Source organism: Anomaloglossus baeobatrachus, chromosome 3 (genome assembly GCF_048569485.1).
Source record: "Anomaloglossus baeobatrachus isolate aAnoBae1 chromosome 3, aAnoBae1.hap1, whole genome shotgun sequence".
Lineage (NCBI taxonomy): Eukaryota > Metazoa > Chordata > Amphibia > Anura > Aromobatidae > Anomaloglossus > Anomaloglossus baeobatrachus.
In genome coordinates, this window is record NC_134355.1 from 16,573,228 (window position 1) to 16,635,333 (window position 62,106).

The following is a 62,106-nucleotide window of genomic DNA, read 5'->3' on the forward strand; positions in this document are numbered from 1 at the left end:
TATAGCTACTGCCTCCGGAGGCCACACAAAGCATTACACTAAAAAGTGTAAGGCCCCTCCCCTTCTGGCTATACACCCCCCGTGGGATCACGGCTGCTCAGTTTTAGTGCTAAAGCAAGAAGGAGGAAAGCCGATAACTGGTTTAAACAAATTCACTCCGAAGTAACATCGGAGAACTGAAACCGTTCAACATGAACAACATGTGTACCCGAAAAACAACCAAAAATCCCGAAGGAAACAGGGCGGGTGCTGGGTCTCCCAATTGGAGCTAGAAGAAGAAGGGAATTTTGTTACTTACCGTAAATTCCTTTTCTTCTAGCTCTTATTGGGAGACCCAGACGATTGGGGTATAGCTACTGCCCTCCGGAGGCCACACAAAGCACTACACTAAAAAGTGCAAGGCCCCTCCCCTTCTGGCTATACCCCCCCGTGGTATCACGGGTTCTCCAGTTTTAGTGCCAAAGCAAGAAGGAGGAAGCCAATAACTGGTTTAAACAAATTAACTCCGAATAACGTCGGAGAACTGAAAAACCGTTCAACATGAACAACATGTGTACCCGCAAACAACCAAGAAATCCCGAAGGACAACAGGGCGGGTGCTGGGTCTCCCAATAAGAGCTAGAAGAAAAGGAATTTACGGTAAGTAACAAAATTCCCTTCTTCTTCAGCGCTCTATTGGGAGACCCAGACGATTGGGACGTCCAAAAGCTGTCCCTGGGTGGGTAAAGAGATACCTCATGTTAGAGCTGCAAAACAGCCCTCCCCTACGGGGATGTCACTGCCGCCTGCAGGACTCTTCTACCTAAGCTGGCATCCGCCGAAGCATAGGTATGCACCTGATAATGTTTGGTGAAAGTGTGCAGACTCGACCAGGTAGCTGCCTGGCACACCTGTTGAGCCGAAGCCTGGTGTCGTAGCGCCCAGGACGCACCCACGGCTCTGGTTGAATGGGCTTTCAGCCCTGAAAGAACCGGAAGCCCTGCAGAACGGTAGGCTTCAAGAATTGGTTCTTTGATCCATCGAGCCAGGGTGGCTTTAGAAGCCTGCAACCTCTTGCGCGTACCAGCGACAAGGGCATCGGAACGGCGTATGGGCGCCGTGCGGGAAATGTAGATACTGAGTGCTCTCACCAGATCTAGTAAACGTAAATCATTCTCATACCGGTGAACCGGATGAGTGCAAAAGGACGGTAAGGAGATATCCTGATTAAGATGAAACGAGGATACGAACTTAGGGAGAAACTCCGGAATGAGGCGCAGCACTACCTTGTCCTGGTGAAACACCAGGAAGGGAGCCTTGGATGACAGAGCTGCCAGCTCAGACACTCGCCGAAGCGATGTGATCGCAACGAGAAACGCCACCTTCTGTGACAGGCGAGAAAAGGAAACTTCCTTCAGAGGCTCGAAAGGCGGCTTCTGGAGAGCAACTAGAACCCTGTTCAGATCCCATGGATCTAACGGCCGCTTGTACGGGGGTACGAAATGACAAACCCCCTGCGGGAACGTGCGCACCTTAGAAAGACGTGCTAGACGCTTCTGAAAAAACACGGATAGTGCTGAGACTTGCCCTTTGAGGGAGTCTAGCGACAAGCCCTTTTCTAACTCCTATTGTAGGAAGGAAAGAAAAGTAGGCAATGCAAATGGCCAGGGAGACACTCCCTGAGTAGAGCACCAGATTAAGAAAATCTTCCACGTTCTGTGGTAGATCTTAGCAGACGTGGGCTTCCTAGCCTGTCTCATGGTGGCAACGACCCCTTGGGATAATCCTGAAGACGCTAGGATCCAGGACACAAAGGCCACACAGTCAGGTTCAGGGCCGCAGAATTCCGATGGAGAAAACGGCCCTTGGGACAGTAAGTCTGGTCGGTCTGGTAGTGACCCCGGTCGGCCGACCGTGAGATGCCACAGATCCGGGTACCACGATCTCCTCGGCCAGTCTGGTGCGACGAGTATGACGCGGCTGCAATCGGATCTGATTTTTGCGCAGTACTCTGGGCAAGAGTGCCAGAGGTGGAAACACATATGTGAGCCGGAACTGCGACCAATCTTGCACTAAGGCGTCTGCCGCCAGAGCTCTGTGATCGCGCGATCGTGCCATAAATGCCGGGACCTTGTTGGTGTGCCGAGACGCCATTAGGTCGACGTCCGGCACCCTCCAGCGGCAACAGATTTCCTGAAACACGTCCGGGTGAAGGGACCATTCCCCCGCGTCCATGCCCTGGCGACTGAGGAAGTCTGCTTCCCAGTTTTCTACGCCCGGGATGTGAACTGCGGATATGGTGGATGCTGTGTCCTCCACCCACATGAGGATTCGCCGGACTTCCTGGAAGGCTTGCCGACTGCGTGTCCCTCCTTGGTGGTTGATGTATGCCACCGCTGTGGAGTTGTCCGACTGGATTCGGATCTGCTCTCTTTCTAGCCACTTCTGGAAAGCTAATAGGGTAAGATACCCTGCCCCGATTTCCAGAACATCGATCTGAAGGGTGGACTCCTGCTGAGTCCACGTCCCCTGAGCCATGTGGCGGAGACAAGCTGCTCCCCACCCTGACAGACTCGTATCTGTCGTGACCACTGCCCAGGATGGGGGCTATGACAATGAGGTGGGAATAAGCCACTATTGCAGAGAGTCCTCGGCCGTCAGGGAAAGGGAGACTTCCCTGTCCAGGGAGGTTGACTGCCCGTCCCTTTGGCGGAGAATGTCCCATTGCCGTTGGCGCAGATGAAACTGCGCAAAGAGAACTGCCTCGATGGCTGCCACCATCTTCCTTAGGAAGTGCATGAGGCGCCTTAAGGGGTGCGACTGGCCTTGACGGAGAGACTGCACCTCTGTCTGCAGTGAACGCTGCTGGTTCAGCGGAAGCTTCACTATTGCTGATAGAGTATGAAACTCCATGCCGAGATACGTTAGTGATTGAGTCGGAGACAGATTTGACCTTGCCAAATTGATGATCCACCCGAAAGTCTGGAGAGTCTCCAGCGTAACATTCAGGCTGCGTTGGCATGCCTCGAGGGAGGGTGCTTTGACGAGTAGATCGTCCAAGTACGGGATCACCGGGTGTCCCTGAGAGTGCAAGACTGCTACCACTGCTGCCATGACCTTGGTGAACACCCGTGGGGCTGTCGCCAGACTGAATGGCAGAGCTACGAACTGAAGATGTTCGTCTCCTATCACAAAACGTAGACAACGTTGGTGCTCCGTAGCAATTGGCACGTGGAGATAGGCATCTTTGATGTCTGTTGAGGCAAGGAAGTCTCCTCGAGACATTGAGGCAATGACGGATCGGAGGGATCCCATCCGGAACCGCCTGGCGTTCGCATGCTCGTTGAGCAGTTTCAGGACTAGAACAGGACGGAAGGAACCGTCCATTTTTGGAGCCACAAAGAGATTGGAGTACAAACCCTCGCCCTCGTTCCTGAGGGGGGACAGGGATCACCACTCCTTCTGCTCTTAGAGCGTCCACCGCCTGCAGCAGGGCATCTGCTCGGTGGAGAGGTGGGGCCGTTCTGAAGAATGGAGTCGGAGGACGAGAACAGAACACTGTCCTGTGCACGTGAGCACAATGTCCGTCACCCACCGGTCTGTGACCTGTGGCAGCTAAATGTCGCCAAAGGCGGGGGAGTCTGCCATCAACCGCGGATGCGGAGAGAGAGAGAGAGAGCTGAGAGTCCTGAGGAGACCGCCTTGGTAGCGGTTCCTCCGACTGCCTTCCTTGGGCGAGATTGAGCCCGGCCGGAATCTGAGCCCGTCTGAGGTTTTGTAGCCCTTTTGCACGAGGACAATTGGGACCTGCCGGAGCTTGGGAAGGACCGAAACCTCGACTGTACTTTTAGGACAGTATTAACAGGGTAAGTCGCAGTGCAGACATTGCGGGGTTACGGACGCCTCTGCGGTACAGATGTCCCTGCTCAGGGTCAGCTGCGCAAGAACAGCTGAAAAGGTTAGGTTGCCAATACGGCTGTGGATGCCGGAGCAACCGACACGCCGATAGCCTCCTAGACAGATTTCAACCAGAGTCCATCTGTCTGTGAATGGCATCTTTAAGTGAAGCCCCATCTCCAGTGCAACTATGGCTCTAGATGCAAGCCTGGAGATTGGAGAATCCACCTTTGGACCCTGGGTCCAGCGCTGACCACGTCAGGGGAAAAGGGATAACGTGTATCCTAAAAACGTTTGGAGAAGACGCTTATCTGGTAAGCGTGGTGTTCCTGGACTGCTTCTCTGAAGTCAGCGTGGCCAGAAAAAAAAAAACTCAATATCTGCGTGAGATACTGAAAAGGAACTTCTCCTGTTCGTCTCCTATCTCCACTGGGGGAGCTGAGGGAGAAAGATCCAACCTTCCATTGATGGACGGTATAGGATCATTCCGTATGGCGTTACCACCCGGTGTATCCGGATTGAGAGCGATGTCAGTATCAAAGCCCTGAAGAGCTGCGTTTTGGTCAAGTAGATTGCCCATGGGTGCAAGTCTCTATATTATGACTACTCCGTCCCTGTCCATGGACAGGGTTGACAGGAGGTTTCTTTGGCCACAACTAGTAGAGCCCCGGCAGACGAAGTGCTAGAGACCCCGGCAGACGACGTGCTACAGGGGAGCATGCACACAATGGGACGGTGTCATGAACAGCATCCCATGTAGTAAAAACAGCACTGAAATCTGTGTTGCTTTTTTGCCGCTGCCGACTAGCTATCTAGAAGTATATAGCCAAGATTGGTGACCGTACAGTGCAATGTATAGCATACAGGCATAAAGTACAAATGACCACTGCAGCACAAGCAATACAAGCAGCATAGAAGCCTGTGCCCTGGCACCCCTGCTCTTCTGCTGCTGTATACTAGTCATCTAGGGGAATATAGCCCAGAAGAGTGACCCTACAGTGCAATGTATAGCATACAAGCACAAGTACAAATGAACACTGCCGCACATGCAATACAAGCAGCATAGAAGCCTGTGCCCTGGCACCCCAGCTCTTCTGCTGCTGTATACTAGTCATCTAGGGGAATATAGCCCAGAAGAGTGACCCTACAGTGCAATGTATAGCATACAAGCACAAGTACAAATGCACACTGCAGCCCATGCAATACAAGCAGCATAGAAAGCCTGTGCCCTGGCACCCCTGCTCTTCTGCTGCTGTAGACTAGTCATCTCGGGGAATATAGCCCAGAAGAGTGACCATACAGTGCAATGTATAGCATACAAGCACAAGTACAAATGCACACTGCAGCCCATGCAATACAAGCAGCATAGAAAAAAAAACCTGTGCCCCAGCACCCTTGGTTTTCTGCTGCTGTAGTCTAGCCATTTCATGAGAATATAGCTAAGACTAGCGACTGTACAGTGCAATGTATAGCATATAAGCATAAACACAAATGAACACCTCAGTCGTGCAATACAAGCAGCCTAGAAAGCCTGTGCCTTAGCACACCTGCTTTCCTGCTGCTGATGTGTCGCTCCCCCAGCGGGCATATAGCGACCTATGCAGTTAAAAACAACACATGTACACACTGCAGTTATATCGTGGTCAGCACTATGTGTGCCGCTTACCGCCCGCCTATAAGCGGGTGTATGATCGCCACCGTCCTGCCTTGGTGCCGAAAGTCCGAGCTCGGACTGCAGTAATGGCTGCCGGCTTCTTCCCCAGCTCATGTGAGGAGGGGCGGGCCGTGGGCGTGCCCCCAAGGCAGAGCGGGAATCCGGCGTCCGACAGTGTGCAGTGAGAGGGCTGGAGCATGTAAAAAGGCTCCAGCCCTCGGCGCTGCTGATTGCTCAGCGCCTGTCCCCTTCCCTGAGTGACAGGGAGGGGGCGGGAACGAAGCGGCACTAGGCCGCAGAAGCCGGGGACTGGATTTATAAGCGCCGCCGCCGTAAAAGCGCGGTCGGCGCCCAGTCCCCGGCGAACTACAAGTCCCAGCCGCGCCGCCGCTCCCGGAGCGTCCGGCGCGGTAGTTCCCAAAACACAAAGTCACTCAGCAAAGCTGCAGTGACTGTAACCCATTACTGTCCCCGGCGCACTAGCACACCCAGCAAGTCTGGAGTGTGCTGTGCCTGTGTGTACGGGGACACAGAGTACCTGTAATGGTGCAGGGCCATGTCCCTGAACGGTACTCCAGCTCCGTATCCAGCAGGTTCAAATGGGTCTGTGGATGGAGCCCGGCGTCAGAGCTTTGAGGCCGGCAGGATCCCACTTCCACAGAGCCCCTCAGGGGGATGTGGAAGGAAAGCAGCATGTGGGCTCCAGCCTCCGTACCAGCAATAGGTACCTCAACCTTACAACACCATCAATGGGTGAGAAGGGAGCATGCTGGGGGCCCTATATGGGCCCTCTTTTCTTCCATCCGAAATAGTCAGCAGCTACTGCTGACTAAAATCTGTGGAGCTATGCGTGGATGTCTGACCTCCTTCGCACAAAGCTTGAAAACTGGAGAACCCGTGATACCACGGGGGGGTATAGCCAGAAGGGGAGGGGCCTTGCACTTTTTAGTGTAGTGCTTTGTGTGGCCTCCGGAGGGCAGTAGCTATACCCAATCGTCTGGGTCTCCCAATAGAGCGCTGAAGAAAAGGAATTTACGGTAAGTAACAAAATTCCCTTCTTCTTCGGCGCTCCATTGGGAGACCCAGACAATTGGGACGTCCAAAAGCAGTCCCTGGGTGGGTAAATTAATACCTCAAGTTAGAGCTGCAAAACAGCCCTCCCCTACGGGGAGGCAACTGCCGCCTGCAGGACTCTTCTACCTAGGCTGGCGTCCGCCGAAGCGTAGGTATGCACCTGATAATGTTTGGTGAAAGTGTGCAGACTCGACCAGGTAGCTGCCTGGCACACCTGTTGAGCCGTAGCCTGGTGTCGTAATGCCCAGGACGCACCCACGGCTCTGGTAGAATGGGCCTTCAGCCCTGATGGAACCGGCAGCCCAGCAGAACGGTAGGCTTCAAGAATTGGTTCCTTGATCCATCGAGCCAGGGTGGATTTGGAAGCCTGCGATCCTTTGCGCTTACCAGCGACAAGGACAAAGAGTGCATCCGAGCGGCGCAGGGGCGCCGTGCGGGAAATGTAGATTCTGAGTGCTCTCACGAGATGCTGCAGACAAAGAGCGGGAAACTGGCGTCCCACTGTGCCCAGTGAGAGGGCTGGAGTATGTAAATAAGACTCCAGCCCTCGGCGCTGACTATTGTACAGCGTCTCTCCCCTTCCCTGACTGACAGGGCTGGGGGCGGGAACGAAACGTAACTAGGCCGCAGAAGCCGGGGACTAGATTTATAAGCGCTGCCGTCGTAAAAGCACGGTCGGCGCGAAGTCCCCGGCGCACCACAAGTCTCAGCCGCGCCGCAGTCTCCATGGCGGCCGGCGCGGTAGTTCCCCACACATAAACTCACTCAGCAAAGCTGCAGTGAGTATAACCCAAGCGCGCAGCGCTACTGTCCCCGGCGCACTAGAACACCCAGCAACGCTGGAGTGTGTCTGTGCCTGTCTGTACGGGGACACAGAGTACCTGAATGTTGCAGGGCCTTGTCCCTGACGGTACCCAGCTCCGTATCCAGCAGGATCTCCGGGTCTGTGGATGGAGCCCGGCCTCAGAGTCTGGAGGCCGGTAAGATCCCACTTCACCAGAGCCCTTCAGGGGGATGGGGAAGGAAAACAGCATGTGGGCTCCAGCCTCCGTACTCGCAATGGGTACCTCAACCTTAACAAACACCGCCAACAAGAGTGGGGTGAGAAGGGAGCATGCTGGGGGCCCTTTTTTAGCATGGGCCCTCTTTTCTTCCATCCGATATAGTCAGCAGCTACTGCTGACTAAACAGTGGAGCTATGCGTGGATGTCTGACCTCCTTCGCACAAAGCTTGAAAACTGAGCAGCCGTGATCCCACGGGGGGTGTATAGCCAGAAGGGGAGGGGCCTTACACTTTTTAGTGTAATGCTTTGTGTGGCCTCCGGAGGCAGTAGCTATACACCCAATCGTCTGGGTCTCCCAATGGAGCGCCGAAGAAAAAGAGCCTGCAGGCGGCAATTACTCCGGGAGGAGAAAGACCCCGCAGGCGGCAATTACTCCGGGAGGAGAAAGACCCCGCAGGCGGCAACTTCTCCGGGAGGAGGAAGACCCCGCAGGCGGCAACTACTCCGGGAGGAGGAAGACCCCGCAGGCGGCAACTTCTCCGGGAGGAGGAAGACCCCCGCAGGCGGCAACTTCTCCGGGAGGAGGAAGACCCCCGCAGGCGGCAACTACTCCGGGAGGAGGAAGACCCCCGCAGGCGGCAACTACTCCGGGAGGAGGAAGACCCCGCAGGCGGCAACTACTCCGGGAGGAGGAAGACCCCCGCAGGCGGCAACTACTCCGGGAGGAGAAAGACCCCGCAGGCGGCAACTACTCCGGGAGGAGGAAGACCCCGCAGGCGGCAACTACTCCGGGAGGAGGAAGACCCCCGCAGGCGGCAACTACTCCGGGAGGAGGAAGACCCCGCAGGCGGCAACTACTCCGGGAGGAGGAAGACCCCGCAGGCGGCATGTTCTCCGGAGGAGGAAGACCCCGCAGGCGGCAACTACTCCAGGAGGAGGAAGACCCCGCAGGCGGCAACTTCTCCGGGAGGAAGAAGACCCCCGCAGGCGGCAACTACTCCAGGAGGAGGAAGACCCCCGCAGGCGGCAACTACTCCAGGAGGAGGAAGACCCCGCAGGCGGCAACTACTCCGGGAGGAGGAAGACCCCGCAGGCGGCAACTACTCCGGGAGGAGGAAGACCCCCGCAGGCGGCAACTACTCCGGGAGGAGGAAGAGACCAAGTCATCAACTGCACCTGGAGGAAACAGAGCCCACAGGCGGCAACAGTTCAGGGAGGAGGACGAGCCTGCAGCAGCGATAGCACCGCAGGAAGGAAGACCCCGCAGAAGGCAACTGCATTTTTCTATTTTCATAACAAAAGTCTGTTATTTATTAATCCCCTAAAATCCCCCCCCCTCTATTGTCAGACTTTATTATGTCCCGGACACTTCCCCACAGTCAGAGCATTAGCATTGTGGGTGTGTGGCTTTCTCCTCGTCGGGGCAGGACACGCGGTCGGTTGTTCTTGTTCAGACTACATTTTCCTCATCTTTTTCTTCGGCCGCTGGTTGAACACCGGAGAGGACCCCATGAGACTGTCCGGAGATTGGGACCCGTAGCTGCCCTCAGATCCGTTCGGGCTACCGGGGATGGCGGAGTCACTCATACCCGACATGGGCTCCTCAAATACATCGTTTCCCAGAACGCTGTGCCCGTGTACGGTCCCTTCATCATTGTCCTGAGGCTCCATTTTCACCTGGGTCAGGCTCCATAACGGGGAGGTGTTAACGTCCGACCCTGCAAAACACAACAAATGAGCCCATTATACAACAGTGCCGCGAGAATAACATTATTACTACAGCGGCATTTATTCCACGGCACTTCACATGTCAAAAGGAATATATATAACAAGTACAATAATCATTAACAATTCAAGGCACAGAGAAGTACCGGGCGAGAGAGAACAGTGCCCACGAGGGCTCAGGGTACAGAGAATGGATTTATGAACAGAAAGCACTTAAAGGGTTACTCCAACATCAATGACTGACGCATGCATGGCTGATAGTACCCTCATCCTGACAGACGTCTGTCTACTTAATGTAACAGTAGTGATGAGCGGGCACTACCATGCTCAGGTGCTCAGTACTGGTAACTAGTGATGAGCGGGCACTACCATGCTCGGGTGCTCAGTACTGGTAACTAGTGATGAGCGGGCACTACCATGCTCGGGTGGTCAGTACTGGTAACTAGTGATGAGCGGGCACTACCATGCTCGGGTGCTCAGTACTGGTAACTAGTGATGAGCGGGCACTACCATGCTCGGGTGCTCAGTACTGGTAACTAGTGATGAGCGGGCACTACCATGCTCGGGTGCTCAGTACTGGTAACTAGTGATGAGCGGGCACTACCATGCTCGGGTGCTCTGTACTGGTAACTAGTGATGAGCGGGCACTACCATGCTCGGGTGCTCTGTACTGGTAACTAGTGAGGAGCGGGCACTACCATGCTCAGGTGCTCAGTACTGGTAACTAGTGATGAGCGGGCACTACCATGCTCGGGTGCTCAGTACTGGTAACTAGTGATGAGCGGGCACTACCATGCTCGGGTGCTCTGTACTGGTAACTAGTGATGAGCGGGCACTACCATGCTCCGGTGCTCTGTACTGGTAACTAGTGATGAGCGGGCACTACCATGCTCGGGTGCTCAGTACTGGTAACTAGTGATGAGCGGGCACTACCAGAAGATAAAAATACCAAAGAATTTGTGATTGCAATCATTTTCAAGAAGAAACTGAGTATTCTCTGACAGAAGTGCAGGGGTGCCAATACTTTTGGCCAGCACTGTATACAGTCATATGAAAAAGTTTGGGCACCCCTATTAATGTTAACCTTTTTTCTTTATAACATTTGGGTTTTTGCTATTTCAGTGTCATATATCTAATAACTGATGGACTGAGGAATATTTCTGGATTGAAATGAGGTTTATTCTACTAACAGAAAATGTGCAATCCGCATTTAAACAAAATTTGATAGGTGCATAAGTATGGGCACCTCAACATAAAAGTGACATTAATATTTTGTAGATCCTCCTTTTGCAGAAATCTCAGCCTCTAGTCGCTTCCTGTAGCTTTTAATGAGTTCCTGGATCCTGGATGAAGGTAGATTTGACCATTCCTGTTTACAAAACAATTCCAGTTCAGGTAAGTTTGATGGTCGCCGAGCATGGACAGCCGCTTCACATCATCCCACAGATGTTCAATGATATTCAGGTCTGGGGACTGGGATGGCCATTCCAGAACATTGTAATTGTTCCTCTGCATGAATGCCTGAGTAGATTTGGAGCGGTGTTTTGGATCATTGTCTTGCTGAAATATCCATCCCCTGCGCAACTTCAACTTCGTCACTGATTCTTGCCCATTATTGTCAAGAATCTGCTGATACTGAGTTGAATCCATGCGACCCTCAACTTTAACAAGATTCCCGGTGCTGGCATTGGCCACACAGCCCCAAAGCATGATGGAACCTCCACCAAATTTTACTGTGGGTAGCAAGTGCTTTTCTTGGAATGCCGTGTTTTTTGCCTCCATGCATAACGCCTTTTTGTATGACCAAACAACTCAATCTTTGTTTGATCAGTCCACAGGACCTTCTTCCAAAATGTAACTGGCTTGTCCAAATGTGCTTTTGCATACCTCAGGCGACTCTGTTTGTGGCGTGCTTGCAGAAACGGCTTCTTTCGCATCACTCTGCCATACAGCTTCTCCTTGTGCAACGTGCGCTGTATTGTTGACCGATGCACAGTGACACCATCTGCAGCAAGATGATGCTGCAGGTCTTTGGAGGTGGTCTGTGGATTGTCCTTGACTGTTCTCACCATTCGTCTTCTCTGCCTTTCTGATATTTTTCTTGGCCTGCCACTTCTGGGCTTAACAAGAACTTTACCTGTGTTCTTCCATTTCCTTACTATGTTCCTCACAGTGGAAACTGACAGTTTAAATCTCTGAGACAACTTTTTGTTTCCTTCCCCTGAACAACTATGTTGAATAATCTTTGTTTTCAGATCATTTGAGAGTTGTTTTGAGGAGCCCATGATGCCACTCTTCATAGGAGCTTCAAATAGGAGAACAACTTGCAAGTGGCCACCTTAAACACCTTTTCTCATGATTGGATACACCTGCCTATGAAGTTCAAAGCTCAATGAGGTTACAAAACCAATTTAGTGCTTTAGTAAGTCAGTAAAAAGTAGTTAGGAGTGTTCAAATCAAGAAATTGATAAGGGTGCCCATACTTTTGCACCGGTCAAATTTTGTTTAAATGCGGATTGCACATTTTCTGTTAGTACAATAAACCTCATTTCAATCCAGAAATATTCCTCAGTCCATCAGTAATTAGATATATGACACTGAAATAGCAAAAACCCAAATTGTTATAAAGAAAAAAACATTAATAGGGGCGCCTAAACTTTTTCACATATATATATATATATATAATATAAAAAACACAATCAGAAAACACAATCGAGACCTTCGCCGGTTACCCGCTCTTGTTCATTAGCCGATTGCAAAATATTTCAGAAAACCAAGCAAAAGAAATAAATAAAAAATATTCTGTAAGCTGATTGAAAAGCAAATTGATTTCAACTACAATCCACTTTAGCGGGAAAATGAGAGGGTTTGCATAGTAATCTTGCCGAAGCATCATTTCAGCTTAATAACATGCGTTGCGCTGATGGGGCTCGTACAGACGATCCACTTCACATGTAATAATGCCGAGCGTCGCGGAGAGGAGAGCGAAAACAAAAAACAACAAGGGTCTCTGCAGAATCATTAAAAAAAACAGTTATATCACAAAACAGAAAAAAAAATAAATAAATAAAAAAAAAAACACCTTCTTGTCGGATCTCTCAGGTACATACCCGGCAACAGTCAAATCCCCCAATATTTATTCTTAAACCAAAGAATTTATCGTTCTTTAAAGTTTATTTTTGTTTTTTTTTTATTGGCGGGATTACTTTTACTTTATAATTGAATTGTGTATTGGTGGGATATGGGGGGAGGCGATTCTTGCTGTACAGATTCCTATTTTAGCCTGGTAGACTGTCCATTATTTGTACTGCTTCTGTGTACATTGTATTGTTTGTAAGTAATCACCCCCTATAGTGCAAGGTTATAGCCTCTTGAGGCGCTTCTGTCCCTGGGTGTGGGGGGAGCTGGGCCTAGAGACCTTTTTGCTTGCCTGGGGCAGTAAGTTTGTTTGAGAACTTCAGGAGAGAAGGATTGATCCTCTGGGAGAAGCTGGGACTTCTCAGAGAGACGGGGACATTTATGCCACTACTGGACAATTTTACCCTCTGTTTTGTGGATTATGTTATGGACCATTTGATTTGCTTGGAATAAATGCTCTTTGGATTGTACCGCCATCTCTCGCTCTGTTGATGGTGTGATATGGGAGAAGGACCCCGTGACAAATTGTTTCATTGTTTTTTTGTTATCTAAAAACCCCACATCTAAGCGGAATGATGCACATATAAATCCCTGGCTGAATTTGGGCCAAGAGATGTGACATTGTGGAGCTTTGACCTGAGCCGCACCAAACCCGCAACCATATAATAATGATCCACCGCTGGAGAGAAGCCTCCCCCGGCTCAGCGGGAGAAACTGGCGGGGAGGCGGCTTTTATCTTATATTTTTAGCCTGATTTATCTTTTCTTTTTATGCTATATTTAACAAAATATAAAAAGTGAAAAATCACAGGTTTCCGATTATGGAATAACTGACGTGTCAAAAAAAAAAAAAAAGAAAAAATTAGAAGAATAAAAAAAAAACGTTTTAGAAGCAGAAAGTTGTGACATTTGCTCTCCATTTATTCTGGAAAATGACTGAAAACCTATGAAACAGAAAATAAGACCGGGACGATCGACACAAGACTCTGTTCACACGAGACTCCAGCGCAGATTCCAGCGTATTTGAAGGAAAAATATTATGAGGTCAACCTGGAAAAGAAGCTTCACGTCAACAGTCGTTCAGTGGACATTGTCCACACTGTCCAAAACTGAACCAACCCGCAGACAGCGTTAGTAGTTATATTCATGAGTACTCAGGGCAGTATTATAGCAGTTATATTCTTGTACATAGGAGCAGTATTATAGTAGTTATATTCATGAGTATTCAGGGCAGTATTATAGCAGTTATATTCTTGTACATAGGGGCAGTATTATAGTAGTTATATTCTTGTACATAGGAGCAGTATTATAGTAGATATATTCTTGTACATAGGAGCAGTATTATAGTAGGTATATTCTTGTACATAGGGGACAATATTATAGTAGTTATATTCTTGTACATAGGGGGCAGTATTATAGTAGTTATATTCTTGTACATAGGAGCAGTATTATAGTAGATATATTCTTGTACATAGGGGGCAGTATTATAGTAGATATATTCTTGTACATAGGAGCAGTATTATAGTAGATATATTCTTGTACATAGGGGGCAGTATTATAGTAGTTATATTCTTGTACATAGGGGCAGTATTATAGTAGTTATATTCTTGTACATAGGGGGCAGTATTATAGTAGATATATTCTTGTACATAGGAGCAGTATTATAGTAGATATATTCTTGTACATAGGAGCAGTATTATAGTAGATATATTCTTGTACATAGGAGCAGTATTATAGTAGTTATATTCTTGTACATAGGGGCAGTATTATAGTAGTTATATTCTTGTATATAGGGACAGTATTATAGTAGTTATATTCTTGTACATAGGGGGCAGTATTATAGTAGTTATATTCTTGTATATAGGGGACAGTATTATAGTAGTTATATTCTTGTACATAGGGGGCAGTATTATAGTAGTTATATTCTTGTACATAGGGGGCAGTATTATAGTAGTTATATTCTTGTACATAGGGGGCAGTATTATAGTAGTTATATTCTTGTACATAGGGGACAGTATTATAGTAGTTATATTCTTGTACATAGGGGGCAGTATTATAGTAGTTATATTCTTGTACATAGGGGGCAGTATTATAGTAGTTATATTCTTGTACATAGGGGGCAGTATTATAGTAATTATATTCTTGTACATAGGGGGCAGTATTATAGTAGTTATATTCTTGTACATAGGGGGCAGTATTATAGTAGTTATATTCTTGTACATAGGGGGCAGTATTATAGTAGTTATATTCTTGTACATAGGGGACAGTATTATAGTAGTTATATTCTTGTACATAGGGGACAGTATTATAGTAGTTATATTCTTGTACATAGGGGGCAGTATTATAGTAGTTATATAGCACATTTAGGGCAGTATTGGACTGACAGTATCCGCTGTACATCGGTCGTCTTCTTACCTGATGGTTGGGGTGAAGAATCTACTTCCATGTTAGAAGAAAACCTCTCGCTTTGGGCTCCTAATACCCCGACTGGCAGCGATTGGTCCCCAGGAGCCAGGTCTCCTTCTAACTCCTCATTGATGGGAAACGTTATATCTGCGACCGGCTCCTCCTTGATCTTCACCGGCTTTGCGTCTTCAGACACTCGCTCGGGGTGCACAATCTTCTCGTACTCCTCCGACAGTTGTTTACTGACCTGTGAACAGACAGAGGATTAACCCTGGAGTCAATCAGTGCAGAGCGGAGCGGCCCAATCTCTGCCGCCACCATTACGGGAGAGCAGATAATCCCCCATATAATCCCGGGAGCACAGGCTGCAGCACAGACACTGGACAGATGGGCGCATAGCTATATGTGCACAAGCCTTACAATTACACAGCAATTCTGCAAGGTAGGGGCGATGTGTAGGAAGAAGGGGAAGCTGATCAAAAAAAGGATCCTCCAGTGATCAACTGGGATCTGTAGGAAACCATACACTAAATGTTAAATTTACTTACAGCGCCAACACAACATTGTACGGAGGAGATGACAGGAGCGGGTGACAACAAGAGGAAAAGCTCCTGCGTCCCATACTGGGATCACTGGAGGCTGTGGAGGACGAGGAACGAGGAACAGGCTCTGATTGGATAAAACGTTTATAACATGAAATTCTCTTAATTTACCCCTGAGATCACAGAAAACTGTGCAGGTGACCGCAATAAGCTCAGATTGTAAAGAGAGGTGATAACATGAAGAAAGGTTCCTGTAAGAGTTACAGGCTCTGATTGGAAATGTAATATATAAAGCTGAGTGTGTATATATATATATATATATATATATATATATATATATATATATATATATATATATATATATAGTCCGCTAAAGGAATCCGCACCGCCGCATTTACAATGACGAACTTTTGCACAGACACTCCATGTGACTCAGGGAACGTCATAGACTATGTTTTGACGAGAACATTTAACCCCGTGCTTTACAGTTACTCTCCAAAATCGTGCCTCTATTAAACTGAATGGAGGTGAAAGCTACAGGCAATTAATAGCAACTGTCAGTGGTTGCTATAGGAACAAAATAAACTGTTAGTATAAGAAGCTTATGTGTGAGGTAATAAGATGTCGGTGGGGAGACGGATAGAGACAGACAGAAAAAGACAGACAGAGACAGCCCGGGCAAAGAGACAGTCAGACAGACACACACAGAGACAGACACAGAGGTAGAAAGAGACAGACAGAAGCAGAGATGAAGACAGATAGACACAGACAAGGAAAGAGACAGAGAGAGACAGACAGCGACACACAGAAAGACTGGGAGAAAGACAGAGAGACAGTTACTATCCCGGGCAACGCCGTGTACTACAGCTAGTAAGGGTTATAAAATTAAGTTTTCATATCTTCCACATGTGGCCAATGAAGACTGTAGAGATAGAGTAACAATAATGGGCTCAGATTGGTAAGTGTCACGGGTGACAGACAGTCCTGTGGTGTCCGGCTGTAGAAGGTCGCAGTGTTTGGCTGCACAAGCTGCTCTCTGACTTATCCCTTTCTCTTTAGGACCCTGCGGGTTTCCTCACCTTTCAGCTGTTAATCATCAGCACTTCCCTTGTTTCTTTATTCCCTTTGCTGGTGATAGAGTTTAGAAACCTATTTCACTGGCTTAGATGGACAAAAATATTCAAATAAAAGATGACATTTAAAAAAAAAAAAAATTACACATCTACCAAAATTATTAGGACGCCTATCTAAGTTAATATATCACTTGTATACTCATATAGGGATAAATCTTTTTAGATATTTATAGGACTGTGTTATGATCTGGTAACCGTGGACAATCACAAAAATCCCATCTGCAGAAAAACACTAAAAAATATACAAGGGTAGTTGCAACCTGAGCTGACCGCAATACCCCATCTGTCAGTCCACACTAGAAGTAGCAGTGGAGCGTTCCTAAAACACACCAAGATGCCTCGTCACAGCCGGAGAAACTTACTACACCTCACAGGTATAAATGAGGAAACCTATCTTGCCTCAGCAGTCCCCAAAAGGAATAGCAAGCCCCTGCCATATAAAGTCAACGGTGATGTAAGGAAACACAATACACAGATAGGAAATATAGATTAGCAACGGCGAGGCCCTACTTACTAGATACAACAGGAAAGGAAAGAGAACTGATTGCGGTCAGTGTAAAACCCTGCAGAAAAATACCAATCTCCTGATATACATAAACCCTGAGACCACACGGTCTCTCCCCCACTATATCAGGTACTCTTGTAAATAAATGGTAGACACAAAATACCAATAAAAAAAAAAAGTGCAAATAATCACATAGAACAGGGAGAATCTCCCTTTCCTTGCAGTGGGGCCTGTAGAGGGGGAACCCCCATGCTCATCAAAGCAGAAGGACAATGAGACTGCGCAGCTTGCGGTTGTGCTGGATCAGCTGGATGGTGTGTATGGTGAGGCTGCACGGCTCGGAGGGGATGTCCAGCATGGTGGTCGCCCTGGACCTATTAGCAGACGGCTAACTCTCACCTTTAGTGCTGACCACCAGAGGAGCTCCAAACCATCACCCCCTCGGATGACATTCGCAACAAGACTGGGTATCACGACCTCCTCAATTACCCCCTTCACAAAATTGTATATTACAAAAAGGGGATCTCAGACTTTATGAAAATCCCCACAGAAGCAATTTTTGATTTTTATATATTTGGTGGACCTTACACGATGAACTCCACTATGTCCCCGTATCAAATTTTGTGAGGATGATAATTTGTCTATAATCTTAATAATCTAGAAGTGCAATAATTAATATGATTAATCCTATATATTGCACAATATCCGGAAGAGATAAATTATATATTAATTCACTATAAGCACAATGCTTGATATAAGAGTAATACATGCAATATACAGGATTAATCATAGTAAAAGGGAACCTGTCACCAGATTTGGTGAATATAAGCTGCGGCCACCACCACTACAAGGCTGTACAGGTAAAACGTGACAGTGATGGGCTCGGATAGTTGAGGGGTGTTCTCATGTTATTAAATTGCTTTAGTCAAAGAACATGAAAGCAAGTTTGCAATCGACTTGCTTTTTCTATCTGCTATCATTCTCTTGCTTTGGAGAACTTTTATCTTACATAGTGTACAACTTGATGTTTCCAAAGAGACAGGCCACCAGAGCCTGGCCGAGTGTGCACAGTAGTTATATTCCAAGCTGAGGAGTTAACTCCTGAGATACCAACCACCTCTCTCCAGCCTATTTCTATGCACCTTTGTCCCAGTTCCGCTCAGCTCCTGACCGGTTGGTTAGCAGTCTTGCAAAAATCACAATTATCCCTGGCCACCACCATTGGCAGTTTACAAAGCAGTTCTCCTAATCACTGCTCTCACTTTCCGTAGCTATTTGCTTTTTAACTTTTATTTGTAAATATAGCGATAACAGACTTGACAAGCAATAACAGGCCATTAATGTGTCATAGAAGCAAGCAGAAACTCAGCAGTAGGACGAAGCTACCGAACTAAAAAAAAAAAACAAAACGGTCAAGTGCCCTCCCAACCCCCACCCCCACCCCGACCCCCCACGGTGCAGGTGAGAATAACCCCTTAAGAGCGGTGATAACATACAGAAAAATTCCTAAAACTTACAGGTGCTGGCTCAGATTAGAAAAAAAAGTTTATAAATATGAAGTTCTTGTATCCCGGGGAATCAACTCAAAGCTGCACAGGTAGAGGGTGTCCGAAACGGGCTCCGACTGTCAAGAGGTGCGAGAACACGGGCGGTACAAAGGGGTTATAACTGTTTTCAATTGGATTAGGTCTTGTTGCTTCTCTTTTTATGTACAATAGTTATTTTTTATTTGAATTATGTCCTATTACTTATGGATGTGCGGCCCATATTATTTGTTCCTCACATGCAGACTCAGTTTTGAGGGGTGATAACATGAAGAAAGGTTCTTCCATCCCACCCTCATAGGTAATCATCACAGGAAGCCGTACAGTGGTCATTGCAGGTTGTGATTGGTAAGAGATGATAACATGAAGAAAAGCTCCTGGATCCCAGCCCCAATGGTAGGGATTACTGGACACTGCACAGGCAATAGTGACAGCAACAATGAAAAGAAAAGCTCATGTAATCCACCCCCATAGCCAGAAATTACTGGACACTGTACAGATAATAGTGACAGCAACAATGTGTGATTATTAAGAAAGTGATAAGAATAGCTCCTGTGCACCCCCCCATAACAAAGGATTACTGGACACTTCAGACAATAGTGGCAGCAACAATGATACAAAGAAAGCTAATGTAATCCACCCCCATAGCCAGAGATTACTGGACACTGTACAAGCAAGCGTGGTAGCAACATTGTGTGATTATGAAGAGGATGATAACAAGAAGAAAAGCTCCTGTGTCCGTATCCCACCCCCCTACATGACCATCACTGGAGGCTGTACAGGCCAAAGTGGCCATTACAGATTGTGACTGGCAAGAGATGATAACATGAAGAAAAGCTCCTGGATCCCAGCCCCATATCGAGAGATTACTGGACACTGCACAGGCAATAGTGACCACAATAATGTGTGATTATTAAGAGGATGATAACAAGAAGAAAAGTATGCCCCCCCCCCCCATAACAAGAGATTACTGTACAGGCAATAGTGGCAGCAACAATGATACAAAGAAAAGCTAATGTAATCCTCCCCCATAGCCAGAAATTACTGGACACTGCACAGGCAATAATGTGTGATTATTAAGAGGATGATAACGGGGGCGTGTCCTGGACATGGTGGCGTGAGGAAACTTACCTCCAGAGCTCCCGCGCCCATGGCTTTAGATAACGGTTTTCCGCGGACCCTTCACACCTAGGATGTCTCCAAAGAAAAGACCGGGCGGTGCTCCCGCTCCCCCCACGACCGGAGGTGGTGAACCCAGGTACAGGGTCATGGAGGAGGCGGGGGGGGGGGGGGGGGTTGGGACTAGACTACAAGCCCGGCCTCACAGCATGTTACTGGGGAGGCAGAGGAGGCCTCAGCATCCAGGGGATTGCCTGAACTGGGAGTCCCCGCGATTCTCTGCACACCGGGGACCCCTCCTCCTCTAGGGCACGCAGAATCTCCCTTGATGGCAGGCACCCGGCACCCCGGCCCCCCTCAAGAGGACCTACATGCTCAGAGAGCTTATCCTGGCCCTCCCCAGCAAAAAAGATTTGGAGGATGTGGTGGCCAGAATAGAATCCTCCCAGCAGATGGCGCTGGCTACCCTGAGAGAGGAAATGGTAGTGCTAGAAGATAGAATTGAGGCTACAGAACATGCACAGGAGTCCCTGGAGAGTAGAATGGAGAGGATTGAACGAGACTGTGAGACCTCTAATGTCCGCATCAGGGAGCTTGCCTTGCTATTGGATGATCAAGAGAACAGGGGCAGGAGAAATAACATCAGGCTGAAGGGTATACCGGAGGAATGGCCCCAGGATCTCCTGCGCACTAAAGTCTTATCCATATTCAATCAAGTCACTGATCGCCCCCCTGAGGCCACATATCTCTTTGACAGAATTCATAGGGTCGCAAGGCCTGGCCCCAGATCTGCTTCCTTCCCCAGAGATGTATTATGTCGCTTGCATTACTATGGGGACAGAGAGAGGATCCTCCAGGGAGCCTGGTCACATGGCTCTGTGGAAGTGGATGGGGCTGTGGTGAAGTTATTCCCGGATGTCTCCAGCCGCACACTATACATGAGACGGCTGCTTCACCCTCTCCTGCTCAAAATCAAAGAGGCGAGTGCCTCGTACAGATGGGGCCACCCCTTTCACTTGATAGTCCGCAAGGGAGACTCCGTGTTCCCATTGAGGAGGCACTCGGAGCTTTCGAATCTTTACGCTTTTCTGGGAATACCAGACTGCTCAATCCCGGACTGGATGGAGTGGGAACCGCAGACCCCAACGGGGCAACAAAGGAGGAAGGAGGGCATCCATTCTTCCCAAAGTGGTGAACTTTGAGGGGCATGGCATCTATCGGGTGCTGATAGGACGGAGGTGCGACCAAAGAGGAGGCTAGGCGGTCGGGAGAGGAGTTTAGATGAGGGTTGCCTGGAGGTGCTCTCAAGCCTCCTCATCCCTGTGGCAAGAGTCCTGGCCGTAAGGCTAGCCCAATTGGACACAGCGTACTGACTTAAGTTCATGAAAACTTTATTCATTCGGCGTTGGGTCGTTTGGGGCTTATATGTCCGTCTTGGGTGGGGGGGGGTTCGCGGGCGGTTAATTGACAGACCCTTCCCGGTTGTTTGGGGTCCGGGTCATTTAGTACGAATAAGTGGGGCGCGGGTTAGCGCTCTGGCCGCGTGTCAGTTCTTGTCCCTATCTATCCCAAAGCAGTTTCTGGGCTGGTCCCTGGTACTGCGAGCGGCAGAACAGCTGCTTTTCCACTTTTCTGCTCTCTCTTCTACACCTCTTTCTCTCTTCCCCCCCCCGCTAAAGGATCGTTGCTCCACTCCATCAATACTCTCTCCACCTTCCCCTTCCACTCACCCGCACACCCCCCCCCCCTTTTTTTTTTTTTCTCTTTCTCTTGTTGTTCGTCCCTTCAGGGTTCTATGACAGAGTATGACGAAGCAGAGACAGGCCGAGCTACGGGTGGGCTCACTGAATGTTAAGGGACTGCACAGCCCGGAGAAATGGTCTATTCTTCTGAACCTACTATGGAAAAACCAAATCCAGGTCGCCTTCCTCCAAGAAACACACTACTGTGAAGCAAAACCATACAGACTGGCCGACAGAAGGTACCCTGTAGTGCATCACTCACCCTCCCCTGACTCTAGATCTAGGGGCACGAGTATCCTAGTGTCCAGCACGCTCCCATGGGTATTGTTGGACTCTCGGTCGGATGACCAGGGAAGGCTTCTGATGCTCAAGGGACGCATTGCTACTCAGACTTTCACTTTCGTGGCGGTCTACTTGCCAAACTCGGGTCAATGCCCCACATTGTTGCGTTACCTTGAGCAGATAGAAGAATTCTCTGAGGGCACTCTGGTTCTCGGGGGTGACTTTAATGTTGTGTTGGAGCCGCCGAGGGATAGCTCTAAAGGGGTGTCCAGTTTGCAAAATATGGCACTGCGTCGCTTGAGACGGGGATTACACGACCATCAACTGATAGACACTTGGCGATTGATGCACCCATCAGACAAAGACTTCTCATTTTACTCTGCAGTGCATGACTGCTACTCCAGGTTGGACCTCTTTATCCTTAAACATGGGGATCTACATTCTCTGGTGGCTTCTTCAATCGAGTGCATATCTTTCTCTTATCACGCCCTGATCACAATAACTCTATCCCTCGGCTGCCCCATCGGGAGACAGAGTCAGTGGATCCTGAACAATTCGCTACTCAACGAACCGGTGACAATGCAGGAAATAAGTGAGGCCTTGAAGGAATATTTCAACTGTAGCGGGGGGGGGGTGTCCCTCAACATTGTCTGGGAGGCGCACAAATGTGTTGTGAGGGGATTGTTCACCAAACACGGGGCTCGTCTGAAGAGGGAAAGGGAAGCTATGGTCACATCTCTTCTGGCGGATATAAGAGAGCTGGAGGCAATACACAAGGGGTCCTTGGGAGGGGACGTGGGGGCCAACTTGGTCAGGAATAGGGAGGACCTTCGGTCCCGGTTATATCATAAAGCTAAGGGAGCGCTGGCTAAGTGTAGACGGCACTTCTACGAATTTGGCAACAAGAGTGGCAGGGCCCTGGCTAGAGCCCTGAGGACTCAGAGAGCGAGAGGCTACGTCTCTAAAGTACACATTTCGGGAGACAGGTGGGCTACACTGCCGAAAGACATTGCCTCCACTTTTAAAGATTTCTATTCCACTCTCTATTCAATAGATGAGGGGCGGTCTGAGAGGGCCAGGACGGAACTGCGTAACCGTATCCAGAAGTACATCTTGGACTCCGGCTTGAGACACCTCAAACCTGAGGCTGCGGCCGATCTTGAAAGGCCCATCTCGGAGGAGGTGTACCGGGCCGCAATTAAAAAATCTCCCACTGGTAAGGCCCCTGGCCCGGATGGTTTCCCTCTGCTCTATTACAAAAAGCTGGGATCCATTCTGTCCTCCCCATTTCTCTCAGCATTTAACCACATCCCACATTCCGAAACAGCCCCCTTGCCGAGGGACGCCCTAGCCGCTAATATAGTAGTCACCCCTAAAGAGGGCAAAGACCCCACTTCTTGTTCTAGTTACCGACCCATTTCCCTCCTCAACACAGACTTGAAGCTCTTCACTAGGATATTATCGGATAGACTCTCTCCACTGCTGGGGGGGGGGGGGGGGAATCGTTCACCCGGACCGGGCTGGGTTTATGACGGGTAGGGAAGCAAGGGACAACACGACTAAGGCTCTGAACTTAATCCATAAGGCAAAATCTGAAGGGCTGCCCTTGATGCTTCTGTCGACCGACGCAGAAAAAGCGTTCGACAGAGTTAACTGGATATTCATGGAGGAGGTCCTGCGGGCAGTGGGGTTGGGGAGAATGATGCTTGGTTGGATTTGCTCCTTGTACAGCAGCCCTTCGGCAGCAGTCAGGGTGAACGGTCTCCTCTCAGAGAGATTCCCCATTTGCAATGGAACAAGACAGGGCTGCCCTCTCTCGCCCCTGATTTTCATTTTGACTCTGGAACCTCTGCTCAGTCGAATTAGAGGCAACATTAACATATCGGGCCCTAAAGTCTCAGGCTCCACTTATAAAATTGCGGAATATGCGGACGACTTACTTTTTTTTTTTATTACCAACCCTCGGGTTTCCCTCCCTAATCTACTGAGAGAGTTGGAAACATACTCCTCTCTATCTAACTTTAGAATTAACATGTCAAAATCGGAGGCCCTAAATGCATCTCTCCCCCCGGATCAAGTAACATCGCTACAGTCAGCGTTCGAGTTTAGGTGGGCTAGTCAGTCTTTGAAGTATTTGGGCGTTCAGTTGGCTGCGGACACCAGCCAAATATACAAGCTGAATTATCTCCCTCTCCTGCAATCCATTAGAAAAGATTGCGCTAACTGGGGGAAGGGCTTCTTCACCTGCTTTGGGAGATGTGCAATATTGAAGATGAATATCTTACCACGACTCTTATATCTCTTTCAGTCCCTGCCGATTAGGATCCCTAGCTCTTTCTTCAAGGAATTGGCCTCACTACATACCAAATTTATCTGGGCTAACAAACCTGCGAGACTTTCCCATTCTCTCTTGTGCAGACCTAAGAGCAGGGGAGGCCTGGGTATTCCAGACCTTAAAAAATACTATTTGGCCACACATATGGTTAGGGTATTGGACTGGTGCCGCCATTCTAGAACAAAGCCGTGGGTGGCCCTAGAACAGAGCTTTTCGGAGATACATCTCCCGGCCACCCCCTGGCTTTTGAACCTTTCCTCGTCTACATTGAGATCTCATCCCACTATTGGCGCCACTCTGGAATGCTGTTCGAGAGGCGAGGTCAGATGTCTCCTCTTGCCAGTGCCTTCCCCCATGTCACCCATACTAGGTCATCCGGATTTCTGTCCTGGTCTCTCGGACCCTGTCTTTAGGGACTGGGTTCAGGGGGGCAGATTCAGAGCTTGCCATCTGGGTAGAGAGGGGAACTGGCCATCTCTAGCGGATATGCGGGGCCTCTTGCCTCCGAGTCCCTTGGAGGGATGGAGGGCTATGCAGTTAAGGCACTTCATGTACTCCCTACCTCGCTTCACTCAGTATGCCGGACCTCCTACGGGATTCGAAAAGTTGTGCCTGGGAGAGGGTGTCCTATGACATTCACTCTCCCTGACATACAATATGCTATCAGATCCGGGAGAGATTTGTCCCCCCCCCCCCCTCCGGCCTACCTACTGCAGTGGAAGAGGGACCTGGGGATTGTTTTATCTGGCTCACAAAGAAACAACATTCTTCTGCTGGCACATAAAACCTCGATCAGCTCCAGACTGTTGGAAGCTAATTACAAACTGCTGGCTAGGTGGTACAGGGTCCCGACCAGACTCCATAGAATGTTTCCCTCAGTTGACCCTGCCTGCTGGAGATGCGGTTTGGGGGAGGGTGATTTTGTGCACATTTTCTGGTCCTGTCCTTCTCTGCAGCGGTTTTGGTCGGAGGTGGGGGAGGTAATCAGATGGGTGACCGGCACAACTGAGACACTGGGTCCGGAGCTGCTTATTTTACAGTTATCCGAACTCCCGGTCTCTAAATACAGGCGATCATTGCTAAGATTTTTGGTCATGGCCGCCAGGTCTTGCATCCCGCTTGGCTGGAAGTCTACTACCCCCCCACGCTGGCACAGTGGGTATCAAGGATTAACGACCTGATGCATATGGAGGACCTGACGTCCTCTCTTAATGATCGTCAGGAAGACTTTTATAGGACATGGTTTCCATGGTTGGAGTTCACCTATTCGGTGGAGTACGCTGGCCTGTTCTCTGTTCCACAGGAGTCATAACCCTCTAGGAAAAACCTACACCCCCCCTTTTTTTTTCTCTTCTTCCCCCCTTCCTCCTCTCCTACACCACTCCCCTGCCCCCCCTCCTACTTTCTCCCCCCACTACTTCCTTTCTATTTCTCTCTTTCTACCTGCTTTAAATCTTCTTTATGCTTTGCTCTTTCTTTCTCTGCTCTTCTCCCTACCCTCATTAAGTTGGGTCGGCTTATAAAAGGTGTAAAATGGGCCAGACTCGAGCAGTAGTGGGGATGGGATCTGTTCATGTGGGCTGACTGTTTGAACACATATTATTGTCATATCTGTAATAATATCTGCTGCTCCGTGTGAAGCAGGGGATGCTTTGTCTTGTTACGAGTTTGGCTTCAAAATAAAGAATTCAAAAAAAAAAAAAAAAAAAAGAGGATGATAACAAGAGGAAAAGCTCCTGTATCCGTATCCCACCCCCTACATGACCATCACAGGAAGCTGTACAGACAAAAGTGATCATTACAGATTGTGATTGGTAAGAGATGATAACATGAAGAAAAGCTCCTGGATCCTAACACAATAACCAGGGATCACTGGACACTGCACAGGCAATAGGGGCAGCAACAATGTGTGATTATTAAGAGGGATAATAACAAGAAGAAAAGCTCCTGTACCCCAACCTCCATAACCAGGGATTACTGGACACTGCACAGATAGTAGTGGTAGCAACAATGCAGGATTATTAGGAGCTTTTCTTCTTATCCTCTTGTGTCCGTATCCCACCCCCCTACATGACCATCACCTGAAGCTATACAGGCAAAAGTGGTCATTACAATTTGTGATTGATAAGCGATGATACCACAAAGAAAAGCTCCTGGATCCCAGCCCCATAACCAAGGATTACTGGACACTTGTACAGGCAATAGTGGCAGCAACAATGCAGGATTATTAAGAGGGATGATAACCAGAAGAAAAGCTCCTGTGTCCCACCCCCATGGAAGGACAAAAAAAAAAAACAAAAAAAAACAGTTCACCAGACCGTAGATAGCAGTGCCCGGAAATCGTGGACCAGAAACTGGCTGCACAAATGGGAATAGAAAAAACAAACAAAAAAACAAATATGGAAGTTCCAGCACTGCTCAAAAATTTAAAACATTATTTTATTAGGAATTAAAATAAAAAGCCATGGAAAAAATAATCCATTTAGATACATAAGTAAAGCAGATAAGTGTACCTGAAACGTGTAGTTGCAGACAACATGCCTTTAATCATGACCAAAGACCAAAGTCATGATTAAAAGCATGTTGTGCCTGAAACGCGTAGACGCAGACACTTATCTGCTCTACGTCTGTAGCTAAATGGATTTTTTTTCCATGGCTTTGTATTTTAATCCCACTCCCACACGTAACCATCACAGGAAGCCGTACAGGCAAAAGTGGTCACTACAGATTGTGACTGGTAAGAGATGATACCAAGAAGAAAAGCTCCTGAATCCCCCCCCCCCATAACCAGGGATTACTGGACACTGCACAGGCAATAGTGGCAGCAACAATGATACAAAGAAAAGCTCATGTAATCCAGTTCCATAGCCAGAGATTACTGGACACTGTACAGGCAATAATGTGTGATTATGAAGAGGATGATAACAAGAAGAAAAGCACCTGTATCCCCCCCCCCCATAACCAGAGATTAATGGACACTGCACAGGGAACAGTGATATCATCCTTTTCATAATCACACATGGTCTATTAATCCCTGGTTATGGGAGTGGGACACAGGAGCTTTCTTCTTGTTATCATCCTTTTCATAATCACACATTGATGCTAACAAAAAGAAAAGCTCCTGTATCCCCCCCCCCATAGCCAGGGAATTACTAGACACTGTACAGGCAACAGTGGCAGCAGCATTGTGTGATTATAAAGAGGGATGACAACAAGAAGAAAAGCTCCTGTATCCCACCCTCATAACAAGACATTACTGGACACTGCACAGGTAACAGTGATATCATCCTTTTCATAATCACACATTGATGCTAACAAGAAGAAAAGCTCCTGAATCCCAACCCCTATAGCCAGGGACTACTGGACACTGTACAGATAATAGTGGTAGCAGCAATGCGTGATTATTAAGAGGATGATAACAAGAGCAAAAGCTCCTGTGTGTTCCCCCCCTACAACCAGGCATTACTAGACCCTGTATGAGCAATAGTGGTATGTGTGATTATTAAGAGGGATGATAACAAGAAGAAAAGTTCATGTATCCCACCCCCCATAACCAGAGATTACTGGACACTGCACAGAGAACAGTGATATCATCCTTTTCATAATCACACATTGTCTATTAATCCCTGGTTATGGGAGTGGGAAACAGGAGCTTTTCTTCTTGTTACAGTCATATGAAAAAGTTTGGGCACCCCTATTAATGTAACCTTTTTTCTTTATAACAATTTGGGTTTTTGCTATTTCAGTCTCATATATCTAATAACTGATGGACTGAGTAATTTTTCTGGATTGAAATGAGGTTTATTGTACTAACAGAAAATGTGCAATCCGCATTTAAACTAAATTTGACCGGTGCAAAAGTATGGGCACCCTTATCAATTTCTTGATTTGAACACTCCTAACTACTTTTTACTGACTTACTAAAGCACTAAATTGGCTTTGTAACCTCATTGAGCTTTGAACTTCATAGGCAGGTGCATCCAATCATGAGAAAAGGTATTTAACCCCATAGCGACGGCCTAACGTCTCAAGACGTCGGAAAAACAGGGTACTTATTCTGTTCCGACGTCTTGAGACGTCAGGCCGGAAAAACCCTGTAGCGCCCCCCAGTGACGAAAAATCTCGGGGGTTTCAGCTACCGGGGGTAGCTGAGACCCCCCAGATTATGAATCGGGGTGTTTTTTATGCACCCCGTTAATGCGATCGCCGGTATACACCGTATACCGGCGACAACATAAAAAAAAAAAAAAATGGCTGGTAAAATCTATTTATTTCTCATCTGACGTGATCAAACATGTCAGATGAGAAATAAATGTGAGCCCTTAGTGCCCCCAAAGCCCCCGGTACCGGAGAAATCCATCAAACCCCCCCCCCCCCCCCGGAAAATCCAAGATGGCGCCGACGCGCGCTGAAAACTCCCGCCGCCGCCGCCTCTGCATTCATTTCCCTCCGATCTGAAATGATCAAACATTTCAGATCGGAGGGAAATGTCCCCCTCCTGACCTCTCCTCCGGTACACCGGAGCTCTTTGGTCCCTGGAGCCCCCTCCAGTTCTTCAGAGCCCCCCTCCGGAGCGTGCAAGATGGCGCCGACGCGCGCTGAAAACTGCTGCCGCCGGCTCTGCATTCATTTCCCTCCGATCTGAAATGATCAAACATTTCAGATCGGAGGGAAATGTCCTCCCCCTGACCCCTCCTCCGGTCCACCGGAGCCTTCTGGTCACCGGAGCCCCCTCCGGGTCTCCAGAGCCACCCCCCCTCCCCCGCATTCATTCTGCTCTTTCTGCCGCATGTGAAACGTCACATGCGGCAGAAAGGTGTCCCCAGGTCCCCCCAGGTCCCACTAGGTCACCCCCCATCACCCCCCCCCAGCCCCCGGTCATACGTTACCTGTCTGGTGATCCGTCCCGCGATCACGCCGCCTCCTTCTTGAATGCTGACGGCGCATGCGCAGACAGCGGCTGTCAGCTGGATTCCTCCCCCGGTCCACAGTGGAGCAGCCTGTGCATCAGCGACGTCAGTCTTGCAGGGACGCTGACGTCGCTGATGCACAGGCTGCTCCACTGTGGACCGGGGGAGAGTGAGTGCAGTAATCAGCAGTCTCTCCATGTGAGGAGTGTGGTCCTCACATGGAGAGACTGCTGTTCCAGAAAATGGGGGGTACGTTCTGTGAGCGTGCCCCTCATATTCTGGAATGAGGTTACTGCAGGTCACTCTGCCCTAAGTTGGACCGGGGCAGTGTGAGTGCAGTATTCTCAGATTACTGCACCCACACTGCTCATGGAGAGCTTGCTCTTCCAGAAAATGGGGGATACGTTCCCTGAACGTGCCCCCCATATTCTAGAAGATCCAGAGTCGGCGTGGGACCTCACGGATTACAGCGGATTACAGCGACCGTAATTTCTTTATTTTCAATAAATTGGGGAAAGAGGAATGTTTCGGGGAGTTTTTTTTTCAAATAAATTTTTTTTTTGTCTTTTTTTTTTGTCTATTACTTGACTGGGTTAGTGATGTCGGGTATCTGTTTAGATGCCGTGACATCACTAACCCCAGGGCTTGATGCCAGGTGACATTACAGCTGGTATCAACCCCATATATTACCCCGTCTGCCACCGCACCAGGGCGCGGGATGAGCTGGGGCGAAGCGCCAGGATTGGCGCATCTAATGGATGCGCCACTTCTGGGGCGGCTGCGGCCTGCTATTTTTAGGCTGGGAAGAGTCCAATAACCATGGCTCTTCCCACCCTGAGAATACCAGACCCCAGCTGTCCGCTTCACCTTGGCTGGTGATCTAATTTGGGGGGGACCCCACGTTTTTTTTTTTTTTAAAAAAACGCCTGGGGAGCCCTCCAAATTGATCACCAGCCAAGGTGAAGCTGTCAGCTGTGGTTTGCAGGCTACAGCTGTCTGCTTTACCCTAGCTGGCTATCAAAAATGGGGGGGACCCCACGTCGTTTATTTTAATTATTATTTTTTTGGGGGGCTAAATACAAGGCAAGGCACCCTTTAGTGCCACATGAAAGGCACTAAAGGGCGCCAGCTTAAAATATGCAGGGGGTGGGACGTTATATATGTTTGACATGTATCCATTCATCCATTGTAGCATTTTAGGCTGTGCGCCCACAATCGGGATTTGCAGCGTTTTGGGCGCAGAGTGTTTTCCCTGTGTCCATAGCGCTGCATTGTGCAGTAGAAGCACAGTGGAAGGATTTTTAGAAATCCCATGCCCAATGTGCTTGCCCAATGTGCTTCTTTTCTCCGCCACATAAACTGACCTGTGGCGCAGCTTCCCGAGCCTCAGCATGTCAATTTATGCTGCGGAGATGAGTGTTCTCTGCAGGTAGCATAGAGCTCCACAGCGGCCTGAACCCAAATCGTGGGCATGGGCAGCTGCGTTCTCCCGTGGACAACACTCACATCTCTGCAGGAGGCTGACACTGTGTACTAGACGCCGTGTCGCTGGCTCATGGCCACATAGCCTAAAAGTGAGACATTGGTTGCTACAGCAACATTTTTGTGAAGTACCTGTGGATTCAAAATGCTTATTATACTCCTGAATAAAATCCAGTTTCCAAAATGGGGTCACTTGTGGGGGTTTCTAATGTATAGGTACCCAAGGGGCCCTGCAAATGTGACATGGTGCCCGCAATTTCAACTTTTCCAGAATTCAAATGGTGCTGCTTCCATTCCAAGCCCTCCCATTTATCCAAACAGAGGTTTTTGGCCACATGTGGGGTATCCCTGTGCTCATAAGACATTGGATAACAACCTGTTGGGTCCACGGTTTGTTGTTGTCTCTTGAAAAAGTGAGAAATTTGATGCTGAAGCAACATTTTTGTGAAAAAAATGAAAATTTTCAATATGGCAACCTAAGCTTATCAAATTCTGTGAAGTATTCGTGGATTCATACTGCTCACTATACACCTAGATAAAAGCCTTGAGGTGTCTTGTTTCCAGAATGGAGTCACTTGTGGGGGACCTCCACTGTTTAGGCACCTCAGGGGCTCTCCAAATGCAACCTGGCGTCCGCTATTGATTCCAGCCAATTTTGCAGTCAAATGGCACTCCTTCCCTTCCGAGCCCTGCCATGCGCCCAAACAGTTGATTTCCACCACATATAAAGGTATCGCCAAACTCAGGAGAAATTGCACAATAAATGTTATGCTGAATTTTTTCCTTTTACTCTTGTAAAAAAAAAAGCTACCTGGTTGAAATAACAATTTTGTGGTAAATTTTTTTTTTTTTTTTTCATGGCTCAACGTTATAAAATTCTGTGAAGCACCTGGGGGTTCAGGGTACTCACCAAACATCTAGATAAATTCCTTGAGGGGCCTAGTTTCCAAAATGGGGTCACTTGTGTGGGGTTTCTGCTGTTTAGGTACCTTAGGGGTCCTCCAAATGTGACATGGTGCCCGCAATCTTTTTCAGCCAAATTTCCTTTCCAAAATTCAAATATTGCTCCTTTCGTTCCAAGCCCTCCCATTTGTCCAAACAAAGGTTTCAGACCACATGTGAGGTATCACCGCGCTCATAAAAAAGTGGTTAACAAACCTTGAGGTCAAATTTTTGGAATTACCTCTTGAAAAAGTGAGAAAATTGATGCTAAAGCAACATTTTTGAGAAAATTATTAAAATTTTCAATATGACAACGTAACGTTAACAAAATCTGTGAAGTACCTGTGGATCCAAAATGCTCACTATACCCCTAGATAGAAGCCTTGAGGGGTCTAGTTTCCAAAATGGTGTCACTTGTGAGGGGTTTCTTCTGTTTAGGTACCTTAGCGGACCTGTAAATGCAACATGGTGCCCGCAATCTATTTCAGCCAAATTTGCTTTCCAAAATTCAAATATTGCTCCTTCTGTTCCGAGCCCTCCCATTTGTCCAAACAGAGGTTTCTGACCACATGTGGGGTATCGGCGCACTCATAAGAAAGTGGGGAACAAGTTTTGGGGTCCATTTTGTTGTGTTAGGTCTTCTAAAAGTGAATAAATTTGGGTTAGAGCAACATTTTTAGGTAAAATTTAATTTTTGCTTTTTTTCATTCCACATTGCTTTTGTTCATGTGAAGCACCTGAAGGGTTAATAAACATCTTGAATGTGGTTTTGAGTACTTTGAGGCGTGCTGTTTTGAGAATGGTGTCACTTTTGGGTATTTTCTGTCATCTAGGCCTATTGAAGTCACTTCAAATGTGATGTGGTCCCTAAAAAAATGGTTTTGTAAATTTTGATGTAAAAATGAGAAATCGCTGATAAACTTTGAACCCCTCTAACTTCCTAACAAAAAAAAATTTTGTTTCCAAAATTGTGCTGATGTAAAGTAGACATGTGGGAAATGTTATTTATTAACTATTTTGTGTCACAGAAATCTCTGGTTTAACGGTATAAAAATTCAAAAGTTGAAAATTGCTAAATTTTCAAACTTTTTGCCAATATTCAATTTTTTTCTTCAATAAACGCAAAAAATATTGTCCTAAATTTGGTACTAACATGAAGTCCAATATGTGACGAAAAAACAATCTCAGAATCACCGGGATCCGTTGAAGCGTTCTAGAGTTATCACCTCATGAAGTGACACTGGTCAGAATTGCAAAATTTGGTCTGGTCATTAAGGTGAAAATTAGCTCCGTCACTAAGGGGTTAAGGTGGCCACTTGCAAGTTGTTCTCCTATTTGAAGCTCCTATGAAGAGTGGCATCATGGGCTCCTCAAAACAACTCTCAAATGATCTGAACACAAAGATTATTCACCATAGTTGTTCAGGGGAAGGTACAAAAAGTTGTCTCAGAGATTTAAACTGTCAGTTTCCACTGTGAGGAACATAGTAAGGAAATGGAAGAACACAGGTACAGTTCTTGTTAAGCCCAGAAGTGGCAGGCCAAGAAAAATATCAGAAAGGCAGAGAAGAAGAATGGTGAGAACAGTCAAGGACAATCCACAGACCACCTCCAAAGACCTGCAGCATCATCTTGCTGCAGATGGTGTCACTGTGCATCGGTCAACAATACAGCGCACGTTGCACAAGGAGAAGATGTATGGGAGAGTGATGCGAAAGAAGCCGTTTCTGCAAGCACGCCACAAACCGAGTCGCCTGAGGTATGCAAAAGCACATTTGGACAAGCCAGTTACATTTTGGAAGAAGGTCCTGTGGACTGATGAAACAAAGATTGAGTTGTTTGGTCATACAAAAAGGCGTTATGCATGGAGGCAAAAAACACGGCATTCCAAGAAAAGCACTTGCTACCCACAGTAAAATTTGGTGACGGTTCCATCATGTTTTGGGGCTGTGTGGCCAATGCCGGCACCGGGAATCTTGTTACAGTTGAGGGTCGCATGGATTCAACTCAGTATCAGCAGATTCTTGACAATAATGTGCAAGAATCAGTGACGAAGGTGAAGATACGCAGGGGATGGATATTTCAGCAAGACAATGATCCAAAACACCGCTCCAAATCTACTCCGGCATTCATGCAGAGGAACAATTACAATGTTCTGGAATGGCCATCCCAGTCCCCAGACCTGAATATCATTGAACATCTGTGGGATGATGTGAAGCGGCTGTCCATGCTCGGCGACCATCAAACTTAACTGAACTGGAATTGTTTTGTAACCAGGAATGGTCAAATATACCTTCATCCAGGAACTCATTAAAAGCTACAGGAAGCCACTAGAGGCTGTTATTTCTGCAAAAGGAGGATCTACAAAATATTAATGTCACTTTTATGTTGAGGTGCCCATACTTTTGCACCTGTCAAATTTTGTTTAAATGCAGATTGCACATTTTCTGTTAGTGCAATAAACCTCATTTCAATCCAGAAATATTACTCAGTCCATCAGTTATTAGATATATGACACTGAAATAGCAAAAACCCAAATTGTTATAAAGAAAAAAGGTTAACATTAATAGGGGTGCACAAACTTTTTCATATGACTGTATCATCCTTTTCATAATCACACATTGATGCTAACAAGAAGAAAAGCTCCTGAATCCCCCCCCCCCATAGCCAGGGATTACAGGACACAGTCCAGGCAATAGTGGTAGCAACAATGCGTGATTATTAAGAAGGTTGATAATATGAAGAAAAGCTCCTGTGTGTTCCCCCCTACAACCAGGGATTACTAGACTCTGTATGAGCAATAGTGGTATGTGTGATTATTTAGAGGGATGATAACAAGAAGAAAAGCTTCTGTAACCCCCCCACTCCATAACCTGGGGTCACTGGACACTGCACAGGGAACAGCAGCCGCTGTAGTTTGTGATTTTTAAGAGATGATAACATGAAGAAAAGCTTCTGTGGTCGGTAGATATAGAAGTGACAATCACAGGCTGTGCTCCTTCTTCCCGCCTTTTCCCCCGTAGTGCGCATAGATTGGAGCAGTGTAATGAAGCCGGCGGTCACCTGAAGCATGTACGTGTGATAGTCCTTAATCCGCTGCTGCCAGAACTTCTGCAGGGACAGGACGCTGCCGATCCCCATCTCGTGAAAACTCTGCTCCATGACGTCTGCGAAGGGCGTCTGCCCCAGCCGGGCCTCTCGATCCACATTGGACCTCAGCATCTTGGTGAACTTCAGGCAGTACTCGTGGGCGATGTCCGTCAGGGTGTCCAAGACGCTTTCGTTGGCGGAGTCGAAGCCGGCGTGGGCGAGGATGGTGGCCACGGACTGGTACATGAGCTGGCGGCACGAGTGGTAGCTCAGCTCTGTCACCGGCTCGCCTTTCCCACTGACATGAAGAATGAGGAAAATCATTTTAGAAGACGTTTCTCTCTACTATCCATAATCTGAAGTCCCCGAGCTCTGTCACAGGGTCCCCGGACCCTACCCTAATATTGGTAGCTGGGAGTGGTATTTGACCTCTACGATTTTTTTTCCCCTTCTGGATAGAAACAAGAGGAGGAGTTCCCATTCAATGGCGTACACAACCGTACACACACCACCGCACACACACAACCGCACACAGAAAACAGCCAGAGGCGTAACGATCGCAGTCACAGCAACCGCGATCAGGCCCCTATACAGACAGAGGTGTATCAAAGGGCAAGCATGCAGCTGAAATACAAGGTAGCACAGAGACCCATCGGGTCCCTGCACTGTGATATGCCGGCCACTGATTCAGGCTACAAATCCATAACCCAGGGCATGGGGAGCAGAGAATATTCCGCCACCAGCAGCTGACTGTGCTGTAAGTAGCAACGCCGTGCATGACAGGGACGCTGCGGCATGCCATCATCGGAGGACGACACTGGGAGAGGTGGGCGAAGACGGGTATAATCCTTTATTTTGGATTTTTCCAAAATAAAGGATTCCATTTTCAGGATGGGGACATAAAACCGGCTAGGGCCGCTATAGCGACACGCGCACCAGGATGGGGACGCCATGGGGACACACGCACCAGGATGGGGACGCCATGGGGACACACGCACCAGGATGGGGACGCCATGGGGACACACGCACCAGGATGGGGACGCCATGGGGACACACGCACCAGGATGGGGACGCCATGGGGACACACGCACCAGGATGGGGACACCATGGGGACACGCGCACCAGGATGGGGACACCATGGGGACACGCGCACCAGGATGGGGACACCATGGGGACACGCGCACCAGGATGGGGACACGCGCACCAGGATGGGGACGCCATGGGGACACGCGCACCAGGATGGGGACGCCATGGGGACACGCGCACCAGGATGGGGGACATTACTATGAAGGAGGAGAGGGGGGCAACTTGTAGGTTTTTATAGGATTTAGAATGCTACAATGGCCCATACATCTGACCCACATGTGGGGGCCCAGGCTCAAACTTTGCACCGGGGCCCATTGGACTCTAGTTACGCCACTGGTGACAGCACACGTAGACCTACCAGAGGGATTAGACATCCCACCCTATAGCTATGGGGTCCTATTGTAGGAATGTTTCCACCCAGCATACATTTTTTGGATTTTTTTTGTTTGTTTGTTTTGTTTTTTTATACAACCGCACACACAAGCTTATAGTCTATATCCGCAGGTTCTGTACCGGTAGAAGTCGCTCTCTGGGTCGCTGTGCCGTATCTGGAACGGCAGTCTGGGCGTCTTACAATCCTGCGGCAGTAAGTCTTCTGGGAGAGGTGGAGAAGGCGGTCTCTGGGGAAGGGGCTCACTCTCCTCCACCTTTATACCTTCCACCGGCTGCTGGCTCTGAGTCTGGGCGGCAGCAATGAGACTGCGCAGCTTGCGGTTGTGCTGGATCAGCTGGATGGTGTGTATGGTGAGGCTGCACGGCTCGGAGGGGATGTCCAGCATGGTGGTCACCCTGGGCCTATTAGCAGACGGCTGGTGCAGCGGGGGCTCCTGCATCTCCACCGTGCGAAACTCCCTCTGCAGGAGATCAAAGGAGTTGCGGCTGGCCTGGCCGACGGGCACCGGGATCTCACCCCAATATCGCATCATCTTGAGAAAATGTTTGATATTCAGAAGCTTAATGGAAGCTACAAAGTGCAAATTGTCGCTCTAGTTAGTGAGATGCAGTTCCCAATGACTGACCACCGGCCTCCATCTGTGCGCGCCCCCGATCTGCAACAAGAAAATGTGGTAACATCTGATCATACATTAACGTACAGCTGTAATTTCACAATATTCTGTCCTGTCTGTACATGAGGAATAACACTATCCCTGGACATTATATGACTTGGATACTGTGAAAACATCATACTGTGTGTGTGGGGGAATGTACTGTGAGGACATCATACTGTGTGTGGGGGAATGTACTGTGAGGACATCATACTGTGTGTGTGGGGGAATGTACTGTGGAGACATCATACTGTGTGTGGGGGAATGTACTGTGAGGACATCATACTGTGTGTGGGGGAATGTACTGTGAGGACATCATACTGTGTGTGGGGGAATGTACTGTGAGGACATCATACTGTGTGTGGGGGAATGTACTGTGAGGACATCATACTGTGTGTGTGGGGGAATGTACTGTGAGGACATCATACTGTGTGTGGGGGAATGTACTGTGAGGACATCATACTGTGTGTGGGGGAATGTACTGTGAGGACATCATACTGTGTGTGGGGGGAATGTACTGTGAGGACATCATACTGTGTGTGGGGGAATGTACTGTGAGGACATCATACTGTCTGTCGGGGAATGTACTGTGAGGACATCATACTGTGTGTGGGGGGAATGTACTGTGGGGACATCATACTGTGTGTGGGGGGAATGTACTGTGAGGACATCATACTGTATGTGGGGGAATGTACTGTGAGGACATCATACTGTGTGTGGGGGGAATGTACTGTGGGGACATCATACTGTGTGTGGGGGGAATGTACTGTGGGGACATCATACTGTGTGTGGGGGAATGTACTGTGAGGACATCATACTGTGTGTGGGGGAATGTACTGTGGGGACATCATACTGTATGTGGGGGAATGTACTGTGGGGACATCATACTGTATGTGGGGGAATGTACTGTGAGGACATCATACTGTATGTGGGGGAATGTACTGTGAGGACATCATACTGTATGTGGGGGAATGTACTGTGAGGACATCATACTGTGTGTGGTGGGGAATGTACTGTGAGGACATCATACTGTATGTGGGGGAATGTACTGTGAGGACATCATACTGTGTGTGGTGGGGAATGTACTGTGAGGACATCATACTGTATGTGGGGGAATGTACTGTGGGGACATCATACTGTATGTGGGGGAATGTACTGTGAGGACATCATACTGTGTGTGGTGGGGAATGTACTGTGGGGACATCATACTGTGTGTGGGGGGAATGTACTGTGGGGACATCATACTGTGTGTGGGGGGAATGTACTGTGAGGACATCATACTGTCTGTGGGGGGAATGTACTGTGAGGACATCATACTGTGTAGGGGGAATGTACTGTGAGGACATCATACTGTGTGTGGGGGGAATGTACTGTGGGGACATCATACTGTGTGTGGGGGAATGTACTGTGAGGACATCATACTGTCTGTGGGGGGAATGTACTGTGAGGACATCATACTGTGTGTAGGGGGGAATGTACTGTGGGGACATCATACTGTGTGTAGGGGGGAATGTACTGTGGGGACATCATACTGTGTGTAGGGGGGAATGTACTGTGGGGACATCATACTGTGTGTGGGGGGAATGTACTGTGAGGACATCATACTGTCTGGGGGGGGGAATGTACTGTGAGGACATCATACTGTGTGTGGTGGGGAATGTACTGTGGGGACATCATACTGTGTGTGGGGGGAATGTACTGTGGGGACATCATACTGTGTGTAGGGGGGAATGTACTGTGGGGACATCATACTGTGTGTGGGGGGAATGTACTGTGAGGACATCATACTGTCTGTGGGGGGAATGTACTGTGAGGACATCATACTGTGTAGGGGGGAATGTACTGTGAGGACATCATACTGTGTAGGGGGGAATGTACTGTGAGGACATCATACTGTGTGTGGGGGGAATGTACTGTGGGGACATCATACTGTGTGTGGGGGAATGTACTGTGAGGACAGCATACTGTGTGTGGGGGGAATGTACTGTGAGGACATCATACTGTGTGTGGGGGATGTACTGTGAGGACATCATACTGTGTGTGGGGGGAATGTACTGTGGGGACATCATACTGTGTGTGGGGGATGTACTGTGAGGACATCATACTGTGTGTGGGGGGAATGTACTGTGAGGACATCATACGGTGTGTGGGGGGAATGTACTGTGAGGACATCATACGGTGTGTGGGGGGAATGTACTGTGAGGACATCATACTGTGTGTGGGGGGAATGTACTGTGAGGACATCATACTGTGTGTGGGGGGAATGTACTGTGAGGACATCATACTGTGTGTGGGGGGAATGTACTGTGAGGACATCATACTGTGTGTGGGGGGGAATGTACTGTGGGGACATCATACTGTGTGTGGGGGGAATGTACTGTGAGGACATCATACTGTGTGTGGGGGGAATGTACTGTGAGGACATCATACTGTGTGTGGGGGGGAATGTACTGTGGGGACATCATACTGTGTGTGTGGGGGAATGTACTGTGGGGACATCATACTGTGTGTGTGGGGGAATGTACTGTGGGGACATCATACGGTGTGTGGGGGGAATGTACTGTGGGGACATCATACTGTGTGTGGGGGGAATGTACTGTGGGGACATCATACTGTGTGTGGGGGGAATGTACTGTGGGGACATCATACTGTGTGTGGGGGGAATGTACTGTGGGGACATCATACTGTGTGTGGGGGGAATGTACTGTGGGGACATCATACTGTGTGTGGGGGGAATGTACTGTGGGGACATCATACTGTGTGTGGGGGAATGTACTGTGAGGACATCATACGGTGTGTGGGGGAATGTACTGTGAGGACATCATACGGTGTGTGGGGGAATGCACTGTGAGGACATCATACTGTGTGTGGGGGGAATGTACTGTGGGGACATCATACTGTGTGTGGGGGGAATGTACTGTGGGGACATCATACTGTGTGTGGGGGGAATGTACTGTGGGGACATCATACTGTGTGTGGGGGGAATGTACTGTGGGGACATCATACTGTGTGTGGGGGAATGTACTGTGAGGACATCATACGGTGTGTGGGGGAATGTACTGTGAGGACATCATACGGTGTGTGGGGGAATGCACTGTGAGGACATCATACTGTGTGTGGTGGGGAATGTACTGTGGGGACATCATACTGTGTGTGGTGGGGAATGTACTGTGAGGACATCATACTGTGTGTGGGGGGGAATGTACTGTGAGGACATCATACTGTGTGTGGGGGGGAATGTACTGTGGGGACATCATACTGTGTGTAAGGGGGAATGTACTGTGGGGACATCATACTGTGTGTGGGGGGAATGTACTGTGGAGACATCATACTGTGTGTGGGGGAATGTACTGTGAGGACATCATACTGTGTGTGGTGGGGAATGTACTGTGAGGACATCATACTGTGTGTGGGGGGGAATGTACTGTGGGGACATCATACTGTGTGTAAGGGGGAATGTACTGTGGGGACATCATACTGTGTGTGGGGGGGAATGTACTGTGGGGACATCATACTGTGTGTGGGGGGAATGTACTGTGGGGACATCATACTGTGTGTGGGGGAATGTACTGTGGGGACATCATACTGTGTGTGAGGGGAATGTACTGTGGGGACATCATACTGTGTGTGGGGGGGGGAATGTACTGTGAGGACATCATACTGTGTGTGGGGGGGAATGTACTGTGAGGACATCATACTGTGTGTGGGGGGGAATGTACTGTGAGGACATCATACTGTGTGTGGGGGGGAATGTACTGTGAGGACATCATACTGTGTGTGGGGGGAATGTACTGTGGGGACATCATACTGTGTGTGGGGGAATGTACTGTGAGGACATCATACTGTGTGTGGGGGAATGTACTGTGAGGACATCATACTGTGTGTGGGGGGGAATGTACTGTGGGCACATCATACTGTGTGTGGGGGGGGGGAATGTACTGTGGGGACATCATACTGTGTGTGGGGGGAATGTACTGTGAGGACATCATACTGTGTGTGGGGGGGAATGTACTGTGAGGACATCATACTGTGTGTGGGGGCTGTACTGTGAGGACATCATACTGTGTGTGGGGGGGAATGTACTGTGGGGACATCATACTGTGTGTGGGGGGGAATGTACTGTGGGGACATCATACTGTGTGTGGGGGGAATGTACTGTGAGGACATCATACTGTGTGTGGGGGGGGAATGTACTGTGGGGACATCATACTGTGTGTGGGGGGAATGTACTGTGAGGACATCATACTGTGTGTGGGGGGGGAATGTACTGTGGGGACATCATACTGTGTGTGGGGGGAATGTACTGTGAGGACATCATACTGTGTGTGGGGGGGGGGAATGTACTGTGGGGACATCATACTGTGTGTGGGGGGAATGTACTGTGAGGACATCATACTGTGTGTGGGGGGGAATGTACTGTGGGGACATCATACTGTGTGTGGGGGGAATGTACTGTGGGGACATCATACTGTGTGTGGGGGGGAATGTACTGTGGGGACATCATACTGTGTGTGGGGGGAATGTACTGTGAGGACATCATACTGTGTGTGGGGGGGGAATGTACTGTGGGGACATCATACTGTGTGTGGGGGGAATGTATTGTGAGGACATCATACTGTGTGTGGGGGGGAATGTACTGTGGGGACATCATACTGTGTGTGGGGGGGAATGTACTGTGAGGACATCATACTGTGTGTGGGGGAATGTACTGTGGGGACGTTATACTGTGTGTGGGGGGAATGTACTGTGGAGGCATCATACTGTGTGTGGGGGGGAATGTACTGTGGGGACATCATACTGTGTGTGGGGGGAATGTACTGTGAGGACATCATACTGTGTGTGGGGGGAATGTACTGTGAGGACATCATACTGTGTGTGGGGGGGGGAATGTAGTGTGTGTGTGTGTGTGTGTGTGTGTGTGTGTGTGTGTGTGTGTGTGTGGCCGCACACAGAGCTGGACAGCGCACGATACTGGCGGCATTATATAGTCATCTTCTACGTGTAATTATACCGCAGAGTGTGACCACAGACTAGGAGGCTCACATGGGCAGGACGCTGACAGGCCGTGCTATCCAGCGCACGCTGGCACCTGTAGTTCTTGCACAGAGCGCTGGTCTTATCCTCACTAAAGGAAATATCGCAGCAGGGAGGGCAGAGAAGGCGGCGGCGCCCCCTGCAGAACGCGACCGGCACCGCACCGACTACTCACCAGCGGCGGCACACCGGCATGGAGCGTCCCTTATAGCGTGTGACGTCAGAGGAAGGGGAGGGGCCTCTCCGGATTAAAGGCAGCGACAAACTGCAAACAGCTTGAAGGATCTTAAATGATGTCACGATCACGTGATCTGTCACGTGTTGATAGATTTTTTTTTGTTTGTTTCATAATCTACAGTATAAATTTAGTATTTAAGTAAGTAGTAGAGGCGAATACTGCACACACAGCTCTGCTACCTCACACACAGCTCTGCTACCTCACACACTACACATACAGCTCTGCTACCTCACACGCTACACACACAGCTCTGCTACCTCACACGCTACACACACAGCTCTGCTACCTCACACGCTGCACACACAGCTCTGCTACCTCACACGCTGCACACACAGCTCTGCTACCTCACACGCTACACACACAGCTCTGCTACCTCACACGCTGCACACACAGCTCTGCTACCTCACACGCTGCACACACAGCTCTGCTACCTCACACGCTACACACACAGCTCTGCTACCTCACACGCTACACACACAGCTCTGCTACCTCACACGCTACACACACAGCTCTGCTACCTCACACGCTACACACACAGCTCTGCTACCTCACACGCTGCACACACAGCTCTGCTACCTCACACGCTACACACACAGCTCTGCTACCTCACACGCTACACACACAGCTCTGCTACCTCACACGCTACACACAGCTCTGCTACCTCACACAGCTCTGCTACCTCACACGCTACACACACAGCTCTGCTACCTCACACAGCTCTGCTACCTCATACGCTACACACACAGCTCTGCTACCTCACACGCTGCACACACAGCTCTGCTACCTCACACGCTACACACACAGCTCTGCTACCTCACACGCTGCACACACAGCTCTGCTACCTCACACGCTGCACACACAGCTCTGCTACCTCACACGCTACACACACAGCTCTGCTACCTCACACGCTACACACACAGCTGAGCTCTGCTACCTCACACGCTACACACACAGCTCTGCTACCTCACACGCTATACACAAAGCTCTGCTACCTCACGCTACACACACAGCTCTGCTACCTCACACGCTACACACACAGCTCTGCTACCTCACACGCTACACACACAGCTCTGCTACCTCACACGCTACACACACAGCTCTGCTACCTCACACGCTACACACACAGCTCTGCTACCTCACACGCTACACACACAGCTCTCCTACCTCACACACTGCACACACAGCTCTGCTACCTCACACGCTAAACACACAGCTGTGCTACATCACAGGCTGCACACACAGCTCTGCTACATCACAGGCTGCACACACAGCTCTGCTACCTCACACGCTACACACACAGCTCTGCTACCTCACACGCTACACACACATCTCTGCTACCTCGCACGCTACACACACAGCTCTGCTACCTCGCACGCTACACACACAGCTCTGCTACCTCACACGCTACACACACAGCTCTGCTACCTCACACGCTACACACACAGCTCTGCTACCTCACACGCTACACACACAGCTCTGCTACCTCACACGCTACACACACAGCTCTGCTACCTCACACGCTAGACACACAGCTCTGCTACATCACATACTGCACACACAGCTCTCCTACATCACATACTGCACACACAGCTCTGCTACCTCACACGCTACACACACAGCTTTGCTACCTCACACGCTACACAGCTCTGCTACCTCACACGCTGCACACACAGCTCTGCTACATCACATACTACACACACAGCTCTGCTACCTCACACGCTACACACACAGCTCTGCTACCTCACACACTACACACACAGCTCTGCTACCTCACACGCTGCACACACAGCTCTGCTACATCACACGCTACACACACAGCTCTGCTACCTCACACGCTAGACACAGCTCTGCTACATCACACACTGCACACACAGCTCTGCTACCTCACACACAGCTCTGCTACCTCACACACTACACATACAGCTCTGCTACCTCACACGCTACACACACAGCTCTGCTACCTCACACGCTACACACACAGCTCTGCTACCTCACACGCTGCACACACAGCTCTGCTACCTCACACGCTGCACACACAGCTCTGCTACCTCACACGCTACACACACAGCTCTGCTACCTCACACGCTGCACACACAGCTCTGCTACCTCACACGCTGCACACACAGCTCTGCTACCTCACACGCTACACACACAGCTCTGCTACCTCACACGCTACACACACAGCTCTGCTACCTCACACGCTACACACACAGCTCTGCTACCTCACACGCTGCACACACAGCTCTGCTACCTCACACGCTACACACACAGCTCTGCTACCTCACACGCTACACACACAGCTCTGCTACCTCACACGCTACACACAGCTCTGCTACCTCACACAGCTCTGCTACCTCACACGCTACACACACAGCTCTGCTACCTCACACAGCTCTGCTACCTCACACGCTACACACACAGCTCTGCTACCTCACACGCTGCACACACAGCTCTGCTACCTCACACGCTGCACACACAGCTCTGCTACCTCACACGCTACACACACAGCTCTGCTACCTCACACGCTACACACACAGCTGAGCTCTGCTACCTCACACGCTACACACACAGCTCTGCTACCTCACACGCTATACACAAAGCTCTGCTACCTCACGCTACACACACAGCTCTGCTACCTCACACGCTGCACACACAGCTCTGCTACCTCACACGCTACACACACAGCTCTGCTACCTCACACGCTACACACACAGCTCTGCTACCTCACACGCTACACACACAGCTCTGCTACCTCACACGCTACACACACAGCTCTCCTACCTCACACACTGCACACACAGCTCTGCTACCTCACACGCTACACACACAGCTCTGCTACCTCACACGCTAAACACACAGCTGTGCTACATCACAGGCTGCACACACAGCTGTGCTACATCACAGGCTGCACACACAGCTCTGCTACCTCACACGCTACACACACAGCTCTGCTACCTCACACGCTACACACACAGCTCTGCTACCTCGCACGCTACACACACAGCTCTGCTACCTCACACGCTACACACACAGCTCTGCTACCTCACACGCTACACACACAGCTCTGCTACCTCACACGCTACACACACAGCTCTGCTACCTCACACGCTACACACACAGCTCTGCTACCTCACACGCTACACACACAGCTCTGCTACCTCACACGCTAGACACACAGCTCTGCTACATCACATACTGCACACACAGCTCTCCTACATCACATACTGCACACACAGCTCTGCTACCTCACACGCTACACACACAGCTTTGCTACCTCACACGCTACACAGCTCTGCTACCTCACACGCTGCACACACAGCTCTGCTACATCACATACTACACACACAGCTCTGCTACCTCACACGCTACACACACAGCTCTGCTACCTCACACGCTAGACACAGCTCTGCTACATCACACACTGCACACACAGCTGTGCTACATCACAGGCTGCACACACAGCTCTGCTACCTCACACGCTACACACACAGCTCTGCTACCTCACACACTACACAGCTCTGCTACCTCACACGCTGCACACACAGCTCTGCTACATCACATACTCCACACACAGCTCTGCTACCTCACACGCTACACACACAGCTGTGTGGACATCATACTGTGTGTGGGGGGGAATGTACTGTGGGGACATCATACTGTGTGTGGGGGAAATGTACTGTGAGGACATCATACTGTGTGTGGGGGCTGTACTGTGAGGACATCATACTGTGTGTGGGGGGGAATGTACTGTGGGGACATCATACTGTGTGTGGGGGGGGAGTGTACTGTGGGGACATCATACTGTGTGTGGGGGGAATGTACTGTGAGGACATCATACTGTGTGTGGGGGGGGAATGTACTGTGAGGACATCATACTGTGTGTGGGGGAATGTACTGTGGGGACGTTATACTGTGTGTGGGGGGAATGTACTGTGGAGGCATCATACTGTGTGTGGGGGGGAATGTACTGTGGGGACATCATACTGTGTGTGGGGGGAATGTACTGTGGAGGCATCATACTGTGTGTGGGGGGAATGTACTGTGAGGACATCATACTGTGTGTGGGGGAATGTACTGTGGGGACGTTATACTGTGTGTGGGGGGAATGTACTGTGGAGGCATCATACTGTGTGTGGGGGGAATGTACTGTGGGGACATCATACTGTGTGTGGGGGGAATGTACTGTGGGGACATCATACTGTGTGTGGTGGGAATGTACTGTGAGGACATCATACTGTGTGTGGGGGGAATGTACTGTGAGGACATCATACTGTGTGTGGGGGAATGTACTGTGGAGGCATCATACTGTGTGTGGGGGGAATGTACTGTGAGGACATCATACTGTGTGTGGGGGAATGTACTGTGGGGACATTATACTGTGTGTGGGGGGAATGTACTGTGGGGACATCATACTGTGTGTGGGGGGAATGTACTGTGAGGACATCATACTGTGTGTGGGGGGGGAATGTACTGTGAGGACATCATACTGTGTGTGGGGGGGGAATGTACTGTGAGGACATCATACTGTGTGTGGGGGGAATGTACTGTGGAGGCATCATACTGTGTGTGGGGGGGAATGTACTGTGGGGACATCATACTGTGTGTGGGGGGAATGTACTGTGGAGGCATCATACTGTGTGTGGGGGGAATGTACTGTGAGGACATCATACTGTGTGTGGGGGAATGTACTGTGGGGACGTTATACTGTGTGTGGGGGGAATGTACTGTGGAGGCATCATACTGTGTGTGGGGGGAATGTACTGTGGGGACATCATACTGTGTGTGGTGGGAATGTACTGTGAGGACATCATACTGTGTGTGGGGGCATGTACTGTGAGGACATCATACTGTGTGTGGGAGAATGTACTGTGAGGACATCATACTGTGTGTGGGGGAATGTACTGTGAGGACATCATACTGTGTGTGGGGGAATGTACTGTGGAGGCATCATACTGTGTGTGGGGGAATGTACTGTGGAGGCATCATACTGTGTGTGGGGGAATGTACTGTGGAGGCATCATACTGTGTGTGGGGGGAATGTACTGTGAGGACATCATACTGTGTGTGGGGGAATGTACTGTGGGGACATCATACTGTGTGTGGGGGGAATGTACTGTGGGGACATCATACTGTGTGTGGGGGGAATGTACTGTGAGGACATCATACTGTGTGTGGGGGGAATGTACTGTGAGGACATCATACTGTATGTGGGGGGAATGTACTGTGAGGACATCATACTGTATGTGGGGGAATGTACTGTGAGGACATCATACTGTGTGTGGGGGGAATGTACTGTGAGGACATCATACTGTGTGTGGGGGGAATGTACTGTGAGGACATCATACTGTGTGTGGGGAGAATGTACTGTGAGGACATCATACTGTGTGTGGGGGAATGTACTGTGAGGACATCATACTGTGTGTGGGGGGAATGTACTGTGAGGACATCATACTGTGTGTGGGGGAATGTACTGTGAGGACATCATACTGTGTGTGGGGGGAATGTACTGTGGGGACATCATACTGTGTGTGGGGGAATGTACTGTGAGGACATCATACTGTGTGTGGGGGAATGTACTGTGGGGACATCATACTGTGTGTGGGGGGAATGTACTGTGGGGACATCATACTGTGTGTGGGGGAATGTACTGTGAGGACATCATACTGTGTGTGGGGGAATGTACTGTGAGGACATTATACTGTGTGTGGGGGAATGTACTGTGAGGACATTATACTGTGTGGGGGGAATGACTGTGCAGACATCATACTGTGTGTGGGGGAATGTACTGTGGGGACATCATACTGTGTGTGGGGGAATGTACTGTGAGGACATCATACTGTGTGTGGGGGGAATGTACTGTGGAGGCATCATACTGTGTGTGGGGGGAATGTACTGTGGGGACATCATACTGTGTGTGGGGGGAATGTACTGTGGGGACATCATACTGTGTGTGTGGGGGGAATGTACTGTGGGGACATCATACTGTGTGTGGGGGGAATGTACTGTGGGGACATCATACTGTGTGTGGGGGGAATGTACTGTGGGGACATCATACTGTGTGTGTGGAGGGAATGTACTGTGGGGACATCATACTGTGTGTGGGGGAATGTACTGTGGGGACATCATACTGTGTGTGGGGGGAATGTACTGTGAGGACATCATACTGTGTGTGGTGGGGAATGTACTGTGAGGACATCATACTGTGTGTGGGGAGAATGTACTGTGTGTGTGTGTGTGTGTGTGTGTGTGTGTGTGTGTGTGTGTGTGTGTGGCCGCACACAGAGCTGGACAGCGCACGATACTGGCGGCATTATATAGTCATCTTCTACGTGTAATTATACCGCAGAGTGTGACCACAGACTAGGAGGCTCACATGGGCAGGACGCTGACAGGCCGTGCTATCCAGCGCACGCTGGCACCTGTAGTTCTTGCACAGAGCGCTGGTCTTATCCTCACTAAAGGAAATATCGCAGCAGGGAGGGCAGAGAAGGCGGCGGCGCCCCCTGCAGAACGCGACCGGCACCGCACCGACTACTCACCAGCGGCGGCACACCGGCATGGAGCGTCCCTTATAGCGTGTGACGTCAGAGGAAGGGGAGGGGCCTCTCCGGATTAAAGGCAGCGACAAACTGCAAACAGCTTGAAGGATCTTAAATGATGTCACGATCACGTGATCTGTCACGTGTTGATAGATTTTTTTTTGTTTGTTTCATAATCTACAGTATAAATTTAGTATTTAAGTAAGTAGTAGAGGCGAATACTGCACACACAGCTCTGCTACCTCACACACAGCTCTGCTACCTCACACACTACACATACAGCTCTGCTACCTCACACGCTACACACACAGCTCTGCTACCTCACACGCTACACACACAGCTCTGCTACCTCACACGCTACACACACAGCTCTGCTACCTCACACGCTACACACACAGCTCTGCTACCTCACACACTACACACACAGCTCTGCTACCTCACACGCTACACACACAGCTCTGCTACCTCACACGCTACACACACAGCTCTGCTACCTCACACACAGCTCTGCTACCTCACACACAGCTCTGCTACCTCACACGCTGCACACACAGCTCTGCTACCTCACACACTACACATACAGCTCTGCTACCTCACACGCTACACACACAGCTCTGCTACCTCACACACTACACATACAGCTCTGCTACCTCACACGCTACACACACAGCTCTGCTACCTCACACGCTACACACACAGCTCTGCTACCTCACACGCTACACACACAGCTCTGCTACCTCACACACTACACACACAGCTCTGCTACCTCACACGCTACACACACAGCTCTGCTACCTCACACGCTACACACACAGCTCTGCTACCTCACACACAGCTCTGCTACCTCACACACAGCTCTGCTACCTCACACGCTGCACACACAGCTCTGCTACCTCACACACTACACATACAGCTCTGCTACCTCACACGCTACACACACAGCTCTGCTACCTCACACACTACACATACAGCTCTGCTACCTCACACGCTACACACACAGCTCTGCTACCTCACACGCTACACACACAGCTCTGCTACCTCACACACTACACATACAGCTCTGCTACCTCACACGCTACACACACAGCTCTGCTACCTCACACGCTACACACACAGCTCTGCTACCTCACACGCTGCACACACAGCTCTGCTACCTCACACACTACACACACAGCTCTGCTACCTCACACGCTACACACACAGCTCTGCTACCTCACACGCTGCACACACAGCTCTGCTACCTCACACACTACACATACAGCTCTGCTACCTCACACGCTACACACACAGCTCTGCTACCTCACACACTACACATACAGCTCTGCTACCTCACACGCTGCACACACAGCTCTGCTACCTCACACGCTACACACACAGCTCTGCTACCTCACACACTACACACACAGCTCTGCTACCTCACACGCTACTACACACACAGCTCTGCTACCTCACACGCTGCACACACAGCTCTGCTACCTCACACGCTGCACACACAGCTCTGCTACCTCACACACTACACATACAGCTCTGCTACCTCACACGCTACACACACAGCTCTGCTACCTCACACACTACACATACAGCTCTGCTACCTCACACGCTACACACACAGCTCTGCTACCTCACACACAGCTCTGCTACCTCACACGCTGCACACACAGCTCTGCTACCTCACACACTACACATACAGCTCTGCTACCTCACACGCTACACACACAGCTCTGCTACCTCACACGCTACACACACAGCTCTGCTACCTCACACACTACACATACAGCTCTGCTACCTCACACGCTGCACACACAGCTCTGCTACCTCACACACAGCTCTGCTACCTCACACGCTACACATACAGCTCTGCTACCTCACACGCTACACACACAGCTCTGCTACCTCACACACTACACACACAGCTCTGCTACCTCACACGCTACACACACAGCTCTGCTACCTCACACACTACACATACAGCTCTGCTACCTCACACACAGCTCTGCTACCTCACACACTACACACACAGCTCTGCTACCTCACACACAGCTCTGCTACCTCACACACTACACATACAGCTCTGCTACCTCACACGCTACACACACAGCTCTGCTACCTCACACACTACACACACAGCTCTGCTACCTCACACGCTGCACACACAGCTCTGCTACCTCACACACTACACATACAGCTTTGCTACCTCACACACAGCTCTGCTACCTCACACACTACACATACAGCTCTGCTACCTCACACGCTACACACACAGCTCTGCTACCTCACACACTACACACACAGCTCTGCTACCTCACACGCTACACACACAGCTCTGCTACCTCACACACTACACATACAGCTCTGCTACCTCACACACAGCTCTGCTACCTCACACACTACACACACAGCTCTGCTACCTCACACACAGCTCTGCTACCTCACACGCTACACGCACAGCTCTGCTACCTCACACGCTGCACACACAGCTCTGCTACCTCACACGCTACACACACAGCTCTGCTACCTCACACACAGCTCTGCTACCTCACACACTACACATACAGCTCTGCTACCTCACACGCTACACACACAGCTCTGCTACCTCACACACTACACATACAGCTCTGCTACCTCACACGCTGCACACACAGCTCTGCTACCTCACACACTACACATACAGCTCTGCTACCTCACACACAGCTCTGCTACCTCACACACTACACACACAGCTCTGCTACCTCACACACAGCTCTGCTACCTCACACACTACACATACAGCTCTGCTACCTCACACGCTACACACACAGCTCTGCTACCTCACACACTACACATTCAGCTCTGCTACCTCACACGCTGCACACACAGCTCTGCTACCTCACACACTACACATTCAGCTCTGCTACCTCACACGCTACACACACAGCTCTGCTACCTCGCACGCTACACACCTACACAGCGCTGCTACCTCACACGCTACACACACAGCGCTGCTACCTCACACGGTACACACACAGCGCTGCTACCTCACATGCTACACACACAGCGCTGCTACCTCACATGCTACACACACAGCTCTGCTATATCACATGCTATGCACACAGCTCTGCTACATTACATGCTATGGACACAGCTCTGCCACCTCACACACTACACACACAGCTCTGCTACCTCACACGCTGCACACACAGCTCTGCTACCTCACACGCTACACACACAGCTCTGCTACCTCACACACTACACACACAGCTCTGCTACCTCACACGCTACACACACAGCTCTGCTACCTCAGATGCTACACACACAGCTCTGCTACCTCATACGCTACACACACAGCTCTGCTACATCACACGCTGCACACACAGCTCTGCTACCTCACACGCTACACACACAGCTCTGCTACATCACACGCTGAACACACAGCTCTGCTACCTCACACGCTACACACACAACTCTGCTCCCTCACACGCTACACACACAGCTCTGCTACCTCACACGCTACACACAGCTCTGCTACATTACATATTGCACACACAGCTCTGCTACCTCACACGCTATACACACAGCTCTGCTACCTCAGATGCTACACACACAGCTCTGCTACCTCATACGCTACACACACAGCTCTGCTACATCATACGCTACACACTGCTCTGCTACCTCACACGCTACACACACAGCTCTGCTACATCACACGCTGCACACACAGCTCTGCTACCTCACACGCTACACACACAGCTCTGCTACCTCACACGCTACACACACAGCTCTGCTACCTCACACGCTACACACACAGCTCTGCTACCTCACACGCTACACACAGCTCTGCTACATTACATATTGCACACACAGCTCTGCTACCTCACATGCTACACACATAGCTATGCTACCTCACATGCTATGCACACAGCTCTGCTACATCACATGCTACGCACACAGCTCTGCTACATCACATGCTACGCACACAGCTCTGCTACATCACATGCTACGCACACAGCTCTGCTACATTAAATTCTACACACAGCTCTGCTACATTACATTCTACACACAGCTTTGCTACATCACATGCTACACACACACAGCTCTGCTACCTAACATACTACACTCAGTTCTGATACATCACATACTACACTCAGCTCTGATACATCACATACTACACACATGGCTCTGCTACATCACATACTACACACACACAGCTCTGCTACCTCACATACTACACACACAGCTCTGCTACCTCACATACTGCACACACAGCTCTGCTACATCACATACTACACACACAGCTCTGCTACCTCACACGCTACACACACAGCTCTGCTACCTCACACACTACACACACAGCTCTGCTACCTCACACGCTGCACACACAGCTCTGCTACCTCACACGCTACACACACAGCTTTGCTACCTCACACGCTAGACACACAGCTCTGCTACCTCACACGCTACACACACAGCTCTACTACATCACATACTACACTCACAGCTCTGCTACATCACATACTACACACACAGCTCTGCTACATCACATACTACACTCACAACTCTGCTACATCACATACTATACACATGGCTCTGCTACATCACATGCTACAGAAGATAAGAAGTAAAGCCCGTCACTCCACGATGAATGCAAAAGGTGAATTTATGCAGCAAATTCAGTGAAAATTAAACACGTTTCGGTCCAGTATAGACCTTCATCAGTTTTGCATGCTGCTGGGAGAGAGCTGCCTGCATTAGTGGCATAGGGATGACAGCCACTACCTCAGCCTCGTAACCCACTTTCATTCCTATGCCACTAATGGGGTGTAATGTGATAACTGGGAGTAAGGGCGTCTAGACTTTCCCTCAGACTAGGGGATCCTAAGATGTCCTTTATTCCAGAGGTACGCTTGATGGCAGCGAGGTTTGGACCGCCAGCGTAGCCCTGACTCCTGAAAAGCCCTGGTCTAACACCACTATACACCACCCAGGGGAGGGCTGGGAGAGGAGAAATATCCCACAAATAGCAACAAACGGGGAAAGCAAAGCTCAGCCTCACAGCACGCACACACAGAGGAACTGACAATACGAGGTCAGGGAGAAATAAAGTATGCACAGCTCTGCTACATCACATACTACACTCACAGCTCTGCTACATCACATACTACACTGACAGCTCTGCTACATCACATACTACACTGACAGCTCTGCTACATCACATACTACACTCACAGCTCTGCTACATCACATACTACACTGACAGCTCTGCTACATCACATACTACACTCACAGCTCTGCTACATCACATACTGCACTCACAGCTCTGCTACCTCACACACTACACATACAGCTCTGCTACCTCACACGCTACACACACAGCTCTGCTACCTCACACACTACACATACAGCTCTGCTACCTCACACGCTACACACACAGCTCTGCTACCTCACACACAGCTCTGCTACCTCACACACTACACACACAGCTCTGCTACCTCACACGCTACACACACAGCTCTGCTACCTCACACACAGCTCTGCTACCTCACACGCTACACACACAGCTCTGCTACCTCACACGCTACACACACAGCTCTGCTACCTCGCACGCTACACACACACAGCTCTGCTACCTCGCACGCTACACACCTACACACACAGCGCTGCTACCTCACACGCTACACACACAGCGCTGCTACCTCACACGGTACACACACAGCGCTGCTACCTCACATGCTACACACACAGCGCTGCTACCTCACATGCTACACACACACAGCTCTGCTATATCACATGCTATGCACACAGCTCTGCTACATCACACGCTGCACACACAGCTCTGCTACCTCACACGCTACACACACAGCTCTGCTACATCACACGCTGTACACACAGCTCTGCTACCTCACACGCTACACACACAGCTCTGCTACCTCACACACTACACACACAGCTCTGCTACCTCACACGCTACACACACAGCTCTGCTACCTCACACGCTACACACACAGCTCTGCTACCTCACACGCTACACACACAGCTCTGCTACATCACATACTGCACACACAGCTCTGCTACCTCACACGCTACACACACAGCTCTGCTACCTCACACACTACACACACAGCTCTGCTACCTCACACGCTGCACACACAGCTCTGCTACCTCACACGCTAGACACACAGCTCTGCTACATCACACACTGCACACACAGCTCTGCTACATCACAGGCTGCACACACAGCTCTGCTACCTCACACGCTACACACACAGCTCTGCTACCTCACACGCTACACACACAGCTCTTCTACCTCGCACGCTACACACACACAGCTCTGCTACCTCGCATGCTACACACCTACACACACAGCGCTGCTACCTCACACGCTACACACACAGCGCTGCTACCTCACACGGTACACACACAGCGCTGCTACCTCACATGCTACACACACAGCGCTGCTACCTCACATGCTACACACACACAGCTCTGCTATATCACATGCTATGCACACAGCTCTGCTACATCACATGCTATGGACACAGCTCTGCCACCTCACACACTACACACACAGCTCTGCTACCTCACACGCTGCACACACAGCTCTGCTACCTCACACGCTACACACACAGCTTTGCTACCTCACACACTACACACACAGCTCTGCTACCTCACACGCTACATACACAGCTCTGCTACCTCAGATGCTACACACACAGCTCTGCTACCTCATACGCTACACACACAGCTCTGCTACATCACACGCTGCACACACAGCTCTGCTACCTCACACGCTACACACACAGCTCTGCTACATCACACGCTGTACACACAGCTCTGCTACCTCACACGCTACACACACAGCTCTGCTACCTCACACGCTAGACACACAGCTCTGCTACCTCACACGCTACACACACAGCTCTGCTACCTCACACGCTACACACACAGCTCTGCTACCTCACACGCTACACACACAGCTCTGCTACCTCACACGCTACACACACAGCTCTGCTACATCACATACTGCACACACAGCTCTGCTACCTCACATGCTACACACACAGCTCTGCTACCTCACACACTACACACACAGCTCTGCTACCTCACACGCTGCACACACAGCTCTGCTACCTCACACACTGCACACACAGCTCTGCTACATCACAGGCTGCACACACAGCTCTGCTACCTCACACGCTACACACACAGCTCTGCTACCTCACACGCTACACACACAGCTCTGCTACCTCGCACGCTACACACACACAGCTCTGCTACCTCGCACGCTACACACCTACACACACAGCGCTGCTACCTCACACGCTACACACACAGCGCTGCTACCTCACACGGTACACACACAGCGCTGCTACCTCACATGCTACACACACAGCGCTGCTACCTCACATGCTACACACACACAGCTCTGCTATATCACATGCTATGCACACAGCTCTGCTACATTACATGCTATGGACACAGCTCTGCCACCTCACACACTACACACACAGCTCTGCTACCTCACACGCTGCACACACAGCTCTGCTACCTCACACGCTACACACACAGCTCTGCTACCTCACACACTACACACACAGCTCTGCTACCTCACACGCTACACACACAGCTCTGCTACCTCAGATGCTACACACACAGCTCTGCTACCTCATACGCTACACACACAGCTCTGCTACATCACACGCTGCACACACAGCTCTGCTACCTCACACGCTACACACACAGCTCTGCTACATCACACGCTGCACACACAGCTCTGCTACCTCACACGCTACACACACAGCTCTGCTACCTCACACGCTACACACACAGCTCTGCTACCTCACACGCTACACACAGCTCTGCTACATTACATATTGCACACACAGCTCTGCTACCTCACACGCTACACACACAGCTCTGCTACCTCAGATGCTACACACACAGCTCTGCTACCTCATACGCTACACACACAGCTCTGCTACATCACACGCTGCACACACAGCTCTGCTACCTCACACGCTACACACACAGCTCTGCTACATCACACGCTGCACACACAGCTCTGCTACCTCACACGCTACACACACAGCTCTGCTACCTCACACGCTACACACACAGCTCTGCTACCTCACACGCTACACACACAGCTCTGCTACCTCACACGCTACACACAGCTCTGCTACATTACATATTGCACACACAGCTCTGCTACCTCACATGCTACACACATAGCTATGCTACCTCACATACTGCACACAAACAGCTCTGCTACATCACATGCTGCACACACACAGCTCTGCTACATCACATGCTATGCACACAGCTCTGCTACATCACATGCTACGCACACAGCTCTGCTACATCACATGCTACGCACACAGCTCTGCTACATCACATGCTACGCACACAGCTCTGCTACATTAAATTCTACACGCAGCTCTGCTACATTACATTCTACACACAGCTTTGCTACATCACATGCTACACACACACAGCTCTGCTACCTAACATACTACACTCAGTTCTGATACATCACATACTACACTCAGCTCTGATACATCACATACTACACACATGGCTCTGCTACATCACATACTACACACACACAGCTCTGCTACCTCACATACTACACACACAGCTCTGCTACCTCACATACTGCACACACAGCTCTGCTACATCACATACTACACACACAGCTCTGCTACCTCACACGCTACACACACAGCTCTGCTACCTCACACACTACACACACAGCTCTGCTACCTCACACGCTGCACACACAGCTCTGCTACCTCACACGCTAGACACACAGCTCTGCTACATCACACACTGCACACACAGCTCTGCTACATCACAGGCTGCACACACAGCTCTGCTACCTCACACGCTACACACACAGCTCTGCTACCTCACACGCTACACACACAGCTCTGCTACATCACACGCTGTACACACAGCTCTGCTACCTCACACGCTACACACACAGCTCTGCTACCTCCCACGCTACACACACAGCTCTGCTACCTCACACGCTACACACACAGCTCTGCTACCTCACACGCTACACACACAGCTCTGCTACCTCACACGCTACACACACAGCTCTGCTACATCACATACTGCACACACAGCTCTGCTACCTCACACGCTACACACACAGCTCTGCTACCTCACACACTACACACACAGCTCTGCTACCTCACACGCTGCACACACAGCTCTGCTACCTCACACGCTAGACACACAGCTCTGCTACATCACACACTGCACACACAGCTCTGCTACATCACAGGCTGCACACACAGCTCTGCTACCTCACACGCTACACACACAGCTCTGCTACCTCACACGCTACACACACAGCTCTGCTACCTCGCACGGTACACACACACAGCTCTGCTACCTCGCATGCTACACACCTACACACACAGCGCTGCTACCTCACACGCTACACACACAGCGCTGCTACCTCACACGGTACACACACAGCGCTGCTACCTCACATGCTACACACACAGCGCTGCTACCTCACATGCTACACACACACAGCTCTGCTATATCACATGCTATGCACACAGCTCTGCTACATCACATGCTATGGACACAGCTCTGCCACCTCACACACTACACACACAGCTCTGCTACCTCACACGCTGCACACACAGCTCTGCTACCTCACACGCTACACACACAGCTCTGCTACCTCACACACTACACACACAGCTCTGCTACCTCACACGCTACACACACAGCTCTGCTACCTCAGATGCTACACACACAGCTCTGCTACCTCATACGCTACACACACAGCTCTGCTACATCACACGCTGCACACACAGCTCTGCTACCTCACACGCTACACACACAGCTCTGCTACATCACACGCTACACACACAGCTCTGCTACCTCACACGCTACACACACAGCTCTGCTACCTCACACGCTACACACACAGCTCTGCTACCTCACACGCTACACACACAGCTCTGCTACCTCACACGCTACACACAGCTCTGCTACATTACATATTGCACACACAGCTCTGCTACCTCACACGCTACACACACAGCTCTGCTACCTCAGATGCTACACACACAGCTCTGCTACCTCATATGCTACACACACAGCTCTGCTACATCACACGCTGCACACACAGCTCTGCTACCTCACACGCTACACACACAGCTCTGCTACATCACACGCTGCACACACAGCTCTGCTACCTCACACGCTACACACACAGCTCTGCTACCTCACACGCTACACACACAGCTCTGCTACCTCACACGCTACACACACAGCTCTGCTACCTCACACGCTACACACAGCTCTGCTACATTACATATTGCACACACAGCTCTGCTACCTCACATGCTACACACATAGCTATGCTACCTCACATACTGCACACAAACAGCTCTGCTACATCACATGCTGCACACACACAGCTCTGCTACATCACATGCTATGCACACAGCTCTGCTACATCACATGCTACGCACACAGCTCTGCTATATCACATGCTACGCACACAGCTCTGCTACATCACATGCTACGCACACAGCTCTGCTACATTAAATTCTACACACAGCTCTGCTACATTACATTCTACACACAGCTTTGCTACATCACATGCTACACACACACAGCTCTTCTACCTAACATACTACACTCAGTTCTGATACATCACATACTACACTCAGCTCTGATACATCACATACTACACACATGGCTCTGCTACATCACATACTACACACACACAGCTCTGCTACCTCACATACTACACACACAGCTCTGCTACCTCACATACTACACACACAGCTCTGCTACATCACATACTACACACACAGCTCTGCTACCTCACACGCTACACACACAGCTCTGCTACCTCACACACTACACACACAGCTCTGCTACCTCACACGCTGCACACACAGCTCTGCTACCTCACACGCTACACACACAGCTCTGCTACCTCACACGCTAGACACACAGCTCTGCTACCTCACACGCTACACACACAGCTCTACTACATCACATACTACACTCACAGCTCTGCTACATCACATACTACACACACAGCTCTGCTACATCACATACTACACTCACAACTCTGCTACATCACATACCACACTCACAGCTCTGCTACATCACATACTATACTCACAGCTCTGCTACATCACATACCACACACACAGCTCTGCTACATCACATACTACACACACAGCTCTGCTACATCACATACTACACACACAGCTCTACTACATCACATACTACACACACAGCTCTGCTACATCACATACTACACACACAGCTCTGCCACATCACATACTACACACACAGAGGAAAAGACAATACGAGGTCAGGGAGAAATAAAGTACGCACAGCTCTACTACATCACATACTACACTCACAGCTCTGCTACATCACATACTACACACACAGCTCTGCTACATCGCATACTACACACACAGCTCTGCTACATCACATTCTACACACACAGCTCTGCTACATCGCATACTACACACACAGCTCTGCTACATCACATACTACACACACAGCTCTGCTACATCGCATACTACACACACAGCTCTGCTACATCATATACTATAAACACAGCTCTGCTACATCACATACTACACTCACAGCTCTGCTACATCACATACTACACTCACAGCTCTGCTACATCACATACTACACTGACAGCTCTGCTACATCACATACTACACTCACAGCTCTGCTACATCACATACTACACTCACAGCTCTGCTACATCACATACTACATTCACAGCTCTGCTACATCACATACCACACACACAGCTTTGCTACATCACATACTACACACACAGAGGAAAAGACAATACGAGGTCAGGGAGAAATAAAGTACGCACAGCTCTGCTACATCCCATACTGCACACACAGCTCTGCTACATCGCATACTACACACACAGCTCTGCTACATCACATACTACACACACAGCTCTGCTACATCACATACTATACACACATCTCTGCTACATCACATACTACACACACAGAGGAAAAGACAATACGAGGTCAGGGAGAAATAAAGTACGCACAGCTCTGCTACATCACATACTGCACACACAGCTCTGCTACATTGCATACTACACACACAGCTCTGCTACATCACATACTACACACACAGCTCTGCTACATCACATACTACACACACAGCTCTGCTACATCACATACTACACACACAGCTCTGCTACATCACATACTACACACACAGAGGAAAAGACAATATGAGGTCAGGGAGAAATAAACTACGCACAGCTCTGCTACATCACATACTGCACACACAGCTCTGCTACATCGCATACTACACACACAGCTCTGCTACATCACATTCTACACACACAGCTCTGCTACATCGCATACTACACACACAGCTCTGCTACATCACATACTACACACACAGCTCTGCTACATCGCATACTACACACACAGCTCTGCTACATCACATACTACACACACAGCTCTGCTACATCATATACTATAAACACAGCTCTGCTACATCACATACTACACACACAGCTCTGCTACATCATATACTATAAACACAGCTCTGCTACATCACATACTACACACACAGAGGAACAGACAATACGAGGTCAGGGAGAAATAAAGTACAGGGATATTTCCATCACACACCAAATAGCATACAACACATCAGCTAAGCGGGATCAAATGCACAGGACCGGTGTCGCTGGAGCAACGCTAGAGCTATCATCAGCATGGAGCCCAGGTTCCACCATCTTTTAAAGGACGGAGGCGGCTGTGATTGGTCCTCCATAGCCTGTGCTGACAGCAATTCACAGAGCAGCAGGAATTAACTCCTGCTCGACCGGTCACCAGAGACAACAAAACCGGGCAACACCCTGCTCTGACTGAGCAACTGAACTGCACCCGGTGTCGTGTCAGACTCTGCAGTGTGAACAGAGTCTGAAGACTCCAAGCCATCTGGTGAGTGAAGAGCAGAACACGCATGACATTTACATACATTATCATCACTGTCCCCATTGAGACTCACAATCTGTATTGTCTGTCTATCAGTATGTCTCTGGATTACGGGAGGAAACGAGCACCCGGAGAACATACAGACTCTTTCCAGATGTTCTAATTGATGGGACTTGAAACCAGGACCCCAGCACTGCAAAGCAACAGTCCTAACCGCTAAAGAACCATATAGTGCTAACCACTGAGCAATCATACAATGCTATCCACTGAGCCAGAATATAGTGCTACTACTGAGCTAACATATAGTGCTAACTACTGAGCCACAATATAGTGCTCACCACTGAGCCACAAAATAGTGCTAACCACCAACCCACCATATAGTGCTAACCACTAAGCCACAATATAGTGATAACCACTGAGCCACAATATAGTGCTCACCACTGAGCCACGTATAGTGCTCACCACTGAGCCACCATAAAGTGCTAATTTCTGAGCCACCATATAGTGCTCTCCACTGAGCTACTGTATAGTGCTCACCACTGAGCCACAACATAGTTCTCTCTACTGAGCCACCATATAGTACTAACCACTGAGCCACCATATAGTGCTCACCACTGAGCCATCATATAGTGCACACTACTGAGCCACCATATAGTGCTAACCACTGAGCCACAATACAGTGATAACCACTGAGTTATCATAT

General features: G+C 49.6%; 1 protein-coding gene across 1 annotated transcript; it reads right to left on the reverse strand.

Moving 5' to 3' along the window:
• Positions 1-8,906: 8,906 nt before the first annotated feature.
• Positions 8,907-41,906, reverse strand: SUPT7L (SPT7 like, STAGA complex subunit gamma). Its single transcript, XM_075337918.1, has 5 exons — positions 41,843-41,906; positions 36,101-36,636; positions 34,475-34,799; positions 14,886-15,123; positions 8,907-9,326 (listed from the first exon to the last, which is right to left on the reverse strand). The coding sequence occupies exons 2-5, from the start codon at positions 36,511-36,513 to the stop codon at positions 9,064-9,066; spliced, it is 1,239 nt and encodes a 412-aa protein (XP_075194033.1). The 5' UTR covers positions 36,514-36,636; positions 41,843-41,906; the 3' UTR covers positions 8,907-9,063.
• Between the last annotated feature and the right edge of the window lie 20,200 nt (positions 41,907-62,106).

What these genes read in the sequence shown, in the direction of transcription:
- SUPT7L (XM_075337918.1), bottom strand. Translation starts at nt 36,513, where the DNA reads ATGATGCGATATTGGGGTGAGATCCCGGTGCCCGTCGGCCAGGCCAGC. An exon ending in CCAGAGAGCGACTTCTACCG is followed by an intron (nt 34,800 to 36,100) that starts GTACAGAACCTG and finishes TCTTCATGTCAG; the next exon opens with TGGGAAAGGCGAGCCGGTGA. An exon ending in TTCTTCACCCCAACCATCAG is followed by an intron (nt 9,327 to 14,885) that starts GTAAGAAGACGA and finishes TGTGTTTTGCAG; the next exon opens with GGTCGGACGTTAACACCTCC.